Source organism: Elaeis guineensis, chromosome 15 (assembly GCF_000442705.2).
Source record: "Elaeis guineensis isolate ETL-2024a chromosome 15, EG11, whole genome shotgun sequence".
Lineage (NCBI taxonomy): Eukaryota > Viridiplantae > Streptophyta > Magnoliopsida > Arecales > Arecaceae > Elaeis > Elaeis guineensis.
This window is the reverse complement of record NC_026007.2, coordinates 51,056,046-51,128,134: the sequence shown is the minus strand read 5'-3', so window position 1 is coordinate 51,128,134 and position 72,089 is coordinate 51,056,046. Positions and strand designations below refer to the sequence as shown.

At 37.1% G+C, this 72,089-nt stretch overlaps 3 protein-coding genes across 8 annotated transcripts in view; 1 reads left to right on the top strand and 2 right to left on the bottom strand.

Annotated features, from left to right (window-relative positions):
• Positions 1-1,371, bottom strand: part of LOC105057977 (NAC domain-containing protein 13) — a 9,211-nt gene extending 7,840 nt beyond the window's left edge. For 3 of the 5 annotated variants that reach the window (XM_010940725.4, XM_010940727.4, XM_010940726.4), the window contains exons 1-2: positions 1,273-1,371; positions 364-553 (exon numbers count right to left, since the gene is read on the bottom strand). In XM_010940725.4, coding sequence (XP_010939027.1) covers positions 364-526 — 163 coding nt within the window. In that variant the 5' untranslated portion in view covers positions 527-553; positions 1,273-1,371. Of the gene's footprint in view, positions 1-299; positions 554-1,272 lie in introns of those variants that run through there. The other 2 variants (XM_073249237.1, XM_019855221.2) reach the window with 2 other exon arrangements.
• Positions 1,372-35,871: 34,500 nt separating this feature from the next.
• Positions 35,872-36,333, bottom strand: LOC140853958 (uncharacterized). The gene has a single exon (XM_073249073.1). The coding sequence runs from the start codon at positions 36,331-36,333 to the stop codon at positions 35,872-35,874; it is 462 nt and encodes a 153-aa protein (XP_073105174.1).
• Positions 36,334-47,606: 11,273 nt separating this feature from the next.
• LOC105057978 (uncharacterized) lies at positions 47,607-55,649 on the top strand. Of its 2 annotated transcripts, none has more exons than XM_010940732.4 (5): positions 47,607-47,761; positions 54,308-54,490; positions 54,610-54,708; positions 54,805-54,956; positions 55,029-55,649. In XM_010940732.4, exons 2-5 carry the CDS (start codon positions 54,332-54,334, stop codon positions 55,408-55,410), a joined length of 792 nt encoding a protein of 263 aa, XP_010939034.1. In that variant the 5' UTR covers positions 47,607-47,761; positions 54,308-54,331; the 3' UTR covers positions 55,411-55,649. The 2 variants fall into 2 exon arrangements, with proteins under 2 accessions (XP_010939034.1, XP_073105730.1); XM_073249629.1 differs by lacking the exon at positions 47,607-47,761 and adding an exon at positions 51,204-51,222.
• The last annotated feature ends 16,440 nt before the right edge of the window (positions 55,650-72,089 follow it).

Below are 72,089 nucleotides of genomic sequence, written 5' to 3'. Positions count from 1 at the left end.
AGAAAAAAATGAAACACTGCTTAATTCACTTGTAAATAAATCTTGTTCCATAAATCTTCTCAAGATTTCCTGCAGATCCAGAAAACTATCAAATATACAAGACCATAGAAGATTTTAATTTTCACCCCACAACGGCAAAAACCATGATCTCTTAGTGACACTATGCTCTAAAAACTACCAATATATATAATAAAATAAACAGCATAAAAAGAGAAAAAAATTAAGAACGTAGAAAGATCTATTTGAATTTAACGTTAAAAAATAAGAAAATAGATTGATCTATTTGAATTTTGAAGTACCTTTAATATAAATGCAAGCATAAGGAATTAAAGAGGCAACTCTTAAGTATGAACCAATGCTAACCAGGAGAATTCCATGGTTCGACGCTGAAAGGGCTCACTTCAGTGATCACGTTGTCTGGGACGGGATCCCCAAACTTCCTCCCTCCCACGAACAGTACAAGTTCTTCGTCAGTTGAAGATGCATTGATATCCAGTGGGACAGAGAAAGGCGCCGAAGGACACATGGCAACCTCGATTTGGAACAAGAAACCCTATAACGGGCAACCACAGCTAGTATATTTAGTAAGTTCCCAATTCATCCAATCCACCAGGCGCATCGAAAGAGGAAAAATGTATCCAAAACAAGGAAATTAGGCTAAATCCCGAAATTTGAAGCTTTTTTTCTTCAAAACCATGGTTGCTTTACTAAAAAAAGTGTTTCCCGAGCTGATTTTTTTTTTCCCGCATGGGTTATGTCAATTACCCCAAATAGTAAACTTACAAAAAAGACAATAAAATGAAAAAAAAAGAGAGAACAACCGATAAATCCAGAAATTCTTCTATAATTAGAAGTGCTTCCAAGATTCTAGATTGAAAAATTTTAAAATTCTACATTCCTCTCGGAAAATTAGAAAAATCGACATGGTTCGCTCACAAAAATCTTAACCAACCCATCTTTCACTAATACCATGGCTCGATTCAAGAATAAATTCCTCAAATCTTTTGAATATGCCGCCATAATTCACTCCAAATATTGTCCATAAAGTGCAAGAAAAACCAGAATCTTAGGCCAGAATCTTTCGTTCTCAATACTTCTTCGACGATTCAAAGAAAAAAAAAATCCATCGACCGCAACATAAGATCCGGATTCGAGAATCCAAAACGAAAAAAAAAAAGAAAAAATCGAGCAGGATTGCCCGATTCCTCCAATCAAATTAGCTCAAACAAACAATCAAAATCAAAAAATTCGACAATTTTTCTCCAATCTAACCTCACAGCCGAGCGATCGACGAGAAGCCGACGACTGACCTACGACTCCTCTCCCTCCCCTCTCACGGCTCGAAATAAAGAAGGAAAAAACGGGACTGGGTCGAAGTATTTATAGCCGCCGCGGGAAAACTTAACCATGGTTGGTATCTCAGTCATCACACAGTTAACCGCACTGCCACTGTCCCCCAGCTCGGCAATTTTACCGCCGTTGCCCCTCTCCCCACGGCGTCAACCGTGCCCACGCTGTATAACGGCAGTTATCTACGTCATCATTTTCCGTTGCGTCGCCATGAATTGTAACGGCTGTTATGATAATAGTTAGCACATTCCGTAAGTGGGGTGGAAGCCTTGAAAATGGCTACCGGTTAGCAATGTTAAGCAACGTTTGTAGCCTTGGAGACTAATTAGATTATCAATCTGTTTTAAAATTAAACATGATAATTTGAGGAAGATTTAGAGGATGTCTTCACTTATTGGATCACACTTTCTGTATGGAGTGCATTCTTGATACTTTCATATTAGTGAGTCAGTTTGCACCAAAAAAATATTAGTGAGTCAGTTCTGTACTTGCTTTTGTAACTTGCTGGTGTATTTTAATTAGGAAAATATTTAGTCTACAATGTATTGTGAGTTTTAAAAGGATGCCAGCTGATTATCTCATAGCTTTGCAAGATATATAAGCTTGGACATGTTTTGAATAAATTGCTATATGGCATGCAAGCAAGTTTACCAAGCCAAGTAATTGGACATTATCAGATAATTTGTTCATTTTAATATTAGTATTCTAAATTGATTTAAAATATCAATAAGCATACAGTTATTATGATGACTGCAAAGATCAAACATCACTATTTGATTTTATTTTATCTTCATTTAAGGTTACAGTAACTTCCACTCATTGTCTATGATTCCGCTTAGTAATAAATGCGGGACCGTCTTCCCATATAACTCATTAGAATAATTATTTTTTAAAATCAAATATAACAATTCAAAAACATATTACATGTCATGTAAGACATGGAGTTAAATTAATAGCTTAGTAAACTTTTGACAATTATATTGGTTTGCATAAGCTTTGTGATCCACAATTAATGCATTCTTAATATTTGGTGCTGATAGCTTAAACCTATTTTATGATTTTTGTATTTCATCTATAAAATTATGATTAAGACAATGATTTAATTTTTGTGATCTACAAGCAATATTGACACAACTAAAATGCATCCCATTTGCCACTTGGCAATCTCATGGCTTTCATAAGGATGCCTCTTGCCCACATTGTCATAACTAATTACTAAACTATACAATTAAATATATTATCATTCTTGTCAACATAAGTTGTGTTTTGGTTATTTATTGAGATAGTTAATAATTTAAACTAATTCTACATATTATTCCAAATATAAGGCTGGAAGATCATTATTTTACTTTATTTTATCTTGTTCCAAATTAGAAAATAGAATATACCATTTTCATGCATTCTTTCCTCTCTTCTAGTTCTACACCACTATACTAGATTCGGGTTGCATCTTTTGCGCTAAAGAATGCTGCATCTCCTTTCGCAATTGGAACATGCATTGCATAATTTTAAAAACGTCGTGTCAGGATACGATTCAACTATTCTTTGGACTGAGAAAGATACGATCCAGAATGCTGACCGGTCTAGTTTTTGGCCGTTCCGTATCCAGCGAGGCACGAAACCTTATCCAAACCTTGACTGTTGTACGAAGATAACGGTGTTACATGACGAGGGCGGGGCAGACCTACCTTAGATAAATTAAAAATCGCGACGGGGGTATAATATGGGAACGAATTTTTTAACCCCGGCTGGCATTAAAAATAACATCTTTTGCCCCTTGGGTCTTACGTGGCACGTCCCGGTCTGCGAGGGCCGGTCTGATCTCAGCCACCTTTCTGCGAAGCTTCTCAACGCGTAATAGAAGCACCTCGAGCATAGCCCCCGAAAGAAACCCCAGGTGGCAATTCACGTAGACAGCGTGGGTTCAGGCGGGTCGAAGCGGACTACGTCAGCGTAGTTTAACTCTCTCATCGCTTCTAGAGTCTTCTATTAGTGGACGGTCAGGATTGTCTCATCAGCCAATTGACCGAGTGTATGGATTTTTGTGGGTCGTCGCCTGACGGAATGCAGAATTCGTTGTCCAACAATGAGTCCAAGTAACGGTAACGGACTTCTGATCCACAGGAAAATGGAACTTAGAATAGGCTCCTTCTATAAAGGCTTTAATTATTTTCTCAAGAAGAAAGGTTTTCTTTGTGGGATGGTTGCACAAATAAATATAGCGCGGGGGCAAAATGAGTTAATCATAAGTTAGGTATGGACAAAGGCTTAGAATCTTAGTGCATGGGATGGGAAATGTTTGGGACCATATGGTAGTGCCAAGTGGTCACTTAAGTCCGGCCCAAGATGGGTGGGTGGGTGTGCGAGTGAGTGAGAAAGAGTTGGACTGAGTCTGACTTCAATTATTCAAGTTGGTCGCATGTACGCTCTAAGCCAAGCTCTTATCAAACCTTTGCTTATTGGTTTCACAATTGGTTGATGTCCAATCTTACTCACAAGTCAAGCTTCAAAAACTATTTGAACTTGGCTCATTTTCTAACCCAAAAAAAGTCTGAACTGAGCCTGATTCAAACCGAGCCTAAATCGACTAAGCCAAACTTGAGCTACTAACAAATAGCTTAGATTGTTTGTAACCCTAGAGTTAGGGCTACAAATTGTCCAAGCTACTCATTAACAGCTTAGCTAGGCTAGTTAAAAGCTCATTTCAACTCACCTTAGCTATTAGTCAAGCTCAAATAATTTGAGAAGCTCAACCATAAATAAGCCGAGCTTGCATTAGATAATTCCAAAAACTAGAAAAGCTCAATTTGACTCTATAAACATTAAGGCTTGGCTTAGAACTTGTACAAGCCAAGCTTAAGCAACCTGGATCGAGGTTGGCTTGAGATCTAGCTGAGCCCGAACACAATTCTATACATCGATCCAAGCCTAAGTAGCCTAAAGCTTCATGCTAGCATGCATTGTTTGTGCCCCTAGTTAGTGCCTACACATTAATTTTCATCAGTTGCACTAATCTCTCTATTTAAAATGGCATATGAAACTTGTGTACATGAAATGGGAAGATTCTTAGATCCTGGTGGTGGATACTCTTGGTCTTCCTCAAATAATTGGCCACACCCGTGGACCATAAGCAACTACCATTCTTGCCGTGGCTTTTTAGGGAAGTGGGAAACCATTTAATGTCGTCTTAATGAAAGGATACAAAGTTGGGGCTTCAAGTTGCTTAGCTATAATTGGGTCCCAGTTAAGCACTACTAGATGTTAAAATTCATGCAATGCATAGGATAATAAAAAAAAAAAAATAAGTATATAAAAAAATTATATATTTTGTTAAAATTAAATAAATTAATAATTAAAATTAATTAATTAATTTAATATTAAAAATAATTAATAAATAGTTTATTTTTTTAATAATTAATATAAATTTTTTATTAAATTATAATAAATAATATTAAATATTCAGAACATCACTTGTCAAATATTCTGAATGTCACTTATCAAGGTATCACTAATTTGATCATTTTTATTAGATTACAATAAGTAATATTAAATATTAAAAATGTCAGTTGTCAAACATTTAAAATGTCATTTGTCAAAAATCACCAGCTTAATTTATTTTTTATATATTATATTAAATTATATCAGATTCATACTAATTTTGCTGGACCACAGGGGTGTACTTTTCGCCATAGTTTGGTTTGTTCCAGCTGTGTAATATCTATTGCATCCTTTAAACACTTGCACTGTTTGGTTTTTAATATATAAGTGACCGCTCCTCCTTTACCACCCCCACAAAAGGAAAGGATGCACAGTTGACCGTGCAGGTTTGACCCAAGGAATATGAGCTATTGATTTTCATGTTTTCAATTTTATAGTTAGTCCTGAGTATAATATTTCTTTCAAACGTATCATCGTACATATTCTCAATTTTATGGTTAGTCTTGAGTAAAATTGGACTTGGGAGAATTCCCAATTTTATATGATTGATATTGATGTAGGATCTCTCTCTTTGCAACTGAAACCAACGACTTCACCAAGGAACCGGGGTAGTTGTATTTTCAATAAATCTGGCAATCAATGTATAAAACTAGTTCAATTGCTGCCGCCTCCCTTTGGCATCCTAAAAGTTAATTTTGATGAAGCCTGCAAGGAGGTAGAGCGGCAGTTGGATTTGTCATAAGAGACATTTCAACTCATCTATTATGGGTTGTCTTTTATCTTGTTATTTCGTTGCTTATGTAGAAGTCATGATCGTCTAGGTTGGAGTATGATGGGCAATTTCTCATTTTAAGACCTAGCAACTCTGGCTTGAGGGAAACTCTACTATGGTATTATCTTAGATTTTTTTTTCAAAATCAGCAACAGTGATTTCCAACCCATTGATTCATGACTTGATGCAATGGAAACATATGCCTCCTATATTTCATACTACTCATATCTATTGAGAAGGGAATCGTTTGGTCGGCTCGATGGATGTTGCTACATTCAAAGGGAGTCTTCAATATTCAGTACACAACAGGCTTTCAATTAACTTCTTTAAGCTTTTGATTGATGACTCTAATGGTGTAATATATTATAGATCTAAGTCTGGCTTAGCCCTTTGGTATAATTTCTTTTATAAAAAAGTACCATCAATATTTCTATAAATTTAGCTTTCTGTTATCTTAACCAATCACTCAGTGCTTGTCAATTATCCTATTTGCCTCTCCATGATGATGAACATTGCAAAACTATTAGCAAAAGAAACAAGGTGTATTTGCGGAGCATGTGGAATGATTGAATTGGCAAATGTCTAGATGCATTGTCATATGGTATTGAAGTTATTGTCCATGCAAGATTAATTTGGTGTGATGGGCTTAGCCCAATGCTTGTAGACCTAAACTTGATTAGAAAAATGGGTTTAACTTGAAATTATATTTACCCCTTTTTTTTCTATGAGATTCTTCTTTTTGTTTTTTTTTCCTAGTACATTATGGGATTTTTTTTCAATTGATCTTAATTGATATCTAAAAGTGCACAAATACCTCCTGCAAGCATACCTCAAGTCTTAGAGAAGCTAGCAGCAAAAGCAAAAGAATGCTGAAAGTAATAGGGCCAGAACATTACAACTATTGCTATAGTTGCAGTTTTAGATGCCACTTGCTAAAAGATGTAAATTAATCAATACAAATTCCAATAGTGATCATTGTTTAGCCATCATTCTGTTATTAGGATCACATATGGTGAGAGTATTGATTGATACTTTATTATCATCTGTTATTGAGTGTTATAGTAATTGATTGTGAACTTGATTATATCCACATATTTCATTTCCAAATAAATGCATTCAAAATTAATTCATTGTATAAATCAGCTATCATAGTTTCTAATATAATGATAAATAACGACTCTAGGGTCCATTTTTAGGGGATTTGTATTTTACTTATTTATATTGTTTTGGTGAATCGCATATATTATATATCAGGTATCAATAAATATATGCGTAAGAATCAAAATATAAAATATTTAAAATATCAACAGCGTATATACTTAGGGAATGAAGACAAAGGGACCTCCCAAGTTCTCTGCCACTTCCGTGCGCACCTGCGTTCAGAGAGCGTTGCCTGCGATTTACGCGTTGCTTGCCGCACAAGTCGGCGGGTGGTACGAAGGACGAATCCATTTGGAGATTCCGCCTCCCCACTTCTGTCAGTTTCTCTAACCTTTTTGGCTCACAAACGTGGCACAATAGTGTCCTTCAGGTTTCGTTCTTTTTTTTTTTATATATAATTTTTTTATTTTTATTTTTTTTTAACCTTGAACACAAGTGAAGACCATCAGATATATATTTCTGATGTTTTTTTATTTTCAACAAATTTTTCCCCTAAAAGACTAGAGGAATTATCCCTTTTGTGAATTTTTAAAGAATCTCTTCAACGCAGTCACATCCCAAAAGAAAATCTCACCACGTAACGTGATAGTTCAACCATACTTGCTGATTGGATGTCCTTTTCATTTCATTTCAACATTAAGCTTTTCTACAGGTTCAAAAGAGACTGCATTCTCTGTCTCGTCACCATCAATAATGAGCTCTCACTACTTTCCTTGACAAAGCTGAATACATTGCTTCTTCTGTGATTAATACTGTTGCTGTAGGTATCTCTATCTGGAATCAATCATCAAGATATGTGGCCGGCATAAAATTATCATTAATTTCATTTACATACCTACAAAATAACTCCTCATCAAAAATTTTGATGAAGACCTTCTGATATTTAAATAAAAAAAATTAAAAAATAATAAAAAAAATGTGAGAAGTTAATTACGTATCTTAGAGTGTTTTGAAACCTTAATTTATAGGAGAGGAGTTTGAGTCGTATCTATCTCAAAGTCTTGATGATTTTTGAATTTATCACACGGATTAATTCAAAAAAGATATATTTTTTTTATGCAAGATTCGATCGTGGAAGAGTTCTACTCTATCTGAACTTTCCCAATTTGAAGGAGGGCCGAATCTGATGTAGGGATTAGCTCGATGATGGATGAGCTACAATAGATTATTCGAGGCCGAGGTATTAGAGTTTGTGGAGCAGACGTTTATTTTTTTGTTGGCTGAAATAGGTCGGTTGTGTACGAGCTACTGCAGATCGTCCAAAGCCGAGGTTAAGGAGACTGTAAAGTGTATGTTGATCTTCAGGTGATCTGGAATAGATTGGCTGAGGACGATCTAAAATAGATCGTCCGAGGCCGAAGAGTTGAGAAAGGCTGCTAATGGGGTGTCTGCAGCCTCTCTGTTACATCTGTGTATCTGTCAGGCATCCACCACCTATAGCTCAGTCGGACCCGAGGATGTCACAGCCGAGGTCAAGATATAGATCCACAACAGATGTCCTCCACTCTCGAGGCCGAGCTGTTTATAGGTCAGTCGAAGAGAGTACCAATCTGAGATCGAGGCTAATCTGATCTCGTCGAGCTGTCCTCTGTTGACACATATCGAAGATCGACTTCCTAAGGCAAACTGCCTTCAAATCTGAACCGTTGATTCCTCGAATCCACAAAAGCCACGTTCTAACCAATCAGAGGCTGCCATTTGTCGAGCATCAATCGGAGAAGATAAATCAATAGTAGATCGGAGCCATCCCGAACTTCTATAAATAGGGCTACAGTAACTTTATTTTTACTGCTTCTACTGTTCAGAGGGGAGGAGCTTTGGCACTTGGAGACTCTGCCCAGTTGCTCGGATAAAGCCGAACTACCGTTGTTTGTTGTCCCTTGATTGCTTGGCCATTTCAATTTTTAGATCAGTTCCTTACTGTCCAACTATGAGTAAGTTTAGTTCATCCCCCTCTACCTGGAGCTCGGGTGACAATGTTAGAGATGTGGACTTAGAGTCCGAGATAGCTTGTTCTTTGGGTAGACCCAAAGTTTCAAACTTCGATTCATTTCGAGTAGACTCCATCCTCACTCTCGAGGACTTGAAGATTATTAGGATAAAATACTAAGAATAGGATTTTTGTGGTGCCCCATAGTCTTGGAGGTGACCACAGGTGGAGCCAATCGATAAGCTTCAGGTTCAATATGACGGGCATGGTCATAGGCTAGGACGGGAGCGGTCCTCGGGTGGAGACAATGCATAGCATCCACAGACTCAAGATTCAGATGATGAGGACTTCGAAGAGCTTGGTTGGGGCTCTGGATATCTAAGGGTACAAGATAGAGTGAGAAATCAGGAAAGGACTGAAGATTGTGTTAGAAAGTAGATTTCAGGCACTAAATCGACTCGATGTCAGACTGAATCAACCAAGTCTGAAAGAGACAGAAAATAAGCTCTCAAAAAAAACTGGCACGGTACGTAGGTTAGCCAGCTCAGTTTCAGACTGAGTCGACTAAGTGTCAGGTTAGTCGACTCAGTCTGAGACTGAGCTGAATCAGCGGCACAGACAGAGCATAGCGGGATTTTTGATTTCATCTGAGATCAGATTTTGATCTTAGGATCTTAAGACCTAGTTTGTTAGGTCTTAAGGTGGCTAACTCAAGAATTTAGATTGGGATTAAGTCCAAGGATGAGAGCATGTGAGATATGGGTGTACATGGGCTCGGGTGAGTACTTTCATGTAATTGGATTTAGCCAGAAGAGTTTTTCAGTTGGGGTTTATTAGGGTTTGTGTGTAAACCCTAGGGTTTATTAGGATTTATTAATTTTTCAGCTAGGGTTTATTAGTTTTTCAGCTGAAGCCCTCTCTTGGTGCCCGCTCACCGCTACTCGAGCATCTGAAAAACTCTACCTTCCTCTGCACCTCTATGCCTAAAGCTTATGCCATGGCCATGGACTTCATCATCATTCATGAAGGAACCTCTCTCTAGTGCTCCTCCTCTATATGTGGATGCACCTATCCTCGATGCTCCACCTCCCTGTGATCCGACGATCCCACAATAGGTAACTCTGATAAACACACCATCAATTATCCAATCTACATCGACTGGACTTCCGACTGATCCTCTATAGCTGAAACAATCATCTCGACCTCCCTAGACACAATAGATCCCTCCATTTGGTACAACTGACTCCTTAACCTCCTCCCTCTCATCACAATCTTGCTGAGAACGAAGCCCTTCTGAATCACTTCTGAAAATGAAGCCTGTCTCCTCCAAGTATCCAAATGATGCTACGCTCCTCCTAAGATCTGAAACATGATGCACTTCTGTCAAGATTTGCACCCTCCCGTCAAACATCCTCATCCTAATAGAACCCACTCATGCTATACCATAAGAGCTCCTATCTCTTAGTATCACTTGCTGCCCCTCACCCACCTACGTATAAGAAGCGAGCCACGTCCGATGAGATATACAATGATAAGAGCTATTAGAGTCCAGTATCCACCGATCTGCCTCCTTCCTGTGTCCAGCCAATAACATCAGAAGATCATCTGATATATTGCTCTCAACCACTGCACTGGATGACTCCAGTCTAGAACCTTCTCCTTTTTCTCTCTTCCTCCGAGGATAATATTTCTTTATGTGCCCTAGCTGCCGGCACATATAGCACCTAACATTCCTGATACTCTTTGGAGATGTCTGCCTCCCCACTGTCTCGCATCTATCCTTCTCCTTCCTCGACCTTTCACTGGCCACCATAGCATCCTGAGGAACCTCCATACTACCTCTCACCATCCATTCTCTCTGTTTGTTCATCCGAAGGATCGATACTATCTCCTCGTAGACTAGGATCTCCTTTCCGTATAATAGAGTCATCATCAGCAGATTGTAGCTCCTGGATAGCGAGCACAACAATATCAAGGACTTGTTCTCGTCCACCATAGCTACACTCAAATTGAGCAGATCCATACTCAATTGGTCAAACCGCTAAATATATCCCAACGCATCTCCACCTTCTTCCATCTGAAGGCTGTAGAGTTGTTTCTTCAGCATAAGCTTATTGCACATGTTCTTTCTCATGTATAAGGAGTGCAATCTTAACCATAAACCTTTGGGTGTTTTCTCTTCCAGCATGTTGTATAACATCGAGTCTGTCAAACACCATCTGATCAGCGAACAGGCCCTCTTCTCCAGAGAACTCTAAGCCTGATCTATCATTTCCTCTAGCTTTTTCTCCAAAGCCAGATCCAGCTCTTACTGAACCAACAAATCCTCCACCCTTGTCCTCCACATTGAAAAATTTTTCTTTCCATCAAACTTCTCAAAATCGATCTTCAACCCACTGCTCATGATGTCTCGAACCACAATCACAAACAACACAAATCTGATTGAGAAAGATATCTTTGATAGAGAACTTCAATCCTAGCATCTCCTTCCTTCTCCACACTCCACCTGGCTCTGATACCAATTGTTGTGCAGATTTTCAGGATGTGAATACTCAAGAACACTAGCAATCTGCACTAAAGGAGGCTACACCAGAATTTTGTTTGATCTCTACCTAGGGTGGCATACAAGGGTGAGAGCATATGAGACATGGGTGTACATGGGCTCGAGTGAGTGCTTTCATGTAATTGAGTTTAGCCAGGAGAGTTTTTCAGTTGGAGTTTATTAGGATTTGTGTAAAAACCCTATGGTATATAAACCATGTATTGTAACATATTGATGGGGATGGAATCAATACATAGCTTTTCTCCCTATATTCTTCATCTCTCTCTAGTTTGCACACCGTCTTAGGTAGAGATCAAGCAAAACCCTGATGTAGCCGCCTTTAGTGCAGGTTGCTGGTATTCTCAAGTATCCATGTCCTAGAAATCTGCACAACACTAAGTTCCAACCGAGTTCAGGTTGAAGGTCATTGTTCCCAGAGAACGGATAGCTCTTCCTCGTCAAGATCGAGTAGGCCTTTATGAGGAATCCTTAAAAGCTGATCTTTGGTTGCCCTTCCACTTCCTCATCATGAACTTTCTTAATTTATATAGAATGAGCTTCTGTTGCATTGTGTCAAACTCATGGTGCCAGATCTTAGGTTACTTTGCCCACTGCCTTCTCCTCGGGGTCGAACCGACCTCCCGCCTTCTTCAAGCTTGCTTCGTATTGAAGGAGCATTCTACAGAGATCGGATAGCGGTATGCTTTTTTTTGGAGGGGACTTCATCTTTTTCGAGATGCTCCTTCCTCAGTGCGTAATTAGGAGTGCCTCTTTTTTATCTCGACCGAGCAACCCTAGGATTTCAGCACATCGTGGGGTTGACCTCATAGGTCGGCGGTCAGAGCTTCAATTTTGTCAGACATCGAGGAGATGTTGAAGCAAATTTTCATTCATACTCCCCCTCCGTTGACCAAGTTCCTTACTGAGGAGACTTTGTTCAAGGTTGGGTTGAGTATGGTTGACCCAAAAAGTAAGTTTCTTTTTATGTTTCTTCCTTAGTTCGGTGTTTTTTTCTTTTTTGGCTAATCTCATCTTTCATGCAGTAATGAATCCTACAGAGCTAAAATCTATTTGTTGAGCTGCTACGAAGAGGAGGAAGTGGAGTGCAGTCCCAGCTCCAAAGTATGGCTGAACCGAGGTCGTGCTCGCCCAGCCCATGGCTGGGGGTTCCTCGAGGTCCAGTAGCACTCCGAGGAAGGAATCTTTGGCACTAGCGAGGGCAGTGGCACCGCTCCAAACTGTCACACCAGGGAAACCTACCCCCCAGCCTTCTGCATCTTCATCACATCGAGGTTTGGGCACTCTCTAGATTTTGGTGCATATGTCTTCTCATCCGGTTGACCTACTGACTGAGGTGTCCCCTTTGGTGGAAGTTCTACCAGATGTCGAGGCCTCAGACACTAGAAAGGCCATCGACAATTATCGGCTCACCCAAACTTTACTTAGGACAGTCTTGCTGCCGGCCGATGTTGAGGCCTTCAACTCTGAAGGCAAGGCATTCCGAATTCAGGACTCATGGGACTCCCTTCTCCAAGTAAGTGACGATTTACTGATCTTCCTCAGCTACTTTCGATCTTTCCTTCTTAAGTACATTTTACTAACCCACTTTTTCTTCTTCTCTCTTTTTTTTTTAAAAAAATCATAGCTCATCCATCACTTCGATCATTTTTCAAAGGCGGTGCATGAAGCTCGATGCATCTCGAGAGAGGCCGAGGAGAAGGCCAAGTCGCTGGAGGAAGAGGTAAAGTGATTGGAGTCCGAGTTCTCCAAAGCTCGAGCTGAAACTGAAGCTCAGCTATCGATCGAGAAGAAGAAGCATGAGAGAGAGTTGAAGACTATGAAGGTCACCGCGGTTGAGGCTTTCAAGTCTTCGACTGAACTTCTGAGCATTAAGTCAGAATTTGTCTCTCTTTCATATATGCAAAGGGTCGAAGACTTCAACGAGACGTTCAGGAATTGCTTTCCTAATCTTGACTTTGGCCTCTTGGAGTTGGATGGTGAGGAGGAGGTTGGTGAGGTCAGAGATGAGGGTCTACCCATCGAAGACCTCTTCAACCTAGAGCGAGAAGATCTGGTAGCCGAAGAGGCGGTGCCAGCTCTACCCCCGACTGTCATCATCCTCTCTGACTGCATCGAGGCTGACGAATCTCCTGCCCCCTAAAGGGGGCTTAAGTCTTTTCTTTTTGTATCTTAGCTCGGGCATGTTCGAGCTTAATGTTTGGTTGGTTCCTTTTGTCAACCTCCATGTGTACCGAGGTATCTTGTAATAAACTGACCATCCTTGTAAAAAGTTTCTCTTTAATGAAAGTCTTTTTCTTCATCACTGTGTCTACAAGGCCCATAGATCGATCGCTTTATTGTTATAGAGTTCAGTATCTGACCTATGTTAAATACCATGGAGGCCATTCATCTGTTTTGATTCATTTTTTTGGTGATGAGGAGTAGGAATCAATCATTTTTGGATGACAACCATCGTAGCTCGATAGGAGAAAGGTCAGAATAGGGATGCTCATTCCTCGGCTATAGTCGAGAAGCATATGAAGATTGAATGGAGGCTGAAAAATTCGTATGGAGATGCATACCATTCCTCGGTCATGACTGAGGATCGTGCGATGGAGAGTCACATGGAGAATACATCCCGATTCACGACTGTGGTTGAGGAGCATGTGTTTGGAGAACCACATGGAGAATATATTTCGATCCTAAATAGTGACTGAGGAGCGCATGTTTGGAGAAATGTATGGAGAACACGTCCTGATCCTTAACCATGGCCGAGGAGCACGTGTTTGAAGAACCACATGAAAAACACGTTCCAATCCTCGATTGTGGCCGAGGAGTGCATGTTTGGAGAATTGCATGGAGAACACATTCTAATCTTCGGTATTGATCGAGGAGCATGTGTTTGGAGAGCCGTATGGAGAACCACATGAAGAACATGTTTCGATCCTCGATCGTGGTCGAAGAGCGCATGTTTGGAGAGCCACATGGAGATACGTACCACTTCTCGATCGTGGTCGAGGAGCGCATGAGTGGGAGAACCTCATGGAGATGCGTACTGCTCCTTGATCATGATCGAGGAGTGCACGAGTTGGAGAAGCACAGGGAGATACGTACCGCTCCTTGATCGTGGCCGAGGAGCATGCGAGCCAGAGATATGTATGGAGAACATGGAGAGCATGTTCCACACCTCATCGGTGGATGAGTGTATGTTTGGAGAAAATACAATTTGATAAAAGAAATATTTTATTATTTTATAAAAAAATAAAATTCAAGGGTGGAAGATATGCAAATTATCGACATTCCAGGTCTTGGGGATCAGAGTTCCATCAAATCGACAAAGGTGGTAGACTCCCGATCGAACTATTTCGATGATGCAGTACGGGCCTTCCTAGTTCGATGCAAGCTTCGATTGTTCTTTCAGATGAGATACTTTAGCTTAACGAAGAACTAATTGTCCAGTCAGGAATGATTTTCCTTTGACTCGGGAGTTGTAGTACCGGACTACTCGCTATTGATAGTTGGCCATCCGAATCCATGCTCGCTCTCGGGTCTCTTCCCGTAAATCTAGGCTTGCTCTCAGCTTAATGGAATTGCTATCTGCCTCGAACTCCTCCACCCATAGTTTGGGCACGTCGATTTTGAGAGGTATGATGGCTTCGATTTTGAAAGCTAGCTTGAAGGGAGTTTCTTCTGTAGGAACCGATTGGGTTATCTGATATGTCTAACGCATATGATATAGCTCTTTGACCCACAATCCTTTAGCTTGTCCCTGAGCCTTTAGCCCTTACAGTAGGATCCTATTCGTCACTTTGGCTTCACTATTGTTCTGAGAATGAGCTATTGAAGTCAGTCTGTAGGAGATGCCCAGTCCATTGCAAAATTTTGTGAACTTCAGATTATCAAATTGAGGCCCATTGTCAGTAATGATGGCTCGTGGTAAGCCAAAATGGCAGTTGATCAACTTCCATACAAATCACGGACCTTTGCTTTAGTGATGGTTGCCAACACTTCTGCTTCTATCCATTTGGTAAAGTAATTGATTACGACGAGCAAGAATTTCTTCTGCATCGCCTCAATAGGAAAGGGCCTGAGAATGTCCATTCCCCATTGAGCGAAGGACCAGGACATGGTGATCAGCACCAGAGAGGTTGAAGGTTGATGTTGGATATTTAAAATCCTCTGGCATTGGTCACACTTGTTCACCAAATCAGCAGCATCTCTTTGCATGGTTAGCTAAAAGTATCCTTGCCGTAGCACCTTATGAGCAAGGGCCTTACCTCCAAGTGATTACCGTAGATTTTCTCATGGACTTTCCATAGGGCGTATTCCGCTTTTGAGGGATGGAGGCATCAAAGTAAGGGCAAGGTAAAGGATATTTTGTACAATCTTCCATCGTAGATGAGGTATTGGGGTGCAAGGTGCCTTAACTTCTTGACTTCGTCTCGATCGGCAGATAACAACCCATCCTGCAAATAGTGTAAAATAGGATCTATCTAGCTTGGCTTAGGATCTGTTTGCATCATGATGGGCTCTTCGATGCTTGACTTCTCGAGGGTTTCAAGATAGGAGCTTCTTTTTAGGTTGGCTGCGCCAACTATTGCGAGCTTAGAGAGAAGATCAGTTCGCACATTCTTTGCTCTTAGTATTTGTTGGATACTCATGGTGGTGAAGTTAGAAGTAAGATCTTTGATCTTTTATAGATACTTTATCATATTTAGCTCTCAAGCTTCATACTCTCTCTGAACTTGGCCGACGATGAGCTGTGAATCACTGTAAACCTTGAGGTGCTGAACCCCCAGATCCTTCACCATTCTTAACCCAGTCACCAGTACCTCACATTCAGCTTCGTTGTTGGAACCAAAAAACTCGAAGTGCAAGGCATACTCTACGACCACTCCATCTAGACTTGTTAAGATCAATCTCGCTCCCAAACCTGTGGTGTTTGAGTAACCATCTATGGAGCTATTTCCTTGGCATTCTATTCCTCATCTGGGATGGTGCACTTTCAGATGAAATTGGCCAATGCTTGAGCTTTGATGGATGGCTGAGGTAAATATTTGATGTCTAATTCTCTTAGTTCGATAGCCCACTTAGCTAATCATTCTAAAGTGTTAGGTCGATAAAGTATTGATCTAACGAGCTGGTCGATAAGGACAGCGATGGTGTGTGCTTGGAAGTAAGGGCATAGCTTTTTTTTGAAGACATCACAAGAGCATAGACTACCTTCTCAAGCCTCATATATCTGATCTCGGCATCATGAAAAATCCAGCTAACATAATAGATCGACTTTTGTACCTTGGCCTCTTATCGGACGAGAACTGAGCTGATCGTCGAGGGTGAGATGACAAGGTACAAATATAGCACTTTTTCAGGTTCTGACTTGTTGAGGAGGAGAGGAGAGCCGAGATATCTTTTTAAATCATCAAATACAGCTTGACAATCATCCAACCATTGAAAGTTCTTCACCTATTTAAGAGCTTTGAAGAAAGGAAGACTCCTTTCGGTCGACCTTGAGAGGAACCTGTTCAGAGCTGCGATTCTCTTGATTAGACATTGTACTTTTTTTATCATCCTTGGAGACTTCATTTTTTGGAGAGCTTGAATTTTTTTTGAATTTACTTCGATCTCTCGTTACACCATGTGAAGGGAAGGAAAACTGTTTCTCTTTAGATGACTCAAGTTGTATCTAAAAATTTTTCTATTAATCTACATCAATAAGGATCAAATCCTTATCTGATTAGTAGTGAAACTAGAGAATAAATCTCAAATAATCTAGATTAAACCTTCATAGAAGTCTGAAAGTGCAGACCCTCTACTTCGCATACATGTCAGATACCGTAGGAAAGCAGGATGAGCTCCGATCGAATCACCTTCGCAATCCAATCAAGTGAGGGAGGAGGGATGCTGGTGTGACACCTCACACCAGTAAGGAGATGCCTAAGAAGGGCCCATGCCAAGGGAGAAGAGGTGGCACCAAAAGGGAGATGGCAGAGGAGAAGAAGAGACTTCTCTCTCTTCTCATGCATTTCTCTCTTTCTCTTCTCTCAATCTAATTTGTTTACTATTTTGCTATGCATCCATAGGTAGAGATCCTCTCTATTTATAAATGAATCTCATAACCCTATAAGCATAGGAGTCCTAACTCAAATCTGATTTGAATCAGTCCAATACTTATGAAAGAAAGATTCCTACATGAGATAGAATTACCATCACATATGACAATCAAATTGCACCCAATCCCTCACCCACATGGGATGCCCCAAACCAACACCATTCTAGATGTTGGTCAGTCTATATGAGAGAAAAATCCTAGTGTAAGAAGGATTTCTTATATCTTATCCAAAATAGATCCGATTCGAATCCAATTCGAAGCTGGTTCGAAATAATTTTGAAAGGCTGTCAATCCCAAAATCTTTAGGACTTTTGCACCAAGTCTAACTTAGATTTTTAGATCCAATTAAGATTAATTAATTCAGATCTAATCTAAAATTAATTAGCATTTAAGTTCAATCTTTCATATACTCCATGGATCATAGATCAGAAACTATTCATCTCCAGAATCAAACCTGAATCTCATGTGTAGTGCTAGCTAGACATAGTCAACTCTTCAATCCCATTTGATCCATAATTTAATTCTCTATAAAGTTAGCTTATATATTCAATCAAGTCAAGTACTTTCAAATTGGATATATAAACATAGACTAATTTCTTCTTACTTTATCTGATTTGTGTGCGTGACTCCATAGGTTCAAATACTAAGCCGGTAGCACAAGAACCAATTTCTGTACTAATCGGGATACCATTTAGTAATAGTTTCTGACATCCAGATAGATCAAATTATCACAAAAAAATATTTTAGAATCTATATATATAGTTACCGCATAATTCATCCTTTTGACCCTGAATGCTCTAAGATGGTCTCAGATTAACTGTCAACCGAGATTGCTTTATCCACATTATATTTCAACCTTTTAAATTCATCTCATGGATTATCTTGGCCAAGGCTTTGCTAAATTGAAATATAGCGATACATGAACTCCAATAATCCAGAGAGATCAATTCCATCTTGATTCACACACAGACTTCGTAAGTACTTGACTGTATCCAATAGCCTTTCGTCACTGCATTAAAAATTTAGATAGTCCGACATCAAAGCATAGTGAGTTGCTTGCAAGTCACTATGATGATCTCAGGTCTGAAGGATACTTATATTCATGTGCTTCGCGAGCAGCTCTTGACAGTAGAATGCTCAGCAGATGAGTCACTTGTTCAATAACGATGTACTCCTACATCTCACCTATATGCTATACCAATGTCACCATACTCTTTGGTTAAGAGGATAACCAATCCATATGGCACATAACGACCTCTACTTGATAAATATCATCGTCTTATAATGACGTATCATTTGATCATGAATATATTTAAGAACTATACAATAAATTTTTTTTTTAACGCACATTAATATAGTTCTAAGGACTTCATCATAACACAAGAGTTCAAGAAAGATATAATTTTATGATAAAAAATATCAGAATAACTATTATTCATTAATCAATAATTCATATACAAAAAAAAACTCAATAATCATACGATTGATTTTAGGACACAATTTTTAACAACTTTCACTTGGACTAAAGCCAATCGAAGTAGTATCTTTTATCCATCTTTCATTTGAAATCATCGAACTCTTTGATCTCGAGAGCTTTAGTGAAGGGGTCGGCTATGTTCTCCTTTCCGTTGATCTTTTGAAGCTTGACGTCATCTCGATTCATGATCTTTCGTGTCAGATGATAGCGGTACAGAATATGTTGCAGCATCCGATACAGCATTATATTCCACTTCGCATATTGAATCAGCCACAGTATGTTGCTAGAAACTCTTCTAGCAAATAGCTCCTCCATTCAAGGTAAATACGTAGTCCGACATGCTTTTACTGTAATCATAATCTAATTAGAAATTGAAATCAGTATATCTCACAAGTTTCAGATCAGTGTCTCCATAGATAAGCTATTGGCCATTAGTATTTCTCAAATACTTAAGAATTACTTTCGTAATCTTCCAATACTTCTCATCTGAATCAAACTAGTACCTATTCACTAACCCTAGTGAATAGGCCACATCCGGCCTCATACACATCATAGTGTATATGGTAGATCCTACTGTCGAAGTATATGGTATTCTACTCATACACTCTTTATCCTCAGGAGTTGTCGGACAATCCTTCTTGAAAGAGTAATTCCATGACCTATCTGAAGATAGCCTTTCTTGAAATTATCCATATTGAACCACTTCAATAAGGTGTCAATGTACGTGGACTGGGACAATCTAAGCAATTTTCTAGATCTATCTCTATAGATCTTCATTCTTAAGATGTAGGATACTTCTCTCAAGTTCTTCATGGAGAACTGTAATGATAACCACAGCTTCACACTCTGCAAAGTCGGGATATCATTTTCTAGTAACAGTATGTCATCCACATACAGTACAAAGAAGATGACTACAGAATCAGAAGCCCACTTGTCGACACAAGGCTCTTCTTCATTCCTAACGAAGTCATACATTTTGATCACCTTATAAAAATGCATGTTCCAACTCTTAGACGCCTGCTTAAGTCCATAAATAGACCTATTCAACTTACATGCTTTCGACTCATCTATGGATGTGATCCCTTCAAGTTGTATCATATACACCTCTTCTTCTAGCTCTCCATTTAAGAAAAATAATTTTGACATCCATTTGTCAGATCTCATAATCTAAGTGTGTAAAGATAGCAAGCATAATCCGGATGGACTTGAGTATTGTCACAGGAGAGAATATCTCGTCATAGTCAATATCATAATACTAATGATAATCTTTGGTAACTAGATGAGATTTATAGGTCTCTACCTTTCCGTCTGCTTCTTTTTTTCTTTTGAAAATTTATTTACACCCTATGGGTTTTGTCCCTTCGAACGGATCAACTAGTATCCATACATCATTGATCTCTATGGACTCCATCTCGAACTTCATGGCCTTAAGCTATTTCTGAGAGTTGGGCCTTTGCATGGTCTCCATATAGGTGATCGAATCTTTATCATTCTCATCAAGTTCGATGGGATCACCATCATGGATCAAGAAATCATAGTATCTGTCTGGTTGACGCGGTACTCTATCAAATTTTCTTAACGGTGCTTCTACTGGCTTTGAATTTGATTCTCCAATCAAATCTAATTCTGTGTGTATTGGTCCTTCCATCTCATGAACTTCATCAAGTTCAATTTTACAGACATTAGCTTCTCCACCAAGGAACTCTTTTTTCAAAAAGACTGTTCGGTTGCTGACAAATACCTTTTATTCTGTAGTGAGGTAGAAGTAGTATCCTTTAATTTTCTTTGGATATCCTATGAACAAGCATCTATCGGACTTCAATCCAAGCTTATCTATTTTTAAATGCTTGACATAAGCTGGACACCCTTAGACCCTAAGGTATGAGAGCACCGGCTTACGCCCAGTCTATATCTCATATAGAGTTTTATTGACAAACTTGCTCGGTACCTTATTCAAAATGTAGCAGGCAGTTTCTAGAGTATATCTCCAAAAGAAGATTGGCAGATTCGCAAAATTCATCATGGATTGGATCATGTCTATCAAAGTTCAATTTCTCCTCTCAGACACTCCGTTATATTGTGGTGTTTTAGGAGAGATCCACTGTGAGAGAATCCTATTCTCTTCTAGATATATTAGAAATTCACTGATGAGATATTCACCACCTCAGTCTGATCGAAAGATTTTAATACTCTTTCCAATCTGTTTCTCTACTTCAACACGAAATTATTTGAACATTTCAAATGATCCTGACTTATGCTTCATAAGATAGACATACCTATACCTCGATAGATCATTTGTAAATATAATAAAATAAAAGTATCCTCCTCTGACACTTATGTTCATAGGTCCGCATACATCAGTATGTATTAGATCTAGAACATCATTTACTCTTTTACCTTTTTTCTTAAAAGGTGATTTAGTCATCTTTTCAAGTAGATAGGATTCACAGGTTGGTAATGATTCACAATTATCTATCTCAAGAATACGTTCCTTGATCAACCTGTCAATCTTATTCTTATTCATATGACCAAGCCTACAATGTCAAAGGTAGGATTCACTGATATTATCTAATCTAGGATGTTTGCTGGCTATATACATTATACTAACAGATCATGATATTATGTATATGCCATGTTTTAATTGTCTACGTATAATTACAGTATTATTCATAATGATATTACAAGTATCATCCTTTATTATAAACTTGTAATCAAGTTTGGCCAAAAGGCCTACAGAGATAACATTCATCAAAAAAGAAGGACAATAATAATAATCATTTAACATGACACTACTAGACTCGAAGACAAGCTGCCAAGGTCAGAACTGGAATAAGACTTCCATCTCCAACATTAAGGAACTGTTTGCCCTCTCAAAACTTCCTACTTACCTATAGTCCCTGTAACGAATTGTATATATTAATAGAACTTTTAGTATCCAATACCCAGATAGTAGTATCACAAATAGAAAAATTATGAGGAGTTATTATGTAAGTATCTTGTGAAGTAACCGTTTGCTTCTTTCTTTTATTTTTAGGCCTATTTGGGTCAAGGATAGCTATATAAGTAGGATAATTTCTTTTTCAATTATCCAGCTTCTTGTAGAAGAAGCACTCTGCCTAGCTTTTATTAACTTTTGATGGTTTGCTCTGCTTAGGATTGGTGGCACGGGATTTCTGCACCTTCTTCTTCTTTCCTCTCCTAGAGGATCGACGCTCTACAGATGAACCTCTCACAAAATTTACTGACTTTTTTTGGAGCTGGTGATCCTTCTCAAAAGTCTGCAGTAACCCTAGCAAACCATGGTAGCTCACTGCAGGCTTCATCATTCTATAATGATTGAGAAAGGATAGGTAGAATTTCGGTAGCGAATTGAGAATAGCATCCTTGCCAAACTGTTCATGCAACGGAAAGTCAAGTTTGCTAAGGCGTTCAATCTGCTCAATCATGTACAGTACATAATCGGTGACTGAAGCTCCCTCTTGTATACCGGCATTGAACACTGTATAAGAGATTTTATATCTCTCCGCATCCTCAGGGGTGCCAAGGACTCATTCAACATTTGAATGATCTCCTCTGGCTGCGCATCCTCGAACTTATGGCTAAGTTCATCGTTTATAACTACCCTCATCATGCAACGCACAGTCGTGCGATCATTGAGCCACTTCATATAAATATCTCTCGTAGCACGAGGAGCATTGGCTGTAGATTTTTCAGGTGCCTCATCCGTAAGGACATATAAAATTCTTTCATGCTCTAAGATGATCTTCAACTTTCGATACCAGCTATCGAAGTTGAGTTTGATGAGCTTGTCGCTATCCAACAGCGTACGGAGGGATAGTGTGTTAGCCGTAACTGAAAGAAAAAAATAAGCCTATTAGTATATGAATTATTTTTTAATCATGAAGATATGGACTTTAATCTAAAGATCCTCCCACTATTTTTACGAATTGATAGCCTCTACTTTCAACTTAAAGAATTACACTAATTCTTTAGCGAGTACTAGAATCCACACAGACTGCATTTGGCCCTGAGCGTGGCTTAGCCAATCTTAGTACATTCATGGATAGGTTTATAATCAATTATTTCTCCAAATAACTTCTAGCAATTAAGTTTTGCCCCAAGCATCCCTTTAGCAGGCGTGTGGTGCCTCTACTGAAAATCTTGATTAGGTCCAACTATTAATATGACAACACCAAGTGCATCCAACAAATAGATGTTCAGGTCCGAGTGTGGCTCGACCAACCTGAATATTAATCTGAAGGTACATCATGATGGTCATATGATGAATGATAATTCCAATACGTAATAGACCACCAAGTATGTGACGCTTCCAATGTCTATTTGAAATATTGGACTCATTATCATGTACCTTAATGAGAGGCTATGATCAAGTTATCTCATAAGTTTATCATTTTATGGACCTAATAATTTAGAGAATTTGATTTCATTGATCTAAAAATAAGAGAAAAAGATAACCTGCAAGCTGCAAATCCTCCCACTGACTTCACCAAGTCATATAGAGGATTAGACACGAGCTGGTCTAAAGATACCTAAATCAGTCACACTGATTCATCTTAATGGTATGGGGCTACACGAATCGACTAGTGATCTAATCAAAATATAATCTATCATGTTGACTAGATAAGTGAGATCAGTGGGAGGGATGTGCCCTTAACTCACTGTAAACATATTTAGATGAATAGCTCCTAATTAAAAACTACTTGATCGAATCTGCCAAACTTATCTTAGACACTAACTGATTAATTAGTTTTGATTTAGTCTATTAGAAGATTCGGACTCAACCACGGAGCCATGATCATGGTCTATTTATTAGGGTCAAACACATGGATTTGATCAAACTTCAACTATTGAGATTGATTGAGAGAAATTCTGATCTAATCTAATTCAATACTTGATTAGATTTAATCAATTTATCTACTTGATCCAAATGTGTTTCTTATCTTAGGTCTAACCCATTAGAAGGATTTGATTCAAGCTAACCCATTGCCCATTGATTTATGTGGTATTTTAATGATCTTTCATTCTCAAATCTAGATTATTCAAAGCTTAATTCAAAATTAAGTGTGTGAAACGTGTGTTTCAATCTGTAAAACTATTCTACAAGGGTTTCTAGTGAGGTATACCATATGCTTCAATTCATGAAAATAAATTTTTATAATATGTTTAATAATTAAACATGCATAGGTATGATCTAAACTTCATACATCATTTCATTCATCATGATAATTTTTAGATCAATACCGATTACATCATATGTAACATGCTATTCAGATCTAAAAAAATTTTATATCTGAATTTTATCTTATTATAATGAGTCATACATTATTTTAGATCTAATCTAAATATATTTATAATTAAAATAATTTATAAAAATCTGTTCATTTTTTTCTTCATGAAATCAGATCACAATGACACTCCTATATGTCATAAGAGAACCCATCGAATAGGCAAAAGAAAGATTAATCTCTTCAATCTCCTATGATCAGATGGTCTGATGATCTCATCAATCTGAGTACTAGACTACTAAGATCTTAAATCTAATTTTATATATAATCACATCAACATGCAATTATTGACAAAACTATTTATGTCATGAACATGTCTTTGATCTTATCAATGATGTTCTTCATCTAATCTAATTAGATTTGATGCATCATATACATCATATCAGATCTGAAACACATCTTAAACTGATTATAAAATATCAATTTCAGTATAAGATGATGTGATACTAATTTTCAATAATTTTTACTTGAACTAAAGCCAATTGGGACAGTATCTTATATCCATATTCCATTTGAAATCATTGAAATTTTTGATCTTGAGAGTTTTAGTGAAGGAGTCGGCTATGTTCTCCTTTCCATCGATCTTCTGAAGCTCAACGTCATCTCGGTTCACTATCTCTCGTATCAGGTGATAGCGGCGCAGAATATGTTGCAGCATCTGATGCAGCATTATATTCTGCTTCGCATACAGAATCGATCACAGTATATTGTTTGAAATTCTTCTAGCAAATAGTTCCTTCATTCAAGATAAATACATAGCCCAATATATTTTTGCTATCATCATAATCTGCTTTAAAATTAAAATCAGTATATCCCATAAGTTTCAGATCAGTGTCTCCATAGATAAGCCATTGATCTTTAGTATTTCTCAAATACTTAAGAATTACTTTCGCAATCTTTCAATGCTTCTCATCTGGATCAGACTGGTACCTACTCATTACTCCTAGTGAATAGGCCACATCCAATATCGTACATGTCATAGCGTACATGATAAATCTTACTATCGAAGTATATGGTATTCTACTCATACGCTCTCTGTCCTCAGGAGTTGTCGGACAATCCTTCTTGAAAAGAATAATTCCATGGCCTATCGAAAGATAGTCTTTCTTGAAATTATCCATGTTGAACAGCTTCTACAAAGTATCAATGTACGTGGATTGGGACAATCCAAGCAACCTTCTAAATCTATCTCTATAGATCTTCATTCCTAGGATGTAGGATGCTTCTTCCAAATCTTTCATGGAAAATTGTGATGATAACTGCAGCTTCACACTCTGTAAAGTCGGAATGTCATTTTTTAATAACAGTATGTCATCCACATACAGTATAAGAAAGATGACTATAGAATCGAAAGTCTTCTTGTAGACGCAAGGCTCTTCTTCATTCCTAACGAAGTCATATGTTTTGATCACCATATCAAAACACATGTTCCAACTCCTAGATACCTGCTTAAATCCATAAATAGACTTATTCAGTTTGCATACTTTTGACTCATCTATGGATGTGAACCCTTCAGGTTGTATCATATACACCTCTTCTTGCAACTCCCTATTTAAGGAAAGCGATTTTGACATCAATTTGTCAGATCTCATAATCTAAGTGTGTAGCGATAGCAAGCATAATCCAGATGGACTTGAGCATTGTCACAAGAGAGAACGTCTCATCATAGTCAATACCATAATGCTGACGGTCACACTTGACAACTAGACAGGCTTTATAGGTCTCTACCTTTCCGTTTGCTCTTTTTTTTCTTTTGAAAATCTATTTACACCCTATGAGTTTTATCCCTTCGGACGGATCAACTAGTGTCCATACACCATTGATCTCCATGCACTCTATCTCGGACTTCATGGCCTCAAGCCATTTCTGAAAGTCAGACCTTTGCATGGCCTCCATATAGGTGATCAGATCCTTATCGTTCTCATTAAGTTCGATGGGATCACCATCTTGGATAAAAAAATCGTAGTATCTGTCCGATTGATGTGTTACTTTATCAGATTTCCTTAATGGTGTATCTACTAGCTCTGAATTTGATTCTCTAATCAAATCTAATTCTGTATGTGTCGGTCCTTCCACCTTATTAACTTCATCAAGTTAATTTTACAGGCATTAGTTTCTTCACCAAGGAACTCTTTTTCCAAAAAGACTGTCCGGCTGCTGACAAACATCTTTTGTTCTATAGTGAGATGAAGTAGTATCTTTTAATTTTTTTGAATACCCTGCGAATAAGCATCTATCGAACTTCGATCCAAGCTTATCTATTTTTAAATATTTAATATATGCTAGACACCTCTAGATCCTAAGGTGTGAGAACACCGACTTACGCCCAGTTCATATCTCATATAAAATTTTATCAACACACTTGCTCGATACCTTATTCAAAATATGGTAGTGCAGTGAATGTCTCCTCAAGGTCGGCAATATGATGCTCGACAGCTCTACTTTTGACAAGCATATCATCGACGTACACTTCCATATTTCTACCAATCTACTCCTTGAAGATCTTGTTGACGAGCAGTTGGTAAGTTGCACCTGCATTCTTTAGGCCGAACGGCATGATCCTGTAGCAAAAAAAATCCTAATCAGTAACAAAAAAGGTCTTATCTTCATCTTTGGGGGGGATTCGAATCTGATTGTATTCGAAGAATACATCCATAAATAATAAAAGCTGATGCCCCGAGGTCGTGTCCACTAACTGATCAATGCGGGGTAGTGGGCAGCTATTCTTTGGGCATGCCTTATTAAGATCGGTGTAGTCAATACAAGCATATCATTTTTTGTTAGCTTTTTTAACCAGGATGATGTTGGCTAGCCATTTTGGATGATAGATTTCTTGCACGAACCCCACCATTAAAATCTTGTCCACTTCTTCTTGAATAGCCTTTTATCGCTCAGGAGCAAAGCTACGTTTCTTTTATCTGATCAGATGATGTTTCAGATCCACATTGAGTCGATGAACTATGACCTCCAAATCGATGCCAGGCATATCGTAAGTCAACCAAGGAAATACATATGCATTGGCATGTATGAAGGAGATGAGGTGTCATCAATCCTTTTCACATAAGTTCGAGCTGATCTTCACCACTTTGCTCGGATCCTCATCTATTGTTACTGGAATAAGATCTTCTACCAGATGATCTTTTTTGTTCGGTCAGCTTGTCCGTCAGCTGTTCTGTAGGTGCTGTCCCACACAAAGTCGCCATATAATATTCTTTCATGAGTTGTTGATTTCCTCGAAGCTCACTGATCCCATACGGAGTAGAAAATTTCACCATCAAGTGATAGGTCGACACTATAGCTCGGAGAGTATTTAGTCCAGGCCGATCTAGGATGATGTTATACACAGATGGCATGGGGTCTTGACTACAAAATAGTTTACTTTGACAACCGTCTATTTTGGAGCTCGCCCAGCTATCGTGGTCAAGCAAATAGTCCATTCTACGGAGACAGTACTGTCTGAAAATCTGATCCGATCAGAGATGTGTTCCTCTCTGCCAGTAGCTCAGAACTCAAGTTCATATGAACAAAAGTATCATAAAATAAAATATCAATAAAATTTTTATTATCGACTAGGACTCGATAGATATCATAATTAGTAATATTTAAGAAAACAACCACACGGTCATCATGTAGATATTTTATTTCATCTAGATCGGCTTTAGAGAAAATAACTTCATCATTGATCTTCATCTTCTTTAGCTCCTTATCTTAAACTCAGCTCGAATTTGAGGTACGATGATTGAGCTGCCCCCCAGAGATCATGCATATCTCTCCTACTACTGGTTGGTCTCTGTGGGGATCTTCCTATTAAGGAGGCTCATTACATTGATTCCTCGGGATCCGCCATTCATCAACATATCGACGAAGGCGTTCACATCGAATAAGCGCTTCTATCTCCTCCTTGAGCTGCTAGCATTCCTCTATATCATGCCCATAATCCCTGTGGTATCTGCAATACTTCCTTGGGTTCCTTGATTGTGCCGGGGTGAGCATTCTCTTTGGCTGGGGGAGCTTTTCTTGCTGCTCTATCTCCATAAGAATTTGGGCACGGGGGGTGTTTAGCAGAGTGAAGTAATGAAACCTACGCAAAGGAGTCCTAGATCGACGTGGTGCTGCAGGGGACCTAGGCCGATTGTTCCGAGGTGGAGTTCCATAATGATGAGGATTTGGCTCTGTACGTCGATGCTGCACTTACCGATGGTCCTTCTTTTTCTCCTGTCTGATGTTCTGCTATGATCCCCCACTGAGGTTCTCTCCTTGTCAATCCCAAACTTTCTCAGCTTGAGCATAGTTCTCTACCCACTCCAACATTTGGGCAAAGTCTTTTGGGTAGTTCAGGTTGAGCAAGAAAAGGAGGTCATTTTGTTGAAGCCCGATCTTTAACACGGTCATTTCCACAGACTGATTCAAATTCTAAACTTCAAGAGTAGCAGCATTGAACCGGCTTATGTAGTCTCAGAGAGACTCATTCTCTCTCTACTTGATGCTAATGAGGAAGTTTGAGTTACATCACTGTCGGCGACTACTGACGAAGTGTGCGATGAAGAGCCAACTTAGCTGATGAAAGGAATCTATGGAGTGCAGCTGCAAATTGAAGTATCAATGATGAGTTGCCTTTCTTAGAGTTGAAGGGAAAGCTTAACAGAGAGTCACATCATTGGCCTCTTATAGAAGCATCAAGGATTGAAAATTTTCCAGGTGATCTATGGGGTCAGCAGTTCCATCATAGGGTTCCATTTGAAGCATCTTAAATTGAGGTGGGAGGGGTTGATCCATTATTTTTTGAGTAAACGGAGGGTTGATGTTGAACCCCAAAAACATCCGATTACTTCGGTGCCTAGAGTGCGTTGATCCATCATTACATCTCCTAAAACCTCCTTTCCATATCATCCTCTTGGGTTGGTCGGCGCTGAGGAGAAGCATGACCTAAGGTAGAGTCCCTTCTAGAAATCGGAGTGGAAGACTGTTTGGGCCGATGGTGAGGTGGGATGTTAGGTCGGCTCTGATGACTGGCCCCCACCCTTGGGCTACAGGGAGGCTGGTCTATTGATCTCTCTATGACTGGCTGTGGATCTTTGAAAGTCGGACGAGGTTCACTGTTCTGTTGTATTCCTTTAACCGCAGCTGAAAGTGCCTGCACCTGTTAAATGAGGCTGTTGTACTGATCTTAAGAGATTGCTGGTGCTACTGGTGGATTTTGGATCAATAGGGGTGGTCAGTTGGTCGACTGCATGTTGTTGATCTGTCGGTCGTTGGAGCATTGCGATGTGATTGATGCACCCCTTCGCATCTTCATGGCGGCTGGTGGTGAGTTCTCTCTTCTCAAAATAAGATCTCGAAATCGATTGAGGGCCCTTCCTTTAGCATCAAATGTTGCTGCTAATCTCCTCATCTAAGGTCGATCACCGAGGTGGATGCGACCGAAGTGGAACCGCTATTGTAGCTTCATCCGAACATCTACAAAATAAATCCTCACTGGGGGTGGCATCCTCTGGTGAAGATCCTCTGACACTCAAGTCAGGAGATTGGAGAACAATGAGAGCAGAGAGCGAGGAATCGATTGCGTACCTTGGAGGATCTCGAAGCCTTAATTTATAGAAGAGGAGTTTGAGTCATATTCATGTCGGAGTCCTGATGATTTCTAGATTTGTCGCACAGATTGATTTGGAGAAGATATTTTTCTTTTATGAGAGACTCAATCGTGGAAGAGTTTTACTCTATCTGAACTTTTTCAATTTGAAGAATGGTCGGATCTGATATGGGGATTAGCTCGATGATGGATGAGCTACAATAGATCGTCCGAGGTCGAGGTATTGGAGTTCATGGAGCACACGCTTATCCTCTTGCTGGCTGAAATAGGTCGGTTGTGTACAAGCTACTGTAGATCATCCTCAGCCGATCTAATCTAGATCACCTGAAGGTCAACGTGCACTCTACAGTCTTCTTAATCTCGACTTTGGATGACCTACAGTAGCTCATACATAACCGACCTATTTCAGCTAGCAAGAGGACAAGCGTCTGCTCCTCGAACTCCAGTACCTTTGCCTTAGATGATCTATCATAGCTTATCCATCGCCAAGCTAATCCCCACATTAGATCCGATCTTTTTTTAAATTGAAAAAGTTCAAATAGAATAGAATTCTTCTATGATCGAGTCTCCTATAAAAAAAAATATCTTCTCTAAATCAATCTGTGCGATAAATTCGAAAATCATCGGGACTCAGAAATGGATATGACTCAAACTCCTCTCCTATAAATTAAGGCTCTGGAACTCTCTAAGGTATGTAATCGACTCCTCGTTTTTTCCTCTAATTGTTCTTTAATCTCCTAATTTAAACATCGGATGATCTTTATCGGAGAACGCCATCCCTGATGAGGACTTGTTTTGCAGGTGTTCGGATGAAGCTCCAACGGCAGTTTCACTTCGGCCGCATCCATCTCGACGATCAATCTCAGACGGAGAAAATGGCAGCAAATACTTTTCTATATAGTTTTTATGGATACAACCCAATAAAAAAGTAAAGCCTCATCTTCTTCATTTTTCTTAAAGATAAATAGGATAATTTAAATTAATTAAAAATAGATACATTCGCATGAGTAAAACAAAAAATGTTATAGAATTGTAAGAAAAAACAAAAAAAAACCGAGGGTGCACAAAGGGTAGATCTTCAAAGATACGATGTATAGGATACAATTAGCAACTATTCATTTTCCTATAGGTACGTCACACCTCAAGAAATAGTAACGGCCGCCATAATCTCTAACAATCTTTAGAAGAGGATGAAACCCATCCTTATGAATATGTGAGTCGTAAAGCCATCTGACAAGTATGTACTTCACCCTCATTGGCATCTTATCTCCTTCTGGTCTAGCATGTTTTGCAGATTCTCCAATTAGTACAGCTCATTTTTATAGGACATATGATTGTAATGTGTCCATTTTCCCTGCAAGTGTAGCAACTCATAACTCATGTCCTTCCGTTTGCTTTCAGATATTTACAGAGCAACTTAGGAGTAGTTAGGCTCACTTTAGGATGACCTCTTGATGATGTGCGGCAACTCATTACTCATGTCCTTCTGTTTGCTTTCAAATACCTTCATCTTCTCTTGTTTCGAGCTCCCGACTAGAAACCTGAGGTTTTTCTGGGCTAAGTAATCAGCTCTTTCTTTTTCTAATCTAATTTCTTGGAGACCCCTTTCTTTTGGGGCACTCATGATAATTGATAAATTTTGATGGTGTGGTGAGAGCCAACTATGCTGCAACAAGTTTTATTATTAAGAGTCACGAGGGATCTACATTGGCTGTTGGAGGAAAATGGTTGCTTCAATCCTCGATCCCATATGCTACGATGATTAGGGTGTGGTTAGGCCTCCAACATATTATTACCCATATGGAAGCTGGGAGTGTATGGCTTCAAGTTGGCTCAACTGTTGTTGTGAATTGACTTCAACATCTATTGACAAATTGCCTTTCCCTATCTCCTTGGATGAAAGATACAAGTCTCTGGCTGGTGTCCCTCCACAATTTCTCTTTGTTTGATATTGTAGAGAGGGAAACCAAGCTACTGATTGGGTTTCTAACTGTCAAATAATAGTAAATAAATATTTTTTCATTATATTTTCTCTTCCAAATTAGAGCCAATATATAGATACAATTACACCATAGTAATAAGAAACAATCATATTCTAAGGAAACTAAATACTCCTATACACAAGATTTGACAACTATACACATTGATAACTATACATAAGATTTGACAACTATACACGAGATTTGACAACTAATTTATTTGACAACTATACACAAGATTGACAACCAATAGAAATAATCTGGCAATTACAACCTACAGACAGCTCATGCCAACACTCCCCCTCAAGTTGGAACATAGATATTTATTATGCCCAACTTGTCAATCATATCATAGAATATCTTTCCTGAAACAGTTTTTGTGAGAATATCAGCCAACTGACTTTCTAACTTGATGAATGGAAAATGTATAATCTTTTGATCTAACTTCTTCTTGATGAAATGACGATCAACTTCAACATGTTTGGTACGGTCATGTTGTACTGAATTTTGTGTAATTTCGATAGCAGCCTTATTATCACAATAAAGATTCATAAGTGTTGCATATTCAATCCTTAAGTCTTTTAAAATACTTCTAATCCATAATAATTCACATACACTATGAGCCATACCTCGAAATTCGGCTTCTACACTTGATCTTGCCACAACTTTCTGTTTCTTACTTTTTCAAGTAACAAGATTACCCTCCACAAAAGTAAAATAGCCAGATGTGGATCTTCTGGTTGTTTGATCACCTACCCAATCAACATCCGTATATCCTTTAATATTAGAGCCACCATTTTTTGAGAATAATAAACTTTTGTCCGGAGCACCTTTCAAGTATCTCAAGATTCTGTATACTGCATTCATGTGTTCTTCACGTGGTGCATGCATGAACTGGCTTACGACGCTTACCGCATAGGCTATATCCGATCTTGTGTGTGACAAATAAATTAATCTCCCAACCAACCTTTGATAGCGAGCCATGTCTGTTGGAACTTGATTTGGAAAATTTTTAAGTCTATGATTCATTTCTATGGGTGTTTCGACTGGTTTGCAAGCAAGCATTCTAGTTTCAGTTAAAAAATCTAGCACATATTTTCGTTGCGAAAGAAAAATCCCTCATTCTGATCTTGCTATTTTAATTTTTAAAACATATTTAAGTTGTTCCAGATCCTTCATCTCGAACTCAATAGCTAAATATTTCTGTAACAACTTCATTTCACATAGATCATCTCCTATCAAGACCATATCATCAACATATATGATTAGAGCTGTTACCTTCCCTTCTTTGTGTTTTATAAACAAAGAATGATATGAATTACTCTATTTATAACCAAATGCCTTCATTGCAGAAGAGAACCTCTCAAACCAAGCTCTAGGTGACTGCTTAAGCCCATACAATGATTTCTTCAATTTACAAACTTCATTTTTTCCTGAAGAACTATGTTTAATTCCAGGTGGCAGCTCCATATAAACTTCCTCCTCTAATTCCCCATTTAAAAAAGTATTTTTAACATCAAATTGTTGCAAAGGCCAATCTTGATTTGCTGCTATAGATATGAGAATGCGAATTGTGTTGAGCTTAGCTACTGGTGCAAAAGTCTCTTGGTAATCCACCCCATACTTTTGTGTGTACCCCTTTGCAACTAATCTTGTTTTATATCTATCAATGCTTCCATCTGTTTTGACTTTCACGGTGAACACCGATCTACATCCGATCGTTTTCTTTTCTTTGGATAATGAAACAAGTTCCCAAGTAGAATTCTTTTGTAAAGCCTCCATCTCTTCATTCATCACTTTTGTCCATGTTGGATCTGCCAATGCATCCTGCACACTACTAGGAATAGATACTTTGGATAATTGATTAATAGTAAGTGCATATGATTTAGACAATCTATGAGTAGAGACATAATTGCTAATTGGATATTTAACATTGACTTTAGGATCAGGTTCATACTGTTTCTTTGGGACACCCTTATTCGATCTTTGTGGGTATCTTGGAGCAAAATTTTCAGGAGGAACATTTGTTTCAAGAAACTCATTAGACATGGGACTCGATATTGGACTAGAGATTACCTGAGGAGAAGAATTTTGGACATTCTGGGTTGATTCGTCAGTTAATGGTGTTAACATGGGCAACTCTGCAGCCATTGGTGATTGTGATTTGTCTTCAGAAGGATACCTCCTCATTCTCAATTACAAAAATATTATCAAAATTTTGTGGATTACTTATCCTAAACTTTTCATTCACTTTTTTCAATTCAAAAAACTCATCTCCTCTATTGCCTTCTTGTAACATGCTTTCTTCACTAAAGTTCTCCCCCTGAAGAGATGGTGTAAAAATTTTTTCTGAATAGTAAGGTTCTGACTCACGAAAAGAGATATCCAAGGTCACATGTAACTTCCAAGCTTGAGGATCATAGCACCGTTATCCCTTCTGAAAATCTGAATAGCCAACAAATACACATCATTTTGCACATGGATCAAGTTTATCTCGCAAAGTCTTGGGAATGTGAACATATACCGTACAACCAAAGACTCTTGGTTCAAGATTCGGGAGATGTGGAATTGAAAAAAAAGATTGCATCTTTTGTTGAGGGGTTTGGAAACCTATCACTCGAGAAGGTATCCGATTGATGAGATAAATGGTAGACTTCACAGCTTCTCCCCAATAGAACCATGGCATGTTCATGCCAAAAAGGGAGGCACGAACCACCTCCATTATCTGCCTATTCTTCCTCTCTACCAAGCCATTCTATTGCGGAGTATAAGTACAAGAAGTATTATGTCGAATCCCATGTTGGCTAAGAAATTTTTCAAATGAAGCATCTACAAACTCCATTGCATTGTCAGATTGCAAAACACAAATCTGCCTCTGATATTAAGTGCCCACCATACTATGAAATTTCTGAAATGCTACACAAACATCACTTTTTTTGTGAAGTAGAGACACCCAAATCATTCTAGTGCACTCATCAATAAATGTAACAAAATAACGGGCTTTAGAAATTGAAGAAATTTTTGCAGGGCCCTAAACATCAGAGTGTATAATCACAAACGGTTCTGAATATTTATTCAAACTTGGTAAATAAGAAATACGATGGCTTTTGGCCAATTCACAAATATCACAGTGAAAATCCAAAGTATTAAAATTTGAAAAAAGATGGGGTTATAATTTTTTAAGATATCCAAAAGAAAGATGTCCCAATCTTTGGTGCCATAACCATATAGTTGCTCGATCTTTTTCTTCGTTACTAGTGCGATATGCATGACTGAATTTCTTTCCTCCATTCTCTGTTAGTTTTAAGTAATAGAGTTTGCCCCATTTAGTACCATAACCAAGAATCTTCTTGATCAGAATATCCTGAAAGACACAAAAAGAGGACCAAAAAGTTACATTACAAGCAAGAGAGGAGGTTATTTGACTAACAGACAAGAGGTTATATTTAAGAGATGGAACGACTAGAACTATATTCAGTGTGAGAGTACTAGACAAAGTGACAGATCCTTATCTAGTAATAAGAGAGGTACTATCATTAACAGTAGATATAACAGATTAGAAAGATGGATGAATAGATTGTAATTGACCAGAGTCTCAAGTCATATGATCAGATGTACCTGTATTAATAATCCAAGTACTATTCTTAGAAGTTGTAGAGAATACATTTGCCTTACCATCAATACCTGGGTGAGCAACGTTGGCTGTGGGCTGTGATTTCTCCTCCACATTTGATCAGACTTCCTCCATAGAAGTCACCATAGCCTTCCTTGCAATCTTTTTTTTTGGTTTTTTCGAAAAAATCCCACCACTCAGGATAGCCAATGATTTCATAACATTGCTGTTTCGAATGACTTGTTTCACCATAATGACTACATACAAGGTTGTTAGATTTTTCACCATAATGACGGATCCGATTCTTTGTCGAGCCAAATGATAATCCTTGTCGAGTTTGGTTGGCTAGCATAACCGAATTCTCAGAGATTAGCCGTGAGCCTCCCATTGTCTGTCTTTGTTGATATTCTCTCCTCACATAGGCATATGTACTCTCCAAATCAAGTTTTGGCTCTTTTCATAAGATTTCTCCACGAACTTGATCAAACTCAAAGCTGAGTCCACTTAGAAAGATATGAACTCGAAGCCTAGCCATCGCAGAATGCAACTGGATCACTCCTTCAACTGTTCCTTTCTGAGAGGTAGTCCTTTGATCAATTTTCTAAAAAATAGCAACAAGCTCATTATAGTATGTTGACAATGGTCTACCATTTTGTATGGTAGAAAAAGATTTCTGATTCAATTCAAAGAGGCGGGTTTCATCTGATCCATTGTAGAAGGTTTTCAATACAGCCTCCCATATCTCCTTGGCTATGGAAAGATGAATAAATTGTTGCATCAGTGTTGGGCTCGTTGAGTCAATAAGCCAGCTTTTTATTCTATAATTTTCGGTAATCCATGCTCCATAATTGGGATCTTCGGGTGCAGGCTTTTTCATTTCTCCGATAAGATATCCAGCTTTGTTGCGAGTGTCAATACGCATCTCCATAAGCTGAGACCATAATTGATAATTTGTCTCATCCAGTATGATACTGATAGGAAAAGCAGAATTGTCTTGGTGGATGATGATAGGCGGTGTTGAGTTGTTTGTTGCAGCTGGGACAATGGGATTGAAATCAGCCATTTAGTTTCAGATGGAGAAGAAGAGATGGAGATGGAGATTGAAGAGATGGAGATGGGGAACTTGAGGAAAGGGATTTTCGTATAGAGGCTTGGGGATTTTCGATTCGATTCGGGTTGAGCAGTTCTTTCAAAATTAGAATTGCTCTGATACCATGTCAAACAATAGTAAATGAATATTTTTTCATTATATTTTTTCTTCTAAATTAGAGCCAATATATAGATACAATTACACCATAATAATAGGAAACAATCTTATTCTAAGGAAACTAAATATTCTTATACACAAGATTTGACAACTATACACAATGACAACTATACATAAAATTTGACAACTATATATGAGATTTGATAACTAATTTATTTGACAACTATATACAAGATTTGATAACCAATAGAAATAATCTGGTAATTACAACCTACAGACAGCTCATGCCAACACTAACCAGTCTCTCATTGGTGATCTATTTATTTTGCTTGATCAAATGTATTTATATCCTTCATTTGCTCGCATTTTGCTTGCTGACACTTCTTCAATTAGATTTTCGAGGCATGGCATCTAATGGTCAGACAATAGTTATAACAGACCAAATTTTTTTATCATCACTTTTTGTTTGAAGCTTCTTCTTTTCTTATCTTGTTATTCTATACTGTTACCACTTTTGGTCTTGCTTATCCTACATCAAGGTGTAGGATTTTATGATGTCAAAGTTGGTCGTCCTGGATCACAATACTGACAGATAGTAAGACCAAGGGGGCTTTAAAGAGGAAAAAAATAAAAAAAACAAAGAAGTGGTAAATTGGGAAAAAGGAAAAATAGTATTATAAGAGAAGAGGCAGAGGATCAAAAGGAAAAAGATAAAAACAAAGAAAAAAAAGGAAAAAGCAGAAAAAATAGAGTGTTTTATCTAACTTGTTTTTCTCTTGTTTTTTGCAAGATTTTCATATTACTATTACATATCATTATTTTATTATGCTTCAAACATGAACTATTGTTGTCTTATGTGCCATACTCATGGATAGGGCTGAAATTGGGCTTGGACCAGCACGAGGCCCATTAGGCCGGTCCGAGGCCCATCGGATCGGATCGATTTTGGGTCGGACTTCAGGCTCGACCTGAAACAGTTCAGACCAGGTTTGGACCTCAATATAGGGCCCATTTGTCTTTTGGGCCGGACTCGAGTATATCTTTGGTCTGACTCAGATCCGAATCCGAATTTTAGTCCCATTAGTAGTCCGAAAAGTTTGATTAAAAGCCTAATAGCCCAATCAAGCCCGATTCTAAATGGATTTAGTCTGATCAATAGTCTGAGTCCAATCCTAGTCAATTAGGACTTGCCTTAAAATTCCAAATCGGTTCGTTCACCCGATTGATTAAAATCCCTTCTCTTCCCATCTTTCAATCTTCCGCCATCGCCGCCTTCACTCTAGCCTTCGTCCGCTCGATGCAGCCCTCGTCCTTCCACCGTCGCCCTCGTCCATCTGCCGCCCGGCAACTACCCCAACCCACCCTCGTTCAATCTCTGGGAGACTATCCTAACCCGCCCTCTACTTCAGATGCCACCGCATCCAATGCATCATCCACTATCTGGAGATCGCCTGCATCTGTGGCTCTTTCTTCCATGGCACTATCGATTGCAGCCTCGCCAACTGGCAGAGTAGAGAGCACCTGCACCATCCTCCCTGCCTTTGGGAAGGGGGAGGTGAATGGTCACCATCACAAGGTAACTCTGGTCCCCACTATCATCAACAACCCCTTCGATGTCATCTACTCCTGGAAGCACTCATCAGATAGATCCTCCACCTGCACCTGTGATTAGGGCGGGATCTCTTGCAATGACTCCTGCACCGTGGTCTCCCTCGCCCTCGATGGCCTCAGCCTCATTGGCGACCTTAAGTTCACCACTCTCACCAACCTCAAATCAGTCCACAACCTCTCACTTTCCGACAAAGGAGAGGAGAGTGCCAGCGATCGGGGAGGAAGGTGGCGAAGCATATGGAAGTTGAGAGAGAAAGAGAGAGGAAGGAGAGAGAAATGGAGGGAGAGGAAGAGGGTTTGGGCTGGGGCTCGGGCTTGGGCTGGCCCGATTGGATTCGGGCTGGGCTCGGGCTTGGGCTCGGGCCTTGTGTTTTAAAAGTTTTTTCGGGCCTACGCTCGACTCCAAGCCCAAAAGAATATTTTAGGCCAGGATTAGATAAGGTTGTGGCCCGGCCCGGCCCAGCCTAGTCCATTTCTAGTCCTACTTATGGACCGTTTCACTGACCACTTGCCAGTTTCTCTCGTCTATTCATGCATGTAAGGGGGTAAAACTGATAACATAATCTTCTGTGCCATGGCTCTGTTATGCCAATCGATTGCTGCTTATCAACATGTACTACTGTTACCTCTACCTCAGTGTTTATGTTCTTCATTGGCTTGCCTTGCCATCAGTTTTCATATGGTTCTATACAACTTGGAATGACTGCTACTACTCTCAATTCGGCTTATGTTTGTTCTTTGCACAGCTCACATCTAACGTTGCTGCACTATGTTATCTACAATTACACTATTACATCACCACTCCATCTTTCAAGCAGGGCCAATGTCTGTCTATTAATTGGGCCACTGGAGTTTTTTTCTTCAAAATTGCTGATCCATACTTTGCTCAGTACCAAGGACATTTTTGCCGTATTTTGTCTTCATCAACATATACATCTCAGTTGCAATTCAGGATACATTCATAAGGCATAAGACATGATTCTTCATTTGTGCCGAGAGTTACTTATGTTAATTCCTCTGATGTTGGTATCAACTCTATTATTTTACCTGAATGTCAGTCTTGAAACTTCAATTTATCCACCTGACTCATTTACTATGCTGATACCGGATCCTCCACCCTCAACTGTTACAACATGGCTGCCTTATGTCTCATTATACAGCAGGACATGTGGTTCCTAGCATCATATGCACATGTTCAAGTACTGTTTTTATGCTACAGATGGATTCAATGCGGTTTTTCTATGTTTTAGCTTGCATTGAAAATGGCCACGTTATTTCAGACTTTCTGTCAACATTTCAAGATATCCATACTTTCTATTACTTGTCTTTCTATTACAACGGTTTCTACATAAATCAGTCAAGCTTTCGCTTCTTTCTTCACTCTATTGGCTCATGTACTCTTCCAGACTTTTATGTATTTATTACACATCATGTCGGGGTCGGGAAGTTTTTGGCTTTCAGCATTTTTGGTTTACACTGTTACTGTAAAACAGCTTGAGTTCTCCATCCTTCACTGTGTATTACTCTTTAATGTTAATTTAATATAATTGTAGTTTTATACCAAAAAAAATATCTTACAGGCAACTTAGGAGTAGTCAGGCTCACTTTAGGATGACCTCTTGAAGATGTGCGGCCACCGATCCTTGTTCTATTCAAATTTTCTTCCGCTTTCTCGAATCATGGGCTAATAAGTTCTTGGATTTTTCTATCTTCAGCCCTGCACCATATTGAGATGCCAAGATACCAAACCATTAGTCTCCTTGGTACCTGTCCCGGTGGCTAATTCAAAGGACCTTTTAGTGCCTTTTTGCAGCAACTGATGGGACCTAATGTATAATTTTTGTGTGTAGTCAACAGGAAGAAATCCGCTCCTCATGTCCTCTTTCATCTCCAACCAAATAGTATACCTGTCCTCAACAAGAGCACTGATTTTTTTTTAATATAAAATTAGATTTATTAAATCAATCCAGTAAAACTACATCCTCTTTGCAAAATTCAGTAAACCAGCCTTTCGCAGCATCTAGTAAACATACATCCATTTTGCAGCATCTAGTAAAAATTTATTAAACCAACCTTCTGCAGCATTTAGTAAAAATATATCCATATGAATGAGAAAATAAAATATTTAAAAAAATATGAAGGAATTCTCCATGAAGTAGTTCGAAAGCTAATTTCTATATAATTAGCCACATATGTTGGAGAACTTATTGTTTATAACTATTCTATCGCATGTATCTTGAATCACCTAATAAAAAGCCATCACATTATTCACTATTGCAAAAGATTCACTATTATGCAAGCTTGATTGAAAATTTGGAATGAAAAAATTCATTTGTTAACCATGGTTAGGTAGCTTTTGCTATTTTTAATGGAAAAAAAAAGTTTATTTTTTCTGACTGTTATATTGATCTTTTATTGGATAGTCCAAGATGCATATAGTAGGATGATTTCAATCAATAATTTTGCCAAATATTGTCATCTAACCAACCATACTATTAACCTCCCTATAGTATGGATCAGTGGAGTCAGAGGGCAGGAATGGATTGGCATTTTTCAACCCTTTTGGTCTTGGCCCACTAGAGAGCAGCCCAAGCCCATATGACGCAGTGATGAATGAAGCCAGCCAGTCCAAATTAAAATGGGCCAGGAGCCCACCAAAGGCCTGGTCGATCGAAGATGCAGTTGAGCCGGGGTGCAGATTGGATCTGGAGGGTTTTGGACCGGTCACTGAAAAGGACCGGGGAGCGTCAGGGACTCTGAAGCAAGCTGAATGGGAAGGCATGGACACGGTGGCGAACACTGGAGATCGGTGGATAACGACAAGATCGAAAAAGGAGGTTGTCAGTGTCAACCGACCGGAGGCAGTCAATGGGTGGTGGATGTCTGTAAGGAGCCGACGAAGGTGGCTCGAGAGGTGCGGTAGGTCATGGTCCCCCCACCAGTGGATGGGGTCGGGGGGCAATGCCGGCGGCGATGTGGGGCCCCAAGGACCTCCCCCATGTCGGAAGGCTAGAGAGGGAGAATGATCCAAGGAGGAATCTCCGATGGGGGAGGATAGCACGAGGAAGGAAGGCATGGGTGGGGGGTTGGCTGGTGATGGGCTGGGCCATCAATTGCAAACAGGCCAGGAATTAGTGGTGGCCAAGTTGAAAGCTACTTTGGAGGTTGATCGGACTATTTTCAAGACTCATCCTATGAAGGAGGTAGACAGATTCTGAGGACCATGCTGGGGCGGGGAGAGGCCCAGCATCTCACCATTGTGTTTCCATGAAGATCTTAGTGTGGAATACCCATGGAGCTGGAAAATCATCCTTCACATCCCAATTGCGAAGACTTATGTATTTTCATAGTCCTGATCTTTGTATTTCACTTGAAGCCCGTCTATCGGGGAACGGCCTTATCCGTGCCAAGCGGTGATTTTTGAGGAACCGGGGGCTCTATGCTATTAAGTCTTGGGGACTTTTCGGGGGTATCATTGTAGCTTGGAGGAATGGGACAGTGAATGTGGATGTCTTCCATAACTATGACTAGCATGTGATCATTGTTCTATCTGAAAATAATAATCCTCTTTGATTTTTATCTGGTATCTATGCAAGCATTAATTACAGGGAGAGGCTCATGGTGTAGAGTGAAGTGGTGAGGTTGATTGATCAAGATGTCCCATCCTTAGTGGCTTGGGATTTTAATTATGTTACTACTGCCCAGGAGAAGAGTGGTGGAAGGCCCTTTACTGACAGCATTGAAGCTAGAGAATTTCATGAATTCATCCTAATGAATGGTCTAGTTGACTTAGGATTTTCTGATCCCAGATTTATCTGATGTAACAATCGTCAGGGTGGAGCGAGGTTTTGGGAGTGCATTGACTGAGCACTTGGCATGGCTAGTTAGATCCAGATGTTTCTAGGATATCAGGTTAGCCATCTCTCTAGAATTACTTCTGATTATTATCCAGTGCTGATATCTACAGATAGCAACTTTTTATACAGAAGTTCTTTTCGATTCGAAAAGTTCTGGCTATCCTATCCCCGATCCTGGGAGATTGTTCGTGAGGTGTGGTGGTGTCTGATCTGAGATGATGCGATGTATCAGGTCACTTGAAGACTAGAGCTATTAAGATGGAGACTTTGTCGGTGGAACCATGAGGTAGTCGGTGATATCTCTCGAAGGCTGGATGAGATTGAGACTGCCATTGTTGAGCTCCAGAGGAGGGAGGACTAGGATGGTGAGCTAATAGAGGCGGATCTCATAGAGTTGCAGAGGAGACTTGCTCTGCATCATTGAGTCGAGAGGAGGTGATGTGGAGGCAAAAGTCAGGATCTAGTGGCTTAGAGAGGGTGATAGGAATATCAAGTTCTTTCATCAGTCGACCATCATTAGGAGATAGAGGAACTAGATTCGGATGTTGAGGGATGATCAGGGGCATTGGGTGGAGGGCGACGAGGATATCTGACAGGAGATCTTTTGCTTCTTCCAGATGAGGTGGACGGAGTGCCTTAGGGGAGGTAGATATTTGTCATTCCTTCTCCCACTAACCATGTTTCAATGTGGGACAATGACATGTTGATCCATTCGGTGTCGGTGGATGAGATCTATAAAGCCTTCTATGCCATGGTGGAGGATAAGGACCCGGGCTCGGATGATTTTTCACCCCTCTTCTTTAGGTGATATTGGATGATTATTAGGAGTGAGGTGGTTGAGGCAGTGCAGCAGTTTGTCGCCTTCAAATCGATGTCAAAGGTTTGGAAGAGGATATTCATTGTGCTTATCCTAAAACGTCTGGATGCTTCAAAGCCTAGTTACTTCAGACCCATCAACCTCTGCATTACTCTGTGCAAGGCCTGTGCGAAGATCATGGTTGGTTGGATGAAGTCGATGCTCTCCAGGCTAATTTGCCTTGAGCGGGATGCATTTATCAGGGATTGCAACATATCTGATAATGTGATGGTTGCTAAGGAGTTTATGTATGATTTACAGAGAGCCCTTGTTTGCTACAGTTTCATGGCCATCAAGATCGATATGAAGAGAGCGTATGATCGTATCAGCTGGCAGTATTTGATGTATATCCTAGAGAGCTTCAGATTTCATAAGCAGTGGATCAGATGGATCATGGGCTGCATTCAGTCACCTTCCTTTGCCCTTTTGGTCAACGGTATGCCGACTGACTACTTTTAGTCTATGATTGGCCTTCACCTAAGTTGTCCCTTATCCCCCTGCCTCTTTATTTTTCATGCTGATGCATTGTCTAGAGTACTATGGGCAGCCGCTATGGTGTGGGATCTCGACCCCTATAAGCCTGCACCGAGAGTTGGATCGATTTTGCATCTCTTTTTTGTAGATGACTGCCTCTTAATTGATCAGGCAATTGCTCAGAATGCAACCTATTTTCGGCAAATTCTGGAGTACTATGCAGCTTTGGGGTAGAAGGTCAATCTAATGAAGTTGGCCTTATATTTCAGTCTGAAGACCAAGGGTAGGCTGAGGCAGATTATTTGTGAGAGGCTAGGGATCTCGGAGCATATTGGGCCTTGTCATTATCTCGGGGTGCCGATCATTGGTGCAGACTTCAGAGGACGAAGTGTATAGGGATTGAGGAGTTGATCTGGGGTCGACTAGAGGGTTAACAGGCTAGATGCATTTTCACGATGCGTAGGTCACACTTGCCAGATCTGTGCTCAGCTCAGTTCTGACCTACTTGATGTCCCACACCATTTTACCGAAGATGATGGTGATGAGAGGTGAGCAGTACTTTAGGAGCTTCTTATGGGGGTTTCACCAGGGTAGGGGTGGCATCCATCTTTTGGTCTGGGACATGATTTGCCAGCCCACCAAGGATGGAGGTCTTGGTATTCAGTCCCTCGTGACAAGGCACAATGCATTGATTGCCAGACATGCTACCGATTTTTTTTTGCAGCTAGATTGCCTTTGGCATGTAATCATGAGGGCCCAATATAGATCTTGATACCTTGATGAGGCTATCTAGCCTGGCCAATGTAGCTCCTTTGTGTAGCAAGAGATCTACACTCGGGCTCAGACTATCCTGGACCAAGTCAAATGGCTAGTGGATGATAGCTAGATGATTGATATCCTACGAGATCAATGGATTGCTGAGTAGCCATTGAGCAAATGGCCTACTTTTGTGAGCATGAAGATCACGGAGGTGAGTTATGTTTGTGACCTCTTTCAGTCAGGGAGGATATGGGTGGAATGTTGGCATTGTTACCAACTTGTTTGGTGCCAAGCTGGCGGAGACAGTATTCTCTATTATGCTGCCTATTCACACCAGCTCAAATGTGAGAGTGTGAGGACAGGCCTGCATTCAATAAGTAGTGACTAGGGAGTTGTATGAGGCTTATAGGGGGTTTCCGATCAGGAAACTGGATGGGGCCAGGATATGGAGGTTGCACGTCCACCTGAGAGTCAGCTTGTTTATTTGAAAAGTAGCTTGGCATCAGCTCCCAACTAGGATAGTGTTGCACGCTAGAGGCATGGAGCTTCTGGTGGTTTGTCTGTCCTACGATTTGGAGGAGGAGACTATTGATCGTGTCCTATTCCTGTGCCATCATGCTTGCCTAGTGTAGGGATGGTTGATCTTGATGCTATGACCATTACCCACATGGAGACTACTCAGACCTTTTTAGAAGCCCTTTAGAGGAGCATGGAGAGTGATGTGTCCAAGGCCGTGGATACTCGAGTGGCCTATATTTCCTACCACATCTGGCTGGCTAAGAATAGGAGCTTGTTTGAGGATGTTTGGCAATCTGTGCGGCTCACTCTTGAGAGGGCCTTACTACAGGCTATTGAGATTGTGCGTTGTACTTCGATTGGCTCGACTTTGATAACCTGAGAGATCTGGGACTCTCTGACAGTAGCAGCAGCACCCTGATTGGTATTTATCACTTGAAAACCCCCACCCCCTGGATATGTCAAGGTCAACTTCGATGGTAGTATCAGAGACAGTAGAGGGGATGTAGGATCTGTGATTCATGGTCCTGATTCCAGGTCTCTAACTATCGGTGATCGTCACCTCATCGGGAGTACGATTCTGACAGTCGAGTTGTAGGCGACGTGGGTTGGCATTACCTACTCAGACTGAGACTTCATATTGAGAGACTTGTGCTTGAGGGAGACTCCGCTATGGTGGTTATCTCATTCGGGGACAGCCATCGTCAGCAATAGTTCACCCTCTTATTTATGACTAGGGGTGGAAATAGGCCAGACGGCCTGTCAGGGGCCTATGGCCTTGCCTACTGTCGGCCTGGCCTGGCCTGTTTATCTAAATAAATCAGGCATAGGTTTTTAAAAAGGTCTTTTTAAATAAATAGGCCAAGCCTAAAATTTTAAAGTCTGGTCTAAATGCCTATAGGCTGGCTTGTATAAATTTAATATATATATAATTTAATAAAAAATAATAATTTTATCAATATGTATAATTAATTAATTATTGAGATACTAGTTTCTACTTTTTATTTGGGTCAAGTTATATTCCCTGTAATTTGAGGCATGTTAGAGGCAGAAAATTATTATGTTTGATAGGTTTTTGGGCTTGTGTTGAGATCTTGAAGGCCTAGGCCTGTTGGCCTATTTAAAGGCCTTAATGTCTATAGGCCTTAAAATAGGCTTTTAGGCTAGGTCAGGCTTGTTTATTTTGTAAAACAGGTCAGATCGAGCTTCATTTTAAGTCTGAACCAGTTTAACAGATCAGGCTCAGACTAGTATTTTACAATACAGGCTTGGCCTATTCAAGCCAAAGCCTAGTCTGGTCTGGCATATTTCTATCCCTATTTATGACAGCCACTGCGTGGTGGGCAATTGCCTATCCATGGAGATACATCACATATATCAAAAGGCCAACAGTACTACTGACTGGATGGCCGCTTATGTAGCTGAGCATATCAAAGAGATGGTGTGGATCGAGATTGCAAACCTTCTGTTGGCCTTCAAGGACATCCTTTTTTTCTAATCTTCTTGGATGTATTCTTACTAGATCGATATGAACTATCTGGCTTACTCAAAAAAAGATATCAATCTAATCAAGAAAGCTTTTAACATTCATCCTCCAAAAAATTTTGTCACTCGAGGCTTAGTCCTCTTTTTAGATACCAACGAGGGATAATAAGTTGGATTTTTTTATGTGTATATCCTCCTAAATATTTTAATTTATATGAATATCTTTTCAAAATTGATATCTGCATGTGTACCCTCATAAAATATTTTTTTTATATATACATCTATGTCATTTAATATCGTTAAAAATTAATAGTTTAAAATTAAAATAACTAAAATACCCTTATGGGTAGATGTGCAAAAAGAAAAATTTATAATGGTATATATGCAAATAGAAATTTTATAAGGATATTTATGTAAATTTGAATATTTGGAAGGGTATACATGTAAAAAACTTAAATTAGAATTTTTTTTACGTGTAATACACTTCTCTTGATTTGTTAATTCTTTCTTTATTCTAGTGGAGAAATATTAACATACACAACTAAAATAATGAATATACTTAATTTATTGACTTATATAGATAAAATTATCTTCTTATCAAATGATAGATCAAAATTATTTTATCCAAAAAATAAACATATCGTAACCATCTATGTTTTCTCTAATATATAATAATATGCTTCTGAAAAAAATGTTGAAATCTGATATTAGATGGATAGCTTGTATATTTCTACAGAATGGATATAGCTATGGGTTTGAATATTATGTAATAATAAGAATTTATAATTTTATTATATTTTATTTTAAAAATTTTTATCAAAAATATTTTTGTGAAATGTATAAGGTATATATGTTATTATAAGATGAACATATATTATAACATATAATATAATATTTTAATATATAAAATATTATATAATATTATCATCACGTTGTTGTTATATTATGTAATATATAACTATATTATAAAGTATGAGAGTTTAGAATCAATCAAGATAAAATAGATAAAAATTAAATTAAATTTTTTGTATGTATATCATTTTAAATATTTAAATTTACATAAATATCTTCATAAAATTGTTATTTGTATATATATTTTTATAATTTTTTTTATACATATATTCATAAGGATATTTTAGTCATTTAAATTTTAAAATATTAATTTTTAATGATGTTAGATGATGTGGATATATATGCAAAAAAGAAGAAGAAGAGTATATATATAAAATAAATATTTTATGAGAATATATATATAAATTTTAATATTAAAAAATATTTATATAAATTTGAATATTTAAAGGATATGTATGTAAAAAATTTTAATAAATTTTGATTATGAATGGAAGAATGTATTATTATGACATTCGAGGATCTCATCCCAAAATCTATTAAATAAATATAATATATTTAGGCTTCAAATCCTGATATGTTTAATAAAAAGGTTTGATTGAAATTTTCTGGAAGGATCAAAAAATCTGAATAACATCTCTTTCCGGGCGAGTTGTTACAATTTGTGTGATAAATCCGTGAGCAAGCATTTTTTTATAGACACGCATAGATGCAAAATCTGGAAAAAGTTATTAATCAGTTATTACCACATAAAAATAAAATATCAATTAAACGACCTCGTTTAAAACCGCCGTAACTATAAGCGCACGATTCTGCTTCCCCCTTCTGTCGCTGTGATCTTTGTTAGAGATCCGATCGGGATCTTCTTCTTCTCGAGGTATCAATCTCTCTCCGAACAATCTTTTCTTTCTTCGATGCTCTCTTACATTTGCCTTTATCCAGATCTGGGAGCATTTTTCTTCTTCCATGCCGAATCTTGCTTTCAATTTTTGTTTTACTTGATCTCCACTTTTTTCTCAACGATTTGATCAGTTCTATAACAGTAAGTATGAGATTTATTTTGCTGAAGAACAGAAAAAGGGGAATGTTTTTATTTTTCGTCTTTTGGATCCAAACTGCATAAATTTCCAGGAAAAAGAGGGTTTGTCGTAGCAGGTTAAGAATCTAGCAATGGATGGAATATTCATTCATTTTGATGAATGATTTGGGTGGAAAATGGTTCATTTTATGTCATGTTCTGTCCTTTTTGAACTCGGAAAGAGCTATTGCATTAATGCTAAGTTAAGCAATGCTTGCCATTAGTAAGTACGGAGGATGGCATGGAATACAGGATTTCTGTTCTGGGTTTTTTATGTATACTTGCATCTTGATTGTACCGTCTGAAACAATAGGTGAACAGTCGAAACTCCACGCATTTAGAAAGAAAAAGACTTGCATGTTTGTCCCTCTTGATGATAATATTTAAGGAGACTTCTGGCTATGTAGAAGGAATTTCTGCAGCTAAGGGCTGTCGGCAGATACACTGTTGGCATAGGCAGGAGGATGGATTGCCAAATTATCGATTTAGTATTTTCTTTATCTTTTTTAGGCATACATGTGAAGAGTGGTCTCCAGTCAATGTTGAAGGGGCTTCACCATTCATATGCAAAGACAGTAAGATATTTTCCACTATTGAGATAAGCATATGTGGTTAATTGGTATCGAGACTTCAAAACCATTTTAGATGAGCTCATTGGTTTCGCTCAACCTTACAATGGAGCAAATTATTAGAAGAACATTGATGCAGTCCAACCATTTTTAACAATTTTTTTTTTAATTTGTAATAGTAATTTTTTTTTCTTTGGAACCATGGTTGTTTGGTTTAACCTAGCACAGTGGACAAGGTGTGTCACTTGATTTGAGCCCAGGATATGGCTAAATCAAACATTATATCAGGGGTGATGAGTCTAAGCCAAGTCTAGGCAAAGGTTATCATGAAAGGCCTTATTAAGATAAAGGACATAGCTGGTTTCAGGACTAGGAATCTATTAAGGTCAATGTGGGGCATATGTTGGCATTTACAATAAGTTAAACTGGAAAGGGCTCATGATAGATTTCCATCACAATGGTTGCATTAGAGGAGAAGGATTTTAATCCACTGGTTGCATAAGATTGGTTGATTCTCGTGATAGAGTATCTGTGATGAGGAACATAACATTTTTGGGAGCTGTTGAATGAGAATAATGCTATAAACGTATAAGAGGGAAAGGTTCATGTATAGGAGGGGGAAAATAGAGGAAATACAACCCATTAAGTTATAACAGTATAGGGCAGATATAACATGGAGAAAACCAAACAAAACCCTTTACCATGTTTTGGCCCATCAAACACCGTACAAAGATGTTGATTTGACTTTGCCAATATGTGTAGTAAATGAGATAATAAAGACCAGGAGATTGACACATGAATGGAGGAAAAATAGGGCTAGTAATGAAAGCTGAACTGCATATTGGGCTGTTTTTGCTGCACTCTATCATGCTAAGAGTATGCTCAAGCTTGGCTAGGCTTTAGACAAGTTTATACATATAGGTGCATGTCTTATTAATAAGATGAGCACAAAATGTGGCTTAGGTTCCAGTGTTCTTATCAAACAAGCATGGTAATCTGATTTCCAAGCCAGGCTATGCTAAGAGAGCTAGCTAAGAAATGCAGTTTGTTGCCAAGGATTTACTCTAGTCGTATCATTAATTCATTTTTCTTTTCTTTTTTAGCCATAGAAAAGTTTTCCAACAAAAATTGATGCAAGTAACATGGACTTTATTTGCTCATTTTAATGGAATAATGAGTGAAGATGAAAACCTGTATATGGTTTTTTTGATATGGGAAAAGCCTATGAGAGATGACCATGAGAGGTTGGTTGGTGGGCTGGAGAAAAATAAGGAATATCAATTTGTTATATGAGCTACATGAAGCATGTATAAAATAACTCATGTGTTCTGTAGTGCTTATTTACATGCTTGATGCTACAAGTATTTGGTGGCAATGGGCTATCAACAAGAGTTGGCTGATGGCAGCTACATTTTAACATTTTCTAGATCAACTTTGTGTCGATATTTGAGAGGGCGCTCCTTGGTGCATGTTATTTTTTGGATGATATCGCTTTTATCTAAGTGATGGAACCTCTAGTTGATTCATGGAATGAAGTTTTAAGGAATATGCATTATGAACATAGAATAAATGTTCTACAACTTTGGGAGTATGCAAAAAGTTGATGCTGTAGTAAATAAGTAAGAGAATAGATTCAACAAACAAATTGTTTCTTGCTATTCTATAAAATGTTGGTGAGATCGATTAAGCTGTCACTAGATAAGATGATAGATGTGGTGGAGATATGTCTTAAGAATGTTAGATATTGTTGAATGCTCCTGAGACGTCAAAAAAGAAAATGCAACAATTATAGAAATTGTATGCTACAGATTGGGCAGTGAGGAGAGTCCACATGTGTAAGATGAATGAATCAACAATGAAGCTGTTCAGATAAATGCTTGTAACATAGCAGCTGCAGATTTGTGAATGGTTACATTAGAGGATGACTGGAATAGATAGAGATAAGGTGAGGAAGATCATTTGAGATGGTTTGAACAGGGGCAATGTAGAAACCGATGGCAAGGTGGGATCTATATACCTTCTCCAAATTGATGTAAGAATGTCCATTTCCCAGGTTTTATATGTTTACTAGTTATGTCAGTAAGCAAAAGGCAGGCTGTTTTATCTAGAATAAGGAACTTTCAATGCATGCATGTTCAGTTACTATGGAACTTAGTGCTTGAGCATCATTATATTTGTTATTCATGCTCAACAAAAATTACAAATTCATTGTTAAGATACAATATTCGCAAAAAAAAAAAAAAGGATACAATACTGATAGCCAAGGCGTACTAGTGAAATAATTCAACCTTCTCATTGATTTGATGCTATGCCTTCTTTTGTAATTATAACATATGTTTGTGATAAATTTTATAGGGCAATGGGATCAATTTATATCTTAGAATGTTCTTTTCCATGTGTGTTAGGAAACTTTGCAACTGAAACAATTAATAGTTTGCCCTTTTAATAATTTTATTATTCTATCTTTTCCTAGGGAGGGTAGGAGCTATATCTTTCAGGAAGAGATGTCCGTCCTTTAATCATGACATGTGGCTCTCTGTTTGTGGCATTGAATTTCTTGTACAGTTGTTTGAAGTCCAAAGGTCAATCAATTGCATAAAGTGAGCCAATTTGGTACTGCTGTACTTGCTGATGAGGAAACAGCTTTTTTTTGTGCCTTGAAGCAGCAAAAGGATAAGCTGTCCTTAAGATGTGGCCTTTCATTATACTAAAACAAATATTTTATGGAGGAATGTCTTCATAATTTTGTATATATTTTCAAGAACAATAGGGTGAATTCCTATTTATCTCTTCCAAGAAATAAAAAGGTTCTTTGTATATGATGCATCAGTATATTCAGTTTTGCAAATATCACATGTTGTGAGAATTTGTTACACTTAATAAAGGTTGAAATTGGAGACTGGAGAGGGTATTTAGGCATGGAGAGGGGAGTATCTATCGATGGAATTAGAGTGCTTGGACCTCCTAAGAAGCAGTCACGTGACCTCATATTTAGATCATGGTCAAGTGGATTCCATCAGAACATCAATGTGTATAAAAAAAACTTATCCTTGATAAGATACAACATAAATGATATATCATTTCATCTTAGTAATGTTGGGATTAAACTAAAACTTACTGAAGGCACAAGCAGTACAACAAATTATGCTTTTATTGAAATCATGATTGAATTTTGCATTCTCATGAAACTTGCATATGCATTATTTTGAATTTTTGATTGTATGTTCAAAACAGGGGAATTTATAAAGAATACCTTGTTTTAAAGCTGTCCGAAATTATAATTTATGACAATGGCTCGCCTGTTTTAAACAAAGCATTTCCTCCTTGTTGGGCAATTTGTAGCCGAAAGATTTCTGCTTAAGAAATGTTGATTGTGTTGTCAAACTGGATATCTGGGATATTTGCAAAATTTTTGTAAAGAAGTTGAAAAATCTATAGAAAAGATTTTTGACACCCCTATTTAGCTAGAAAATTACATATTTTTGTATGGATAGAAGCATATATCTTATGCATTGTAGTATGCATGTATGACATGTTTTATTGATAGGAACTCTAAATATGAGATGTTTTGCTTGTTTGTCTTACATTGTAGACCATGGTAACTGTGATATCTCTTGGGACTTGCTAGTATAGAATCATGTGATTTACTTTCATTGGTCGTAGATTACAAATAAATTGATTCTTTAATCTTACAAATATCCATTGTCAAATTGGTATCTTGAACGGTTCATTTGAAGTTTTGAACCAATATAGTGAAGATGAACTTTTGTGATTTGTAGTGGAAGAATCCAATTGATATGATGTTTGCACATTTCCTTAAGAACCCACAGTTGTTTAGCTCAACCTATTCCATGACAAATAACAAATTCCATGGAAAATAACAACAGGAGGAGCTCAAAGATTTCATAGATCTGAATATTCAGACTACCCTTTCCTTCCTTTCGTAATTTCATGCGATTTCTTAATATTATAACAGGATGAAAGTTTGTTTTGGCCTTGTTTTATATTCTTATATATGTGCACCTCAAGGTCCTTCCTATCGATATATATTTATTTTTGCAATGCTGGGATGCTCCAGGGCCACAGCAAATTTACTCTAGAAGTGTTTGACTATTTGCATGGCAAACCAACAGTTCTGGTGTCTCCACTGACATATGTACTGGGATCATCTGGTGATTTTAAGCGTCTACTAGCCTATTTTCCTTTTCAAGACTGGTATATTAATTGGGAAAGCAGAACATTTAAATGCGTTTGAATGTTATTTACAAGAGCCACATTGGATTATGATCATGCTTTTGGTTTGAGCCTTGTGAAAGATTTTGGGCATGGCATGGCTCAGCATCTATCCGGACATTGAATCTTGCTGGAGTCACTTGGCTAAATGTGAGGCATCCATGAAATTTTGATTGTAGCCCTTTGTTGGCCTTTTTTTGATGCATCCAAGCTAAAGATTGTTTTGGATGTTTTGTTTCCAACTTGAGGACAGCAGGCTGTTAATCTATTGTTCTCCCTCTCATTTGGATTTTGTTCAATTATTCAAATCACTTTGGGTGAGGAAAGCTTGAATCGCTAGAGGGAATCTAGGCCATGCACTTTCAGATGGCTACAGTAATTTGTTATATCGATTTTATCCAGTGGAGTACCCCAAATGTGGTGGTATCAGTTCTTATTTATTTCACAAAGAATCAGTCCAAAACAAATATAATGTACCCTGGTAAACACAACCTGCCAAAGGTGATTCAAAAAGCCAATGTCATGATGATGTTGGTAATTTCAGGTGTGAGGTTTGTTTATCCTTAACTCTTTGTAGTGAATGTAATTGCAGAGCAATTATCTAGTTTCAATGTCTTCAGGAAAGCTTTTCGAGGCTAATATGAAAATCTAACAGATGCCTGTGCATTATATCCTGCCGAGTAAAGCTTTCAGCTCATCTGCCACTAATCACCTGGACATCCTGTCGGAAGAATCTATTTACAAGCCATGTAAGACCTGATGATTTCTGTCCCTGTAAGGCACTCTTCTAGGAGAAAATCTGTTAAAATGTGTAAAAACTAAGGACTGTTAGATTAAAAGATCATAGAATTACTGGTTCATAGTACGTGTTTAAAGATCAGGTGTCTCCTTATAGTGAAATGGATACCGGTTCCAGACCAAAGCTAACAAAATTGTGGTTCAATGGGTAATGTCAATTTCATCATTTTTCTGCCGCGTTTTGATGCAAATTTTAGTGTTACTTAATTGGGGCAGGCTACTGCATAAGGCCAATAAGGATTGTAACTGTGATGCATTCTCTGCTAGTGGGTATTGGGAAGGAGATTCTTCTAAACATGAATAGAACATTCTTATAAAGAGTACACCGAGTAGTTTCTTGCTTGTGCTGAGATAATGATGAAACGGACTTTCTTCCTTTCTCTTTTCATACAATATCTGATCTTTAATGTTCAGTTCCATCTTGTTCATTAGAAATGTAGTGAAATTTTAGAAATCTAAAAATTTGATTACTTTCCAGAAGTAGCACTTGTGTAGCTTTCATAGTGTTAATGTGCGCAGAATTATTGCAGATATTTGAATGCAATAAGACTTTCTATAACAATTATTCTGATGTCCACTTTCCTGGAAATCTATAAATATTATATCCATTAACATAATTCTTAAGGTTTTGTGTATAAAATTACAGATACCACTGCTATTATTCAGGCTGTTCAGATTATTCTCAAACTTGAGGAACATGTTTGCTTCCAAATGGAGTAATTTTACACTATTTGTTTTTATTCAGGTAATTTTCAGATACTTGACAGCAATGAACGGCAGTCTTGGTAACCAGTCTGGCATGCAAGGACCCCCACCAAACCCATTTGGAAATGCTTTCTATGGGACTGGATCTGGACTCATCCGTGGAGGACTAGGAGCATATGGGGAGAAATTCCTAGGCTCAAGCTCTGAATTTATGCAAAGCAATGTAAGCTGAGGATAGAACATTCATATAGTAAAAAATCACTTGGTCTTTTTCTCCATTGGGTAGCAATGCTTTTGCTTAAAGCAAGGGGCTTACAATCACCTTCATGATTCTGTGGACAGATTAGTCAATATTTGTCTGATCCTCAGTATTACTTTCAAGTGAATGGCCAGTATGTGAGGAATAAATTGAAAGTGATCCTGTTCCCATTCCTGCACAGGGTAAGGATGCTTAATTGACTTCTTTTCCTTCTGTATCTGGTTAGCTAGCTCCTTGTACCATACTATATCACATGTCCTTTGACTGCCTTCATCCAGGGACATTGGACTAGAATTACAGAGCCAGTTGGAGGTAGGCTTGCCTACAAACCTCCAGTCCATGATATAAATGCCCCAGATTTATACATCCCCCTCATGGCCTTTGGTACTTATGTTGTCCTCTCAGGATTCTCATTGGGTGTTTTTGGAAGGTAAGATAAGTCTTAAACATGTCTTCTTATCTTTTATCATCATGCCACTTTTTAACATGTTATCCAATGCAGATTTACACCAGAAGCTTTGAGTCTACAGTTTACAAAGGGATTAGCAGGCTGGTTCTTCCATATCCTCCTCCTAAAAGGGTTATTGTATTCCTTAGGCAGTGGTGAGGCACCATTGCTGGACATTGTGGCCTATGCTGGGTATGGATTTGCTGGCTTGTCCCTTGCTGTTCTGGCAAGGATCTTTTGGAGCTACTCATATTATTTTCTGCTGCCATGGATGTGTGTGTGCATGGCAGTGTTCCTTGTAAAGACCATGAAGAGGGTCCTTCTTGGAGGAGCTAGGGGGTATGAGAAGCACTCCACCAGGCATCATTATCTTCTGCTCTTCATGGCTGCAGTTCAGTTTCCCTTGTTGTTCTGGCTTGGTAATGTCAGTGGGTAATAATTTGCTTTCCCTAGCTCTTCATTGGATCCATGGTTTTGATGGAGACAACACTTGGTACTTGGATTCAAACCATTTTAATATGCATTCTTTCCATTGCATCTATACTTCGGCCACATCATGCTCTGATGCTTATTTCATTTACTTGGGGTGTGGATATCATTTTTTTTTTGGTTGTACTCATTATTGGAGAGCTGAATTGAATGCCACATATGAATTAATGGCAGGCATATTTGAGACGAGCATGGCTTGTTCTTGGATTGTGATTAGGTTCTAAACTATGATTTAGTATATTCAGTGAATTCATTTATTTATTTTTTCTTCCAATTCATATTTCATAGGGTATCTCTTTTGAGTTGGCATTACCGCCTTCTGTTGTATGCCAACCAATTAGCCAAAAATATCATGAAGTCCTCCCAGATTGTTTCTCCTCTGTGAAGACCTTCAGACAAAACAGAAGGGTAATTTGAAGTTAATTGCTCAACATTTTTGTTTTTCTGAAGACTGATATTCTACGCCATATATAGAGTATACTGTATTTTATTGAATAACATAATTAAAAGTTTGAAATTAGAAGCTATCGGTACTCTTCACGCATATTAGAACTCTTCTAATTTGAAGCAGTCATATCCACTATACATTTTTGAATTGCCATATACACTTTCCCCTCGAATAAGTCGCATGAATTTTACTAGCCAATTTTACACCAGAATACTGATGTCTGTTTTTGTTAAAAAAAGGTTCCAATTGTTTCGTAGTTTGCGAAGATTGTTACCATTCATTCTATACTCCTATCCTTGATCAAACACAAGCCAATTGCTGGCTGTGAAGGAGTTCTGTACTGTTGCTTTGGAGGGTTCAGCCGATGTCATTGAAGCCTTTTTTTCTGGTAGATATTGAAGGCCTTTATTTTGTGGGTTCAAATGCTTTCCATCTCACTTTTCAGAGTTTCTATAGGTACTATTTTGCAACTTCTTTGAACCCAAGTTGCTGTAGATTTGAGGGACAATTTGGAAGCCTCAAATTTTCTGAGAACTTGGATAAGAGCAGGATCAAATCCAAGTTTCTTGTATCAAATCCAATTTTTTCCCCCCAAGTCCTAGTCTGCTTATCAGTGCTCATGTTATTGTCTACCCTATGCTGATGTAACACACTTCTAATATGCTCATCACGCATTTAATTGGCTAGTTTTGTTGGCCAAAACAAACAATACTATAATGCTAGTTTGATATGCAAAATGATCTGCCTGCACAGGGGAAAAAAAATCAATGTGCTCCTAGTAGTTGATATTTTCATTACTGATCAGTTTACTCATTTAAAATGCTGAGCTCATGATACTATGGTTGATATGCTCGTTACATGCTGAAACACTCAATGCTCTTCCAGCGAAAATGATACATACTTCCAATATGATACCAGACTAGTTAATCTCGTGGGAGAATTAGTGTGTTGATAAAAATAGGCTTTAATATTTGATATTTCTGAACAAGGACTTCAAGGTTGCTAATGCTCATGGGAGTCTTAGTAAGGGTATGAATCAGCTTACTTTGGTAGCCCTTCATGATACTTTGTTCCCAACCCAAAACTTCTTTATTGATAGCTATACTTTGTGCTCAAGTATATGATTACAGGTTGGTGGACTCTCTTGATTTTGTTGAAACAAAATGTGAAGTGGAGCAAGTAAAAGATTTGGGAGCATGCCTTTTTATCTTAGTCCTCATGGAGATAAATCCGAGAAAAAATACCGCTTCGAGTGGAAAATCTAAGGGAAACACAACTTCACACAATTCAGGCTTGCACGAATCGGACCTCAGTGTTCTCTTTATCACCATTGATGCATGCAAATTATACGTAAAGCTCTAAGAGAAGTCAAGCATGCAAGTGGAAATTTTTTTTCCAATGATGTTGTGGGACCAGGGCATGCAAGATAAAATATGATTTATATTTTTTTTATTGTGACCAGTTTTTGTGTGTGTGTGTGTGTGTGTGTGTGTGTTTAATATATATTTTTTTAATGATTATGTTGTGCAGCTTCAAGCCTGGTCACAGAAGCCCAGAAACTTTCCCATTGGATACTGCAAGATTGGAAGCAACAGGAATTATAGCATCACAAATGATTAGTGATAGCCAATCCCTAAAGAATAGTAACAAAGAGTTCCTTTGGTACTTGTAATGAGAAAATACCCACCCATCAGTTTTATGACTGATCCATCATTACTTATGTGATGAAATATGGTAGAAATTATTTTATCAGTAAATTATATAGAGATTATTTCATCTGCATAACTAACCTCAACATTAATTTCGTGATCAAATAAAATAATTTATTAATAAGAGTCGGGGTGTATTATATATTTCCAAGTGGACCACCAAATTATGATCTTATTTACCTTTTAGATACTATACAAGAATTGAATTCCATACATGTGACTGACTACCTATGGTGGGAGTTTTTGATGAAAGAATACTGTGTAGCAAAAAGCTAACGACACTTTGTTTCCAAAAGGCCAACACGTTAGATCGAGCGGGACGGCAACATGGCAAGCCGGATGTCCTTCGGGGTGCTCCTAGTTGTTGCGGAGGCAATGGATAAAAGGAGAGACAAGGCGCCTGGTTTCAACTTCCAAGATGGTAAAGGCTATTTAGATCCACGGGGCAGCTGCAAGATTCTCTATGTTATCATCTATATTTAGTTAGCATTTGATTCACCATTGAAATTAAAATTGGAATGACCATATCCTCCGATGTATATGATTTGAATCGGAATTGATAGCGAAATAGAGTTTAAACATTAAGAATGAGTAGGAATTGAGTTTTGGAAGATTTGGATATATTCCCATTTCTCTTTGAAATTAGAACAAGAATGAGTCTCCCTCTGACCAAATAGCTGGAATTCGCATTCATTCCCATTTTAATTCTAGAGACTTAACTTTCTCCAACCAAATATGCTTTTAATCTCATTTACTCTACTCCTAAATAAGAAATGAATAAGAATATGATAATCAAAAGGAACATGAAGAATTCAATTCCACTTAATCAACTTTCCAATAGAAAAAAAAAACATAAATATGTTAAACTAAAGGAATCTCTTGCTAAGAAGAATTCAATCCCATTTAATCCATTCTTTATTTTATTTTTACATATAATTTAGGAAAAAAATAGAAATTTCTAATTTGCATAAGATCATCCTAGTTAATTCTACAAGGCTATTTCAGGAACGTTATATTTCCAGATAAATAAACTTTTGAAACCACAATCAATTGTTTTGAATTTAAAAAAATTAATATTTTGTTTATAGATACTCTAAAATTTATGAAACTCTTCGATTCGTAGTAAAAATATTTTCTTAAAATCTATACTAATTATACCAAAAAAAAAAAATCATACCAAAAAAAGTCACTTTATATGTTGCCATCAAGTACTCATAAGCTGCTACGACACCTACAGTGGGTATATGACGTCTTTTTGATTCATGTAGTTGTTAGAAATTATGTCCTAAAGCTCGTTTGAATGATTATGCCCTTTGTAATTTATATATAGATTATGAATTAATAAAAATTATTTGATATTTTTATCACGAATTGTGCATCTTCCTTATTTGAACTCTTGTATTGTGATGAAGTTCTTAGAATTTTAAAGACAATCAATAAAAGAGGATTTATCAAATGATTTTTAAAAATGTTTGCAACCAAATGATAAGTCATTAAAAGGATGGTAACGTTTATCGAGTGTAGATTATTGTGTATTATATAAGCTGGTTGTTCTCGTAATCAAAAAGTGTGGAGACACTGATACGGTATACAGATAAGATGTAGGAGCACATTGTCATTAAATAATGACTCATCTGTGGAGCACTTTATTGTCAAGAGTAGCTTGCGAAGAATATGGATATAAGTGTCCCTTCGACCTGAGATCATCATGATGACTTGCAAGCAATTCACTGTGCTTTGGTGCCGAATTATCTGTATTTCTAATGCAGTGACAGAAGGTTACTGAGTACGGTCAAGTACTTGTGAAGTTTGTGTGTGGATCAAGATAGAATTGATCCCTCCAGATTACAGGAGTCAATATATCACTGTATCTCCATCCAGTAAAATTTTAGTCAGGATAATCCTTGTGATCTGTCATAAGATTTGAAAAAGATTGAAATATAATGTTGATGACTCATTCAGGATTGACAGTTTAACTCTAGGTCATCCTGAGCAGTCAGGGTCAAAGGGATGAATTATACGGCAACCATATTCCAATATTCTTGAATACTGCTTTACAAATATTCGACTCATCCAGATGTCGGAAACCATTATTAGATGGTAATTTCAATTAGTACAGAAAATAATTTCTATACTACCAGCTTAGTGTTCGAACCTATGAAGTCACGCATAAAGTCTAGCAATGTAGGAAAGAATTGACCTGATATCTATATATTCAATTTGGAAGTACATGACTTGATTGAATAAATAGATTAGCTTAACTGAGAATTAAATTAGAGATTATATAGGATTAAACAGTTGACTATATTTAGCTAGCACTAGACATGAGGTGCAGATTTAATTTTGAGGATTAATTTGATCTGATCTATGATCCAAAAAAGTTTTGAGAGTTTTAATTTTAGTCTTAATTATTTCAGATTAGATCTAATTTAAGTGGGCTTGATTGGATTAAAATTTCAAGTTAGACTTGGACCGAAATCTTAATTAAATTAAGATTGATAGCCTCTTCAAATTTGGTTCGAATCAAGTTCAAATTAGATTCAAATTGAGTCAAATTTAAATCAAATAGGATTAGATCCATAGAGTCCCAAAATTTTGAGAGTCTCTCTTATAAAGTGGCCGACCAAGAGGAGATGGAGCACAAAATATTTTCGCCCCATACCTTGTTCGCACGTGAAGATAAAAGACGTGAAGGATTGCCACTCTCCTTTCTCACTTGGGTTTCCTATTTTGATGAGGATGAGTTCTAATTTAGATTGGATTTGAATTAGAGTCCTTATGAATGAGGTCATGATCAGATAACATGGGGCATCAATTATAAAAGGAGGGGACCTTATCACCAATGATATGCAATCTAATTTGTGCGATAAAAGAAAAGAAAAATCACTGTGAGAAGAGGTTATGCGACAAAGGGAGGCATGGTTTCTTTCTTGGCGTGGAGGGTCCTTGACGTGCATCATCTTGGCATGAAGAATCCCATCCAAGGTGCTCCCCTATTGTGAGATCAGATCTCAACCACTCCTGCTTCCCTTCTGAAGGATTGATGCGAAGATCTTCATCCCTCTTTTTTGCGGAGCTTGGCATGCACGCGAAGTAGAGGATCTGTATATCCAAATCTCGCAAGGCATCTTGTTCAAAAAATCTCTGCATCTTGATCTTGAATCCACTGCACATCCAAGATAATTTATAATAGTTATAAAAATTTTAAAATAGAAATCTGTTCAATCTTCTTTGGCGATCCGATCTGAATCGGATTTTTTCTTTTAACTGGTGTCAGAGCCAGGCTCCAGGATATAGATGTATAGTTAATTTTTTCTGATATGATCACATCTGACATGTGATCAATTTTTTTATAAAAATTAAATCTGAATTAGACTAGTTAATTTGAATTTTTCTAATCTTATTTTGACCAGATTTCAAGATTCAAATCAATTGTTGATTATGTTTTTTTAATAAAATTTTTATTGTAGAACTTTTTGTTAGAATAACTATCTGATTATGATCTATTTTAAATCAATTTTTGATAGATTTTTATGAAATTATTTCAGATTAGAAGTTAGACTTAATCAAGATCTGAATTGAATTTATTTTGATAGATTTTTAGATCTGTTTATATATAGATTTTTGCACAACACGATAATAGGTTTAACCAAAATTTTATTTTCTATATGTTCATATGTGTTTTTGAATATATTTCTATGCGATTTCAGATTTGAAATATTAGTTTTATATGTTGTATAAAAGTAAGTTCAAATCTGAAATAAAATATGATGCAGTAATCTAATAAGATTAGATACATGTCATATTATATATGATCATGTTCATATGTGCACGCCTAGATTTTCTGATGATTGCACATATTGATTCAATTCAACTTGAAATTTGATTTCTCATCTTAGTAGCTCAGTACTCGGATTGAGTTGATTATCAGGTCATCTGGTTATAAGAGAAAGCAAGGATTAAAGTTTCTCTCTTGCCCATTCAATGGATTCTTTTATGACGTGTAGGGGAGCCACTATGATCAAATCTCATGAAGAAGAATAGCGAAAGAAATTTTAAAATTATTTTGATAATAGATATGTTTAGATTAGATCTAAAATAATTTATGATGTATTATAATTTTAATAAAAAAAATTTAGATATAAAAATTAGTTTTAAGATTTGAATTGTATGTTGCATATGATGTAATCTGTAGAGATCTAAATATAGCTGTTATATATGCGATGTATACCTGATATTTAGATCAGTTTTGAATATGTTTAATTGTTAAACATTGATCTAAAAATTAGTTTTTTGGATCTAAAAAACCAATGACATATGATGTAAACTTGGCATGAAAGTTTATGTAAATAGTTTATAGTTGAAATTGTTTCAATTAATACCTATGTTCATAATGCAATAAATTTACACCTGAAATTATTTTAATTTTATACTTAATTAAGAATTAAGAGTTGAATCATTAGATCTAGAATTGTGATTTTAAGATCTAATGATATTGTATAAAATATGGGATATAGGTTAGATTAAATCAGGTCATTTAATTGGGTTAGACCTAGAGTTAGAATCAAACAATGGACTAAATAGAGTTATTGATTAAATCTAACCAAAAGTTAATTTAGATTAGATCAAGGATACTCTAGATTAAATACAAAGCTGTAGTTGATTAAGTTCATATTTTGATTAGACCAAATAGATCTGACTGTGGCTCAGTGGTCGAGCATTTGGCTGACCAAATTGAAACTAATCGATCAATTAGTGTCTAAGATAAGTTTGACAGTTCGATTGATAGTTTTTAATTGACAGCCCGCTTACCTGACTATTTTGATGGTATTTAAGGCAAGCTTTGACAGACCCTTCCACTGGTCAATTTGATAGATTATGTTTTGATTAGATCACTAATTGATTTGAGTTGACCCATGCCATTAAAAAAAATCAGTGCGACTGATTTAGGTGCATGTAGACTAGCTTGTCTCTAGTACTCTTCATGACTTGATGAAGTCAGTGGGAGGATTTAAGACTCATCGATTAATTTTTTCTCTATCCTCTAAAATATGTAATTAAATCTTCTAAATTATTAGGTCCTTAAAAATGAAATAGTTATGGGGATAACTAGATTATAGCCTCCCATTAAGGTGGATAATAATTAATCCAATAATCTAAATGATCATTAGAGGTGCCTTACGTCTGGTGTTTATCTGAATATTAAAATTATCATTCATTATATGATGATTTTGTTGTATTATTTGATGAATGGTTGGGTTAGCTAGAGCTCTACTCAGATCTGATCATTCATTAGTTACATTTATTGAGTATATTCATGTTAATGGTTGGACCTAACGAGGACTTTCAGTAGAGGCGCCATACACCTACTAAAGAGGAGCTTGGGGCAAAATTATTACTAAAAATTGTTTGGAGAAATAATTGATCAAGAATCTACCCATAGATACACAAGGGTTAGCTAGAGCTTTACTCGAGTTCATATGTAGTCTGTGTGGATTCTAGTATCTATAAGAAATTAAAGTAATTCTCAAATTAGAGGTAGAGCCTACCAATTTGTATAAAATAGTAGAAGAATCTTTAGACTAAAGTCCAATTCTTTAGAATTAAATAATTCATATACTAATAGGTCTTTATTTTTCTTTCAGTGATGGCTAGTAGTTTGTCGCTCCGCTCACTGTTGGACAGTGATAAGCTTATAGGATCAAATTTTGATAATTGATATCGAAAGTTGAAAATAGTTGTAGAACATGAAAGGATCTTATACATCCTAACGGATCTTGCACCTATAGAGCCTACTCCTAATGCAAATGCGATGGTTAGAGATACTTATCAGAAGTGGCTTAATGACTGTATGATGGTATGTTGCATAATAGAGGCTGCTATGAATGATAAATTTAGTTGTAAATTCAATGATGCTCAGTCAAAGAAAATGCTTCAAATGTTGAACAAATCCTTTGGTGCACTTAAGGATTCATCCTCAATAGGGTATCGATCCTCTGAAAGAGAAAAGAAAAGGATAGTGCAGAGGTATCATGTTGGGGCTTTTAAGTCCAATCGAACTAAGCAGTCTAAGGCAGACTAGAGTAAGACAGAATGCTTCCTTTATAAGAAGTTGGGGTACTGGAAGAGGAATTATCCTCTATATCTAGCTACCTTTGATCCGAACAGGCTTAAAAAGAGAAAAAAGTAAATGATTGCTAGATAAGATACTTATATGATAATATCTTATAATTTTTCTATATGTGATACTACTACCTGGATATTAGATACTGAAAGTCCAATTTATATTTATAATTCATTGTAGGAACTTCAGGTTAGTAGAAAGTTTGAGAAGGATGAATGATTTTTGAATATTGAAGATGGAAGATCTGTTCCAGTTCTAGCTATAGAAATAGTTCAGCTTGTTCTCAATTCAAATGTTATTATTTTAGATGATTGTCATCATTGTCCATCTTTCCTAATGAATGTTACTTTGGTAGGTTTTTTGACCAAAGATGGTTATAATTTTTCAATAAATTTTTTTTTATGATATCATTATGAATAATATCACAGTTATGCATGAACAATTGAAAAATGATATTTATACTTTATTATAGCCTGTTAGTGTAATATACACATCGAACAAACATCCTAGAATAGATAATATTATGGATATCTATCTTTAGCATTGTAGGCTCGGTCATATAAATAAGAATAGGATAAACAGATTAGCTAAAAAGAGAATTCTCGACATCAATGATGGTGAATCATTGCTGACCTGTGAGTTCTGTCTTCTTGATAAAATGACCAAGTCACCCTTTACTGAAAAGGGTGAATGAGCCAGTGATGTTCTGAGTCTAGTACATACTGATGTATATGGACCTATGAACACGTGTGCCAGAGGAGGATATAACTACTTTATTACATTTACTGATGACCTATCTAGGTATCGATACGTCTATCTTATAAAGTATAAATTTGAATTATTTAAAATATTTAAACGATTCCATAATGAGATAGAAAAATTGAAAAGAATATTAAAACTCTTCGATCAGACCGAGAAGATGAATACATTTTCAATGAGTTTTTGATATATCTAAAAGAGAATGGGATTCTTTCATAATAGATCTCTCCAGAAACACCATAACATAATAGGGTGTCAGAATGGAGGAATCAAACTCTGTGAGACATGGTTCAGTCCATGATGGGGTTTGTGAGTTTACCAATCTCTTTTTGGGATTATGCTTTTGAGACTGCTTGCTATGTTCGGAACAACATTCCAAACAAATCGATCACAAAAATACCATATGAGATATGGACTGGACGTAGGCTGACACTCTCTCACCTTAAGATTTTATTATTGTTCGGCTTATGTCAAACATTTACAGATCGATAAGCTTGGACCCCATCTTGATAAGTGCTTATTTGTAGGGTATCTCAACGAATCTAGGGCATACTACTTCCATCTTACTGAAGAACAAAAGGTGCTCATCAGCAATAGAACAGTTTTTTTTAGAAAAAGAGTTCCTTATGAAAGAAACTAATGCCACTAAGGTTGAACTTGATGAAGTTCGACAGATCAAAGAACCGACATAGACAAGTGAAAATATAGAATCGAATTTGATTAGATTAAACCTAGAGCCCATTGTAGAGGCACCTTTAAGGAGATCTGGTAGAATTTCACATCAGTTGGATAGATACTATGGTTTCTTGATCCGAGATGGTGATCCTGTTGAACATGATGAGAATGACGAGGATCCGATCATCTATATAGATGCCATGCAGAGGTCCGACTCTGAGAAATGGCTTAATACCATAAAATCTGAGATGGAGTCCATGGAGATCAATGGTGTATGGACACTAATTAATTCACCCAAAGAAATAAAATCCATAAGGTGTAAATGGATATTCAAAAGGAAAAGGAGTGCAGATGGGAAGGTGGAGACCTACAAAGTCTATTTGGTTGTCAAGGGATATCATCAATGTTATGGTATTGACTATGATGAGATATTTTCTTCTCTAGCAATGCTCAAGTCCATTCAGATTATACTTGCAATAGCAGCATACCTTGATTACGAAATCTGACAAATGGATATCTAGATGGCTTTCTTGAATGGAGAGCTGGATGAAGAGGTGTATATAATACAACCTGAAGAATTCACATCCACTGATGAATCAAAGATATGCAAGCTTCAGAGATCCATTTATGGATTGAAGCAGGCATCTCAAAGTTAGAATTTATATTTTGTTAAGATGATTAGAACGTATGGCTTTGTTAAGAACAGAAAAGAGCCTTGCATTTATAAATGGGCTAATGACTTTATAGTCATTTTTCTTGTATTATATGTGATGATATACTTTTAATAGAAAATGATATTTTTGCTTTATTAAGTATAAAACTTTGGCTATCTTCACAGTTCTTCATGAAGGATTTGAAAGAAGCATCCTACATCTTAGAGATGAAGATCTATAGGGATCGATGTAAAAGGCTGCTTGGATTGTCCCAATCCATGTACATAGACACCGTGCTAAAATGGTTCAGCATGAAAAATTTCAAGAAAGACTATCTATCGATAGGCCATGGAATTGCTCTCTCTAAGAAGGATTGTCCAACAACCTCACAACAGAGAGAGCGTATGAGTAAAATTTTATATACCTCGATAATGGGATCTATGATATACGCTATGATATGTATGAGACTAGATATGGCATACTCACTAGGGGTAGTGAGTAGATACCAATCTGATCCGGATGAGAATCATTGGAAGGTTGTAAAGACAATCCTTAAGTATTTGAGAAATCTAAGGATCAATGGTTTATCTATAAGATACTGACTTTAAACTTGTAAGATATACTGATTTCAATTTTTAGTTAGATCATGATGACAGTAAAAGTGTGTCGGATTATGTGTTTACTCTAAATGGAAGAACGATCTGCTGGAAAAATTTTAAGGAGCACACCTTAGTCAATTCAGTATGTGAGGTGGAGTACATTACGACATCTGATGCCACCAAGAATGCGGTATGATTGTAGAAGTTTATCAACGAGCTTAGAGTGGAACCCTCCATTGATGGTCCTATTCTACTGTACTACAATAGCAGTGGAGCCATAGTTCAAGCTAAAAAATCGAAGTATCACCAGAGAACCAAACATATTTTGCATCGCTATCACCTTGTCTATGAGATCATAGATTAAGATGATGTTAAGCTTTAGAAGATCGACGGAAAGAAAAATTTGATCGATCCATTTACTAAAGTCTTCGAAATCAAAGAGTTTGATGAACACAAATGGAAGATGAGTATTAGATACTGTACCAATTGACTTTAGTCTAAGTAAAAGTTGTTAGAAATTATATCCTAAAGCCAATCATTTAGACGATTGAGCTCTTTATAATTTATATATGAATTATGAATTAATAAAAATTATTTGATATTTTCATCACAAATTATACATCTTCCTTATTTGAACTCTTGTATTATGATGAAGTTTTTAGAACTATAAAGACAATCAATAAAAGAGGATTTATCGAATGGTTCTTAAAAAAGTTTGTGATCAAATGATATGTTATTAAAAGGATGATGACGTTTATCAAGTATAGATCATTGTGTGCCGTATAGGTTGGTTATCCTCATAATCAAAGAGTGTGGAGATACTGGTTGACATACGAGTGAGTTGTAGGAGTACATCAGGAGTACATCGTCACTGAACAATGACTCACCTGTGGAGTGCTTTGTTGTCAAGTACAGCTTGCGAAAAATATGGATATAAGTGTTCCTTCGATCTGAGATTATCATGATAACTTGCAAGTAACTTACTGTACTTTGGTGTTAGACTATTTGTATTTCTAATACAGTAATGGAAGACTACTGGGTACAGTCAAGTACTTACAAATTTTATATTTGGATTAAGATGGGATTGACTCCTCCAGATTACAGGAGTTAATGCATTACTATATCTCAATCCAGTAAGATCTTGATCAAGATAATCCTTGTGATGTGTCACAAGATTTAAAAAAGATTGAAATACAATGTGGATGACTCATTCATGATTGACAGTTTAATCCTAGATCGTTCTGAACATTCAAGGTCAAAGGAATGAATTATGCGGTAACCATATTTTAAGATTTTTGAATGTTGCTTTACAAATATTCAATCTATCCAGACATCAAAAATTATTGCTAAATGATAACTTCGATTAGTACAGAAAATAATTTCTATATTACCAGCTTAGTGTTCGAACCTATAGAGTCATGTATAAAATCAAGCAACGTAGGAAAGAATTGACCTAACATCTATATGTTCAATTTGAAAGTATATGACTTGATTGAACAAATAGATTAGTTTAATTGAGAATTAAGTTAGAGATCATACAGGATTAAATAATTGACTATATCTAGCTAGCATTGGACATGAGGTGCAGGTTCAACTATGAGGATGAATTTGATCTGATCTATGATTTAAGAAATTTTTGAGAGATTTAATTTGAGTCTTAATTATTTCATATTAGATTTGATTTAATTGGACTTGATTGGGTGAAAATTCTAAGTTAGACTTGGACCAAAATCTTAACTAGATTAAGATTGACAGTCTCTTCGAATTTGATTCCAATCAGATTTGAATTGGATTCAAATTTAGTTAAATTTGAACTAAATAGGATTAGATCTATAGAGTCCCAAAATCTTGAGACTCTCTCTCATAAAGTGGCCGACCAAGAGTAGATGGAGCACAAAATATTTTTGCCCCATACCTAGTTCGCGCATGAAGAGAAAGGATGTGAAGGATTGGCGCTCTTCTTTCTCACTTGGGTTTCCTATTTTGATAAGGATGAGTTCTAATTCAGATTGGATTTGAATTAGAGTCCTAATGAACGGGGTTATGATCAGATAAGATGGGGCGTCAGTTATAAAAGGAGGGGACCTTGTCACGGATGATATGCAATTTGATTTGTGCAACAAAAGTAAAGAAAAATCATTGTGAGAAGGGGTTGTGTGACAAAGGGAGGTGTGGTTTCTTTCTTGGCATGGAGGGTCCTTGTGCATCATCTTGGCATGAAGAATCCCTTCCAAGGTGCTCCCTTATTGCGAGATCAGATCTCAACCTCTCCTGCTTCCCTTCTGAAGGATTGATGCGAAGATCTTCATTCCTCTTTTCTGCAGAGCCTAACGTGCGCACGAAGTAGAGGATCTGTATATTTAGATCTCATGAGGCATCTAGTTCAAGAAATCCCTCCATCTTGATCTCGAATCTGCTACACATCTAAGATAATTTATAATGGTTATAAAAATTTTAAAATTCAATCTTCCCTAGCAATCTGATTTGAATCAGATTTTTTCCTTCGGTGGTAATATTAAACTTGTTAGGAAATGTGTCCTAAAACCAATCATTTGGATGATTGTGCTCTTTGTAATTGTATATGAATCATGAATTAATAAAAGTTATTAGATATTTTTCATCACAAAGTATGCATTTTCCTTATATGAACTTACGTATTATGATGAAGTCCTTAGAACTATATAAAAATCGATAAAGGAAGATTTATCGAATAGTTCTTAAATATATTCATGATCAAATGATATGTCATTAAGGGATGATGATATTTATCAAATGTAGATTGTTGTGTGCCATATAGATTGTTGTCCTCATAATCAAGGAGTGTGAAGATACTGGTATGGCATACAGGTGATATGTAAGGATACATCATCATTGAATGAGTGACCTAACTACTGAGCGCTCTACTGTCAAGAGCAGCTCGCGAAGCGTATGGGCATAAGTGTTTCTCATACCTGAGATCATCATAGTGACTTGTAAATAATTCACTGTACTTTGATACCGAACTACCTATATTTCTAATACAGTGACAGAAGGTTACTGGGTACAGTCAAGTACTTATGAAGTTTATGTATGGATCAAGATAGAATTGACTCTTCTGAATTATAGAAGTTAATGCACCACGGTATTTCAATTTAATAAATTTTAAATCTAGATAATCTATATGATGGATGTGAAAGATTGGAATACAATGTGGATGACTCTTTCTGGATTGATAGTTAAATCCTAGATCGTTCTTGAGCATTCAGGATCAAAGAAATGAATTATGCGGTAATTATATGCATTGGTTCTTGAATATTATCTTGTATATATTCGATTATCCGAACATCGAGAACCATTACTAGATGGTAACTTCGATTAGTATAGAAAATAATTTTTGTGCTATCGACTTAGTGTTCAAATTTATGGAGTCACGCACGAAGTCAGGCAATGTAGGAACAAAGTGATCTAAGTCTATGAGTTCAATTTGAAAGTACGTGACTTGATTAAATGAATAGATTAGTTTAATTAAGAATTAAGTTAAAGGTCATATGGGATTAAACAAGTTGACTATGTCTAGTGAGCACTAGACATGAAGTTCAAGTTTAATTTTGAAAGTGATATTAATCTGATCAATAATCTAAAAATTTTATGAGAGAGTCAATTTATGATTTAATTAATTTTAGATTAGAATTAATTTAATTAAAAATTAATTAGATTAAAAATTTAAGTTAGACTTGGGTCAGAATCTTAATTAGATTAGGATTGACAGGCTCTTCGAATCTGATTCGAATCGGATCCAAAATGGATCAAATCTAAGCCCATTTGGTATAGAACCAAAGAGTCCCATGTACTTGAGACTCCTCTCATAAGGTGGCTGACCAAAGGAGGGAAGGAGCTGATTTTTTTCATCCCACATTGTGCACACAGTGAAAGGGTTCACGCGTGAAGAAAGGAGAAGTCCTTTCTTTCTTACATCTCCTTTCTTAAGTGGGTTTTCTTATTGGATAAGGAGTCCTAACTCCCTAAGATTTTGATCAGATCAAGATACCTCATCTATAAAAGGGAGGACCTATTACATGGTAAAAGGATGATTGCTTTGTGCGACAAACAAAAAAAAGGGTGGGGTGTGAAGGGTGAGTGTGACACAAAAGAAAGAAAGGTTTCTTTCTTTCTCATCGTGGAGTTTTCTTTTGGGCACTCACCTTTTGGATGTCTTTCTTGTTGGCATGAGGAGTCACATCCAAGATCATATCTCTCCCTCTTTTGCTGCTTTCTTGAAAGATTGGTGCAGAAAGAAACATCCTCTTTCCTACAGAGCTTGGTGTGCGTGCGAAGTAGAGAGCTTGTGCTTTCAGACCTTGCAAGGCATCATATTCAAGCAATCTCTGAAGATTTGATTCCTATTCTACTATGATCAAGGTAACCCATAATTGTTATGTATACTTTAAAATAGAAAAATTTTTTAAAACACACCCTGACGATCTGATTAGAGCGGATACTTTTCCTTCAATTGGTATCAGAGCTAGATTGATATATACTATGCATAGTTAATTTTTTTTGATGTTTATATGAGATATATGTTCAAATTTTTATGTAAGACATAACATCTTATTTAGACCTATTAATTAAAAGTTATTTGATCTAATTTTGATCAGATTTTAAGAACCTAATTAATGGTTGATTGAAGGTTATTATAAATCTATTATAACAGAATTTTTTTGATGTAAATTTTTACTAAAATAATAATTAAATTAAAATTTATTTTAAATTTATTTTAACAGAATTTTTATGATGTTATTTTGAATTAGAAGTTAGACTTAATCAAGATCTAAACTGAATCTATTTTGATAGATTTTTAGATCTGATTTTAAGCGAAATTCTGCATAATATCAAATCAGGTCTAACTAGAATTTTAATTTCTATGCATTGATGTGTGTGTTTGAATATTTTTTTTATAATATTTTAGATATGATTTAAGTATTTTATATGCTGTATAAAAATAGATTCAGATCTAAAATTTATATGAAATTTATCTATAATTAATCTGATGCATTCATCTAATTAGATTAGATACATAACATGCATGATATGATCATGTTCAGTACACGTCTGAATTTTTGATTATTGCATATATAGATGCAAATAATTTTTGAAATTGAATTTCAAATCTTAGTAGCTTAGTACTCGAATTAAGATGATCTTCAGACCATCCGATCATAAGAGGAAGTAAGGATTGAGTTTCTCTCTTATCCATTCGATAGATTCTCTTATGACGTGTAGGGATGTTATTGTGATCAAATCTCATTAAAAATAATAAAAAAAATTTAAAATTATTTTAATTATAAATATATTTAGATTAGATTTAAAGTGATCTATGATTTATTATAATTTTAATAAAATTAATTCAGATACAAAAATTATTTTAAGATCTGAATTATAGGTTACATATGATGTAGTCGATAGAGATCTAAATTGTGTTATGATGCACGTGATATACATGAGTAATTTAGATCAAATTTTTATATGTTTAATTGTTAAACCCAAGATCTGAAAATTAAATTTTAAGATATGAAAATTACATGACATATGATGTATGCTTTACTTAAAATCCTAGTAGAATAGTTTTACAGACTGAAACATATGTTTCACACACTTAATTTGAAATTAAGTAATCTAGATT

Coding starts and splice junctions, on each gene's coding strand:
- LOC140853958 (XM_073249073.1), bottom strand. CDS start 36,333: ATGGCTGATTTCAATCCCATTGTCCCAGCTGCAACAAACAACTCAACA.
- LOC105057978 (XM_010940732.4), top strand. CDS start 54,332: ATGAACGGCAGTCTTGGTAACCAGTCTGGCATGCAAGGACCCCCACCA. Junction 54,491..54,609: donor CTGAATTTATGCAAAGCAAT/GTAAGCTGAGGA, acceptor TTCTGTGGACAG/ATTAGTCAATATTTGTCTGA. Junction 54,709..54,804: donor TGTTCCCATTCCTGCACAGG/GTAAGGATGCTT, acceptor GCCTTCATCCAG/GGACATTGGACTAGAATTAC.